Here is a 72,089-nt window from a genome sequence, read left to right as displayed (position 1 = left end):
TCAAAAATTTTAGTAGATTATAATTGATAGTCGACAAAATTCACACTGCGCTGGAATACCTTAGGCAAGGTGTGAGGACGTCCAGCATTGTTTCATGAAGTTAAACTCCGTGAAACAGCAGGAAGCTCGGTTAGTGGCTGTCTGGCAGACAGCCACTAGTCAGTCTTAAGCCTGCAATATAAACATTGCAGTTTCTCTTTTCAGCTGCAGCATTAAGGGAACTCGGACACAGCAACCAGACCACTACAATGAGATCTGGTCTGGGTGCCTATAGTGTCCCTTTGATGCTGGATTTCCAATTCCCTTATAACTCTTTCACTTACAAAGATCAAGTTATAAATATATATTTTTTTTGCATTTATGTGACTCTATATAGTGCCCATTGTGTTAATTTTCATTATCTACAATCCACTATGTTTTTTTTTCTCTCCTGCTGAATACCCATACTGAATCTAAACTGAATAGATGCAAACCACCTTCACACTGCCTTCCAGTCCTGTACAACTGAGTAAGACAGGAGCACAGGCAATAAATAAAAATACATGTACAAAATGGATTATTCATTCATATGAGCAGTGTTAAGACTTGCCATCTTGACTATGTGGTGCAATATTAACACCAGTTTTAAAGAACAATATTATTGAACTGGAAAAAGTGCCCCAAACACTGCCCCCCGCCACACACTTCCCAAATACTACCTTTCCACACACTGCCCCCCATACTGTAATTTCCCAAACACTGCCCCCACACACACTGTCCCCCCACACGGTCACCCTTCCATATACTGGCCCACCATACGGTCACCCTTCCAAATACTGGCCCACCATACGGTCACCCTTCCACACACTGCCCTTCCCACACTTTAACCCTCCCCAAACACTGACCCCCCCCCACACACACTCACACTTCCCAAATACTACCTTCCCACACACTGTCACCCTCCCACACACTGCCCCCCATACTGTAATTTCCTCAAACACTGCCCCCACACACACTGTCACCCTCCCCAACCACTGCACCCCCAAAGACAACCTTCCCAAATACTGCCCCCCACACATTGCCCCATCCCCACTGTCACCCTCCCACACACTGCCCATCCAGTTACCCTCTCCAAACACTGTCCTCCTCCCACACACTGCCTATCCACATTGCCAACCTAAACACTGCCTCCCCTCAACATGATCACCCTCCCACATAATGTCACCTTCCCCCACAGTGTAACCCTCCCAACACATTGCCCCAACCCCACCCTATCACCTTTCCCAACACTATCACTGTTGGCCACACAACCAGGCCCCTTCTTATCTGCAGGGTGTGCTGGGAGGAAGTGAGAGCTGGTCACGTTCTCCCAACTGAGACAGGCCCAGCCATGCGGGAAGTAGCAGCGGACCGGGAGAGAAGCAAGCCCAGACCAGCAAAAGCCACCCTCCTGCACTCCAAAGGTAGAAAACTGGCAGGTGGCTACAATTTTGAATTGTATGTGTGTTTTTGGTGTCTGTATCTGTCTGTATTTAGCGTTTATATCTGTGTATGTGTGCCAGTATGTCATTGTTTTTATCTGTTCATCTATGTGTGTCAGTGTGTGTATCGGTGTGTCTGTATGCGTGTCAGTACAACTATAACATAGAAACATAGCATGTGATGGCATCTAGTCAGCACAAAGTCTGTATGTGTGTCATGGATTCTTTCTATGTTTCTGCATGTGTGTCAGTGTAACTGTTTGTGTGGCCGTGTTTGCATATGTGGCAGTGTTTGTATCTATGTCTGTACATCTATATGTATGTTTAGATGTTTTTTTTCTTCAAAAAAAAAAGAGTAAATGCACGCACTAAAAAAATGGGGCATACAACCCTGAGGTTTCTTCTAAAAGGCAGTCTTTTTGTTTGAAATAAGGACATGGAGACAACATTTTGGCTCCTCTTTGAGCTTGACTTGATAAAAACTCAGAGAGGAGTGGAAATGTTGTCTCTACTTCCTTCCTTCCTTTTATTTTTCTATTTAGAATCTGTATCATTGCTTGTATCTGTATGTATTCCAGTGTGTGTATCTGTAAGTGTGTCAGTGTTTAATTTATGTGTATCTGCATGTGTGTTAGTATCTATGTATCTACATTTGTGTCATGGTAAGTATCAGTGTGTCTGTGTAACCGTGTATGTGGCAGTTTTGTATCCATGTCTGTACATCTGCATGTGTGTCAGTATTTGTATCTGTGTATCTGCATATGTGTGTGTGTGTGTGTGTATCTACCCTGTATGAGCTATATTATATACAATGAACAACATTTTTTCATGAGCTGAACTCACAGATCTAAGACTTTTTCTATGAACACAAAAGGCCTATTTCTCTCAAATATTGTTCACAAATCTGTGTTAGTGAGCACTTCTCCTTTTCTGAGATAATCCATCCACCTCACAGGTGTGACATATCAAGATGCAGATTATGCAGCATGATTATTGCAAAGGTGTGCCTTAGGCTGGCCACAATAAAAGGCCACTCTAAAATGTGCAGTTTTATCAAACAACACAATGCCATAGATGTTGTTTTGAGGGAGCGTGCAATTGGTGGTGTATGGATTATTCCGGGAAAGGGCGCATTTTATGTGTGCTCCTTATCTGATTGGTCACCTGCGGCCCGCAGCGACCAATCAGTGCTCACTCGGGCCGTCCCACCACGAGAATGATGCGAACCCAGTTTGAATGGCTCCTTCTCCTGATTGGTCAGCACTGACTTCCAGGCAGCCAGCGGGACTCTGTGGCTGTGAAGCAGACTCACAGCTCCAGGGTCTCCGCTGGGGCTCGCACCTCTCTCTGGTGGCTGCCTCCACTTAGGCAGCCCGGGGAGAGCGCTCCTTGGGCAGCTACGAGCCTGGCCTTGCAGCTCCTGGGAGGGGAAAGCAGAGATTAAAGCTCCGTTAGGAGCAGGTAGGGCGATCCGAACCGCCAGTACGCCAACAGTGTCCCCACAAACCTCAGGAACCCATTTGTGGAGTCCTGGTGTAAAGAACCTGCAAGGGAAACGTATCCTTTTGGGATACAAATGCTCCCGCTGGGTGGCATTCTCCGATACGAAATGGCGGCCACCCAGGAGAGCAGTCAATTACTTCTCCTGCGGTTTCACACTTATGTTGAAGGTGCGAAAGTTCTGATTGATTGGTGTGAACATTCTAATGGGGTACCGGAGTGGTCCGCGTTTGTTAGACAAACGAGTTCCGTACGCATGAGTGCTCCCGAACAGTCAACAGGGCATATTACACGAAATACCTACGAAAACACGGGGAAATGTACAATACACAGGAGAAAACACACAAATAAGCAGTGGGCATGGTACTCAGTGACGGGGGTCCGTCACATGTGCCATTTCATCTTTGGTGGTTTATATAATATGCAAACCAGGCAAGAGATGGCACATACTCGCAAATTAACATATGCCAAATAATTAATGTTAGGGTGTACCAAATAGGAAACACGTAGTCCACAAAAACCAATGGCCACTCGTGGGTCTTGTTTTGCAAAGAAAGAATAATTTTTTTTTACAAAACAAGACCAATTAGTACCCATATTCTTTTGGTAATGTGGAAATAAATAAAATGTATATTTCTAAATCCTCGTGCCTAGCACTTGATACACCTATTCTTGTAATCGTCTGAGCACAAACTCCAGCCTCTAAATATATTTCCTGACAGAGTGCACTCAGAGGACTTATTTGTGAAAATTAAAGAAGTATTTATTTTTGCAAATACACAATATTGCATGTTGACATGTAATACGTTGTAGTTGCAAAAATAAAGCAACGCCTTTTCACCATTAAGTCCTCCAAGTAAGGACTCTGTCAGGAAATATATTCAAAGGCTGGATAATACCTGCTATGATGTAACTTACATAAATTTAGGCAAACCTTCATCTTAATGTATTTGCTGTGGTGTAAAGCAATACCCCAAACCTATAAAAGCCCCGTTTGAAAAAAAAAAAGGAAAAAAAAAAAAAGTCCCTGTTGGCTCTGCCAGCATTCACAGCTGCTTACTCCTCTTCCAGCATGCCTAAATGAAGCTCAAATGGGAATCACATCTTTTGCAGAAATATTCTCTTCACAATTACAGTCGGTATGGATTTTAGAGGATTAACACAATTTAAAAATAGTTCAGTGGTAAGGTCAGTCTTTGAAGTGGGGAAGTACTGTGAATCCAAGATTTATAGCTTTATAATGTCATTCACCCTTACATCTTACATACTTTTTGCTATGTCTTGCAAATGTAATTTGCCAATTCTAGAGTCTATACTTTATAAAAGATCTCACCCTTATCTGCCTATCCTATTCCCATCTACTTTGAAACTTTAAGGGAAGGGCCTTAAAAAACAGCTGTGTTGTGATCTTCAAGTCTGTTATACTCAATTAAAGGATCACTATAGTGTCAGGACTATAGTGCCCTGAGGGTGCCCCCACCCTCAGGGTCCCCTTCCCGTGGCACTGAAAGGGTTAAAACCCCTTCAGCAGCTTACCTTAATCCAGCGCCGGGCTCCCTCTGCGCTGGTGATGTCTTCTCCCCCGCCCGACGTCAGCGAAGCCGAATGCGCGTCAAGTGCTGTGCGCGCATTCAAAGTGTCCATAGGAAAGCATTTCTCAATGCTTTCCTATTGACGCTCTGCGTGATGGAGGCATAATATGCCTCCAGCGTCGCAGATGCGCCTCTAGTGGTTGTCCAGAAGACAGCCACTAGAGGCTGGCTTAACCCCAAATGTAAACATAGCAGTGTCTCTGAAACTGATATGTTTGCATCTGAAGAGTTAAAAGCTGAGGGACCTGGCACCCAGACCACTTAATTGAGCTGAAGTGGTCTGGGTTACTATAGTGTGCCTTTAAGCTTTCAAGTGTTTCATGAATGCGTTGGCATTATATAGAACATATAAATGACTGCCAATATCTGAACATTATGCATTTTGTGCCTGGGTCAAAGATGCCCTAGTCTCAGACAATTAAAAGGCCAAATGGGTATTTAACAGGGGTGTTGTTGAGTGCTAGGTTTTATAAAATCAAGGACCATGTACTTGCTCATTTAATGCTGGTCAAGTTAAAAGGTACACACCAAGCACCATAACCAATAGAGCCCACTCTAGTGGTTAAGGTGCCAAGAGTAATCTAAACCCTCCCAGGTTAAGTAGTCAAATTGTTACCAGTTTGACAACTTACCTGGGGTCCTCCACACTTGAAAAGCTCCTCCCTGCACCAGGCTGACCACAGGTAAACTGTCAAACCGCTTGCAATGTATCCTGGAGGTCATTAGGGCAGCCTGGAACCATAAACACTACAACAAGCTATGTTTTTTTTTTGAGTGACAACTTTTTAAGTAACAACATAGAGTAAAATTTATATGTTCTGCATTTGGTTGTACAATTTTGAAATATACCAGAGTCAGGCAGACTGACATGGTGATGTAAATATGTTCAGTAAAGAGTCTGCTGTGGTGACCAGAGGTGGGATGCACAACTCTAAACAATCTAAAACATTATCCATAAGCTGAATTTCATTACAGGTGTAACGGAAGTGCATGGGCCGGATTCTGGAAGGTACAATACAAGATGTAGAGACCTCATCCTGGAAGAAGGAGGGGAATTTAAGGGTTAGGTTTCAGATGATGGAGAAAGGTGAGCACTGTAGTCAAATGCAGGTGGTTAACTGAAGAAACCTACTTTATATGATCATACGAGTTTCCATAGGTTAGAAGTCACAATGTTTTTAAAACAGATATAAACATTACAACAGACATTCTCAATATGTTAACAGTAAATTTGGTTTCTCATGGAAAGTAAATAAAACTCAACTCAGATCATATAGGTTTATTTTTCAGAAATACAAAACAAAAAATTTAATTAATATATTGGTATGGCACGGATGCATAGCAGGAATATTCTTCAGATTTACAGAGATCAAAAATATACATAATCTATATGGCAATAAGAATTTCCCTCTCTTCTAATAAAGATTGAGAGTATGCAGCAAAACAATTTGTGGGCAAAATAAAAAACACCCCACCTTCCAAAAAGTGGCTCCTAAACTCACCCCGCTACCCCCCCAACACATTTAGTTTCAGAAGATTACCATGTATATGATTTTTAACTTGCCAAGGTAATAATATGTTGGCTTCATGGGCAAGAAATGTATGGCAATGATTGACTGAGTGAACAATAAATGTGTGGTCAATATTTTAATGATCCTGCTTAAAATAAACATATTTAAAATATATCACTAAAAGAATATCAGAGTCTTTTCATATCTTTTCATATCTTTAGTTTATATGTTAAATAATTTTTTTGCATACAAAAAAGATCCAGGGCAAAACTAAACTGTAGTTGCATTGTTGGACATGAGAGATTAGGGGGAAAATAAACAACATTTGTTTATATTTGGCTTCAAGGATAACTATAGCAATCTAGATAAGAATACAAATATTTACTCCTAATACTATAGTGCCTTACTCACTGCTGTGGTGACTGGGCCAGTACTGCTGTGTGGCGCAGGGTGCGGGGTGGATTAACATACATATCTATATATCTATCTTGAGAAAGGTCATTTAGAGGACTGAAACGTTGACACGTTTTCTCGTGTATAATTGCACAATAAAACCAAAATGTATTTACAAAGTCCTGTGAGTGCACCTTCCTTGATACCCGGGGGGGGGGGGAGAAGACAGAGAAGAGAGAGAGACAGCACATGTACGTGTGTGTGTGTGTATATATATATATATATATATATATATATATATATATTTGTTATTTTTTTTTTCTTGGCTGCCTAATGTTAATCCTGTGCAAAATCTCCATCTGTTGTCAGCGTATTGGCAAGAGATGCATTAAGCTTCTTTCCTGAGAAGCATTGAGCCTACAAGGGGAAGTGTTTGTTTCCCCACGCTATAGTGTTCATATTGCTTTATTTTTATTTATTTTTTAGTTGGAATTCTCTCCTTATTCTACTAGATTCTAACCATGGTATCACAAGAGGTTATGACATTACCACTAATGCAATGTTAGGAGCAACTACAAAACATACCAGATAATGTGGATATATTGCTAACAAAGCTGTGACAAATATATCCTCAGGGAAAAGAAGAAGGAAGTTAGGGGAGCGAAAATTGGCATGGACCAAATTAAGGCAGACCTACTATCCAGAATGAAGTTAAATATTTATGGATTGCATTTGACTTGTATATGTCATTGCTAGTTTCGGTCTTTTGCTCATTACACTTGCATTCATACTTTTAATTTGTGGATCCCAAATTTATTTAGTTGTACTAATGTTTTTTGTTTATTTATATTCAAAGCGGGGGAACAAAAACCCAAACCCAAACCCTCACACTCCCTATAATTGTTATATTTTGCATTTAATAGTATGCACACTAAATCTGTTTACGTCCTTTGGTGTTAGTGGAACCCAATTATATAATAAGAGTGTGGGGCACATCAAATGTTTTTTGAAATATGAAATGTGTGCACGATGCTAATGCAAAATCTATATATTTGTTTTCTTTACACTATATTTAATCTCGGCAACAGAGAGAATCCAGTTAACTGAATAAATAAATATTGATTTTTTTTCTGACCAAAGGTTGTGTATAACACAGCACATCTTTAACAAACGTCGAGTGGATCAGAATTTCCCATTTTTGTGCATTCAGATATTAGTCCTATAGTTATTAAAGGTGCTGTAGTAAAAACAAAAAAAAACAACCAACAAACCTTCACACCAAAAGCAACACAACTCCCCCACCCCTACAAATACAACCCGCCGCTTTGGAATTGGTATGCCAATTGTGTGGTTTCTAGTTCTAAAGTAATTGGTGGCTAAACTGTAAATTGATTGTTGTAAATAGATCAGTAAGTAAGGCACACAACAACAGGATTATTAATTCAAGTGACAATTCAAAGTGAAACCATACTGGAATTATAGCGGACTTATAGAAAATTTCCAGTTTGGCGATTTTTACCTTAAATTTAAAATTCACTTTGACTTCTCGGCCCACACTCCTCCTCTGCTAACGTCAGCCGGCGATGGAGACCTAATGCGCATGCGCAGCAATGGGCGCGCTCGCATTAGAAATTCCCTATAGGAAAGCATTATTCATGCTTTCCTATGTGGAAATGTTTTACGCTGGAGGTCCTTATGCATGAGTACGTCCAACATTAGATACCGGAGCAAAAGTCCGTTTCAAACCAGAAAGTCCCTCTAGTGGCTGCCTGGTAGACAGTTACAAAAGGTGGAGTGAACCCTGGATACTAATTATTGCAGTTTCTCAATAACTGCAATTATTACTATTGCAGGGTTAACGGACATGTGACATTGCACCCACACCACTTCAATGAGCTTAAGTGGTCTGGGTGCCTACACAGTGTCCCTTAAGCTGTAATGGTTCTGGTGACTATAGCGTCCCTTTAAGAATTGTATTTTTGGCATTTATTTTTCTGGCTCCTAACTTTTCTAGCTGCTCCAAGATTTCAGATTTGTCAAGCCCTGCAGTATGTATTATCTTTGAATTTATCCTTTTTTTAAATTCTTTATTTTTGTAGTGCTTAGAGTAACAAACATGCCTATATCGCCATGACAGCAGATACAAGCCGCTGAGATATCACAAAATAAACAATATCATGGCATTAAATGACAGCACATTTTTGAAATAAATATAGGAATAGTAAATGAACAGTGCATGCGTGATACATAAACCGTTAATAGCATAGATTAGTTATATGCACTCTATTTGAGTCAAGTTTTGTTATCTTCATGTGTGGCTAAGATCTAAGTTTAACCAAAGTAGGACCTATTGTAAGTTTGCATGCTTGTGTGTGGGTGATTAGTTAGGATCCACCTTTGGTGTTAGCATGCCCTAGAGCTTATTCTACTAGCATTCTATCGGTGGCAGCAGGGTTAAGATGCCATTCGAGGGCCAGATGTATGTTGCTGAATATGAGGGTTAGGATGATCTGCTTAGTTTAAACATAGCTATGGCCGTCACCCAGAGATTCGTTATGCTATATACATTCCACATAGGGGGTCGTTTTGAGTTATGTGTAACGCGTTAAGTGTACCATATGTTAAACATGTGGGTACACATTAAGCTATACTTGCTGTGTTTCAGGGTGTTATGGAGGGCTAGCAGTGCCCTTGTTTACAATCCCGCATTGCGTCTAGCCGATACCCGGACGGGTTGACACAGAGTCCAGTCGTGAAAGTCCCAGTATTGAGCCCTTCTGGCTGTTGCTGCGAGGACCTGTGTGAGGTGTGATGAAAGAAGATGCGTCTAGTGAGGTCTGTTGGGGCCCCTTCAGCGGCATCCGGGTTCGGTGCAGTGAGGGATGGTGTTCTCCGACTGGCTTCATGGCTGTTGTCGGTGAGGTGTTGAGCTTAAGGGGGTCCTGTCGTGATGTGCGGTGCGGCCACCTGGATTTCCTTTTTGGCGGGAAAGGCCTCCTTCTATGGCACCGTCTCTGAGCTCCTTTCGGCGGTATGGCTGCTCTTCTGTGGGTGGGCTGTGCAATCGTTTCTGTGTGTGAGTATGCCTCCATCTTCGCTTACCTCTCCTTGCTCGCCATTTTTGCCCAAAAGGCATCGAATATAGCGTTAAGTCTTGATAGAGTGTCGGCTCCCTTGTTGCTGCGTTTGGCAGTGCATGTGGCGGCCGCCATTGTGTGGGCCTCTGCTTTGGTAGGTTGCTTGTTTGGCCCCGCTGCCTGTAGCTTCTCTAGCCCAGTTGCTTTCGAGAGTGGACCAGGATCACCCCCACTGGTCCTGGGGGGGTAGGAGATCCGTGGCTTCGGTGTGAGGGTGAAGAGAGCGGCCGTCTCTCCCCAGCTCCGTCCACCGCAAGCCGCAGTTTGCTGACTCTTGTGCCCGATCATGGAGTTTTGTCGCTTTGGGTATCAGATGGATTCCCGGGGTGCCCCTGGCGTGGGTGGCGTACCCCGGCATAATGTCAGGCTTATTGTCGTAGATTATTTCTATATATTTGCCAAGTGTAGTGGGAGCTCATCGAACTTGCGACCGCTCAGTTTGCTGGTCAGGCTCCGCCCCCCCCGAATTTATCCTTTTTACAAGGTTCCACCTTCTTTTAAAACAGACCTAAATCTTAATTTAATCTAACTCTTTTGTACTGTCATGTTACACACTTAAACCACAGGATAAAAAAAAAAAAAAAGACAAAAATCCCCAAACTGATCTCACGCTAGTGTTATTTCTCAAACTACTTGATGATGGGCAATAAGAGCACCTAGATGTTTCTTCATTACATCTACCATGATTCTTAGAGCATTACAGTCAAGATTATCCATCTGTCCTATTCTCTACCTTTCAAAAAATAGCATGTAGAAAATAATCAAACACAAAGAATATATAGAAGATCTGGTGCGGTCACAAGAAGCAGGTGGGTTCTTCACAGTCAAAAATCAACGCAGAGTTTGCAAGGAAAAAGAGATCAATAAAATAATTAGAAACCGTAGCGGACACTTGGTGGTTATGCTAATCTAAACAAATGAGACTGATGAGAAGGGGACGTCCTGATCACTTGCTTGATGAAAAGAAAGTGCATATTTACATTACAATCACTATGGTAACTATGGTATGGTAAGGTTCCTCTCTCAGGGAAAAAGTAAAAAAATGACACTTAACATCCATAAATCATGTAATTTTTAAAGGAACACTATAGCGTTAGGAACACAAATATGTATTCCTAATACTATAGAGCCCTAGTCACCTAAACGGTGACTAGGGCCCCGTTCCGTGGTGAATAAATGGTTAACTATTTATTTGCTAACCTTAATCCAGTGCCGGGCTCCCTCTACACCTCTCCTCCTCCATCGACGTCAGCTCCCGAGTGGAGAAGAATGCGCATGCACGGTCAAAGGCACGTACGCATTCAAACCCATCCATAGGAAAGCATTACTTAATGCTTTTCCATGGGGATCTTTTTTGACGCTGGAGGTCTGTGAGGACGTCCAGCGTCAAATAAATGCTATTTACTTAGGATAAACTGCAGAAGGACCTCTAGTGGTCTGGGAGACAGCCACTAGGGGCTGGATTAACCCTGCAGTGTAAACATAGCAGTTTCTCTGAAACTGCTATGTTTTCAGCAGCAGGGTTAAAACTAGGGGGGGTAGGGGTAGGGTGTGTGTGTGTGTGTGTGTGTGTGTGTGTGTGTGTGTGTGTGCCAAAATGGGCAAAAGCACACCCAAGAGACTTTCATTTCCAATAGACTGACCATTTAGGTCTTTATAACTGGTTATCAATCTGACAAAGAAATCAGAAATTATACTCCTTGATATCTATTGATCAATGTCAATTTATTTTGGGGGCAGCTCGATTCTAATATATTTGAAGGGTCTTAAAGGGACACTCCAAACTGCAAATAGCACCCTTGCCATTTGTATTTATTAATTCAATCCATAATGCAAAAAAAAAAAAAAAAAGAATAAAAAAAAAAAAAAAGGATATTAATATATTAATAGTTTAATATAAAAATGTAAAAAGTAGTTCTTTAGTAAGCTATGAATAAGATGAATTGCAGATCACTTTATTCGTATCTTGATGAAGCTATTTGGGACTTTTGATACTTCATCTGCAGTTCTCTTGTTTTTTTAAACGTGGTATTTATAGGATATGTTCTGAGCTCACACTCAATAAGAGGAAGGCAGATTTGCAACAAGTGGGGTTTCTCAGAAGGTGTATATCTACTGCTTTCTAATTTGTATAGGTTTCATGGATTATCGCCATTATGCATTAAAAAGGTGATGGAGAAAGTGGAATGCTTTTGTAAATACATCGAGCGAAAACTGAGCCTCACTCAAGCATTACCTCAGGCCCAGAAAATAAAACATATCTGAAATGTGTATGGTGTGTTGGTAGGGTTCCACTTAAAGGGACACTAGTTACCAAAACAACTAGCTTAATAAAGCGGTTTGGCTGTATAAATTATGCCCCTGCAGTCTTACTGCTCAGTTCTCTTCTATCTGGGACTTCTATCACTTTGTTTATACAGCCCTTGTAACACTGCCCAGCATGTGACATGCACAGTAGTTTTTAACAATTCCTGTCTAGCGAAATCTAAGGTTTACACTTTCTTGATTGCACATTCAGTTTTATTTAGAATTTCTTAGTGTGGATAAAGTCTTCATTAACAGAAACAAAAGTGATTTAACTCCTAAATGGCAGAGAATTGAGCAGTGAAACTGCAGGGGCGTGATCTACATACTAAAACTGATTTTATAAGCTAAAAGTTGTTTTGCCGAATATTATATAAATTTGATGTCAATTACGAAAACATACCATCCTATTAAATTCATGAAATAGTCTGACTGTTTGGAAAGAAGAAATAAGATAGAATGCAAGAACAAAGCTTCTATACACAGTAATTCAGTAATGCAAGAATTATAATGATATTCAAGAATGCAACTTATAAGGAGCAGTGTGCAACACGATCTCTTTCCAATACTTACTCTCTCAGCACAACATCTTGGGCACAATTTAAACCAAATACTTTTTCGTACAGTTTGCACAGTGCCAAGCTGACTGAGCTTTTAGAAAATATGCTCTTGTCTGTTCATAAGTGCAGTGCCATAATGAATAGGTAGACTAATCAAGATTTGGGGGAATTGTAGGGCATTTGTTTACCTAGCAGCAGGCAGTTTATACAAGTTCATAAAATTCAAGATGGTCAGTCTGTTTTGTCAGCTTTCTGACAGGCTTGTCTCTCCATCATGCATCGACGTACAATACTGTCAAAACTTCCCAGATAAAACAAAGCAATTGTGCGGAACAGACCCATAGTGACAACCTAAAAAAAAAAAAAAAAAAAAAAAAGGAGAAGCAGCTGTTACCAATATACATAAATAAATTAAATAGAAGTACAGTAGCACAACAGATTCAGACTTTCTATAAATCGATACATAGTAATTAAAAAAAATACAAAAATAAAGTCTGCTCTAACTCATATCTACGTTTTGCTTTATTAAAGTTCTCCCCTGAAGTTAGAAGCATATTTTTATTACATACCAGCAATTTTGTCACAATACATAAAATGTGACCAGTTTCGTGTTAGACAAGTTTTTCCTAAAGGGATAATATAAATAACCCATGTGTTTGGGGTAATAAGTAGGCAAGGTTACATTTCATTATGCTAGGGGATTATTTTTCCTACCATTTTATTAATGCAAAGCTTTGCTACATAAATGCATCTATACGGTTCCTACTGCTTATTCTATGGTTGTTCTCTTTTTGTTCCAGTTGAACAGCCACATGTGATTCAATAAAATATGCATGGCGCATCATGAGATGATACACAGAAGGAGTTTTATGGGAGTTTTATTTAGTCCTGCTGTGTCTAACATATTGCAAATACTGCAGTACTCATATATGCCTGTGATAAACGGAGTACTTGTGTGAAGTAGGTGTGTACTGCGTGTGATGCAATTGTAAAGTGTACATCTAAGGGATGTGTTACAGACGTATAGTACGAATGTAATATGTTTGCATCCGTGTAGGATGTAATAAATGTACGGTGTGCACCGCTGGTTCAGGTTTCATTGCAGTCTGAAATACCTGGGAAAGAGAGAGTAAAATAATGTGTCACTCATTCAGCTCACTTGGATCCTTCACATGCAACGGGGTATTGGATGAATCACAGTAACCACGCACCAAGCCAAGCAATAAGCACAGACTAGAAGATGACCAGTTGATTTGTATTGTTGGCACCACAATACACCACTAAACCAACATTTTGCAGGCAATAGACATACACTTTAGTAAGTGGACATGCTCACAGCAAGAAACACACTACTCACTCCTGACTACCTGCCAAATTACTCCTTTCAATCAGATTGTTGAAAATTAAGCAGTAATTTAATGGACTTAAAAAGTAACAATCTGGTAGAGGTGAAAGAGAATATCTGAATATCGTGAAGCACCTATACTAAATCTTGCTTTTCATTAGGAGCATGCCTTACCTGTTGAAGTCCTTCCGTGATGGTTGTGACAGGTGACATCCCACAAGTCAAAGATGACAACATATAGCCATCCGACCCAACTGAACTATTGAAATTACCTTGCTGAAAAAAAATAAAAAGATTTTATATTAAAACATTAAGTTGTATTATTATACTGCAGCACTGCATCCAACATACACCGGTAAATTAAGTCTTTTGTTGGCCAGCCATGGCAGCACCACAAGTAAATATTAACCTGAACCAAACCATTAAAAGGTGTTAAACAATATAAATAAGTGAAGCTATAAATTATTCCCACCCCCATAGCCCCACCAGTCAATTTTCCTTGTTTCTTTTTTTTAGGTAGGGGTATATTTTTCTTTGAGGTTCACCTATCATGTGTTTAAATAAAAGTCCTAGAGGCCTGGTGCTCCCTCGGAAGACAATTTTGGACGGCATATCTTCCATTTTGGGACCTAATCGCAGCTAAATCCAAAGGCCACTACTCCATACCAATTCTTCTTGACCTCTCAGCGGCCTTTGACACCGTTGATCATGCTCTCCTTCTTCAAACTCTTCAATCGCTTGGTCTCTGTGACTCTGTCCTCTCATGGTTTTCCTCTTATCTCTCCCAACGCTCATTCAGTGTCTCCTTTTCTAATGATACCTCCTCCCCTTGCCCTGTCTCAGTTGGAGTTCCCCAAGGCTCCGTCCTTGGTCCCCTTCTATTTTCTTTTTATACTGCCTCTCTTGGCAAACTTATTACCTCTTTTGGATTTCACTACCACCTGTACGCTGATGACACCCAGCTATATCTCTCCTCCCCGGACCTCTCCCCTGCCGTCCTGCAACGTGTCACTGCTTGCCTTTCTTCCATCTCTGACTGGATGTCCTCCCGCTTTCTGAAACTCAATCTCTCAAAAACTGAGCTCCTTGTCTTTCCTCCTCCTAATACTGATCCTCATCTTTCGCTCTACCTCCAAGTTTGTGGCACCAACATTAGTCCATCCTTGCAAGCGCGCTGTCTTGGCGTCATACTTGACTCTGGTCTCACCTTTGAGCCTCACATCCAGCATGTAGATTCCATCTTAAAAACATAGCCCGCATCCGCCCCTTTCTTGCACCAGATACTACCAAGGAGCTTGTCCATGCTCTAGTAATTTCCCGCATGGATTATTGTAACCCTCTCCTGATTGGTCTTCCCAATAGCCGTACTGCACCCTTACAGTCCGTAATGAATGCTGCTGCTAGATTGATTTTCCTCTCTAGTCGTTTCTCTCACACCTCACCCCTCTGCCAGTCCTTACATTGGCTTCCTGTATGCTATAGGAGTCAATTCAAGGTACTAACTCACACCTATAAAGCACTGAACAACTCTAGCCCCTCTTATATCTCCTCACAGATCCATAGGTATGTCCCTTCTCGGTCTCTCCGTTCTGCCCGTGACCACCTCCTGTCCGTTGTCCGCACTCGTACGGCCAACTCGCGCTTGCAGGACTTCTCGCGGGCGGCTCCCTTCCTATGGAATAGCCTGCCTACCGCCATCAGACTCTCCCCTAGTCTTGCAAACCATTTAAGAAGTGCCTTAAAACCCATCTCTTTAGGAAAGCTTATGGCCTCCAAGACTAACCCTTACCTCACATACCTGTCTCTTGCCCTCTCCTAAAGGGCAGCCCACCTTATTTGATTGCAAATTCCTGTCCTAATGTGTTTTACACCCCACCTCCTATAGAATGTAAGCTCGTTTGAGCAGGGTCCTCTTCAACCTATTGTTCCTGTAAGTTTATTTGTAATTGTCCTATTTATAGTTAAATCCCCCTCTCATAATATTGTAATTGGCGCTATATAAATGGCAATAATAAATAAATAAAAATAATACTTATGGTATTTTGTATTTTTTTACATTGTTTTTATATATCCATTATTTTGGTAAATAAATTCTTTTTAATCTATTTTCCAAGTCCCATATGTTGCTGTTGTCCTCTGCTAAAACAAGAGTTGTGCCCTCTTAAAGGCACAGTGCGCATTACCCTGAGAGCCTAGTCATTTGGCTATCAACAAGGTGAGCAGTGATTGGTATATTGTATTCACTTTTACAGTAAGGGTAATTCACTATATTTGTTTTCTCTCCTTTTTGAGTACTCTACACAGAAGAAGTTTTGGTATAAACTTAAATACCTCTGCGCAAGTGACTTGAGCCTATCCCTATAAGGCTCAGCACCATGTGAGTGTGTTTCTTATGGACTATATATTATTTTATGTACTTAAGACATACTACACCATATTCTGTCTATTTCTCCCATTTACACATTCTGTTTTGTTCATTCCCTTATATAAGGGTAAGTGTATATATTTAGCGCTCCACTGGGTTCTCGTTTGTTGTGGTCGGTTTTCTCCACTCAAACAATATTCCACTATTTCAGTTGCATGTTATTGTGTTAGGTTAGAGGTACCTACACGAGTGTTGAGCTGCTTATTAGTATTTATTTTGTAACTGTACCTTAAGCGCCTTATATTCGACACAGTACATCTGGTTTAGCTCCTTCTGAAGAGCCCAGGAAGCAAGATGCATGAACATGACTTAACTGGGTTCATTTATTTGGTTTTAGATACCATGAGAATGAGAATTTTTAAACTCTTTTTTTTCACAATTCACACAATAAGAGCCTGAGCAGCTGGTATTGCATTAATCAGTTACAAGTAAATGTAATGCAGTTTGTAAATTTCATTAGAATGTTTAAGGGAAACACAAATGCAGCCTATTCAATTTGATATTGACTTGTAACTTACAATAATCAATACGGCATACAAATCAATGCAGTCTTCAAACAGAGAGGAGCAGAAGATTTAAAGATAATTATTTTTACCTTACCTTGCATCTCTGCAGTCCAGGGTAAATTAACCTTTTATTATGTAGAGTTTTCTTTACTCTGCTACTTACTTCTAGATCATATATTATGGCAAATTATCAGACTCCTCATATGAGCACATGAAACAAGAATTCTACTTAAAAAAAAAAAAAAAAAAAAAAAATATATATATATATATATATATTTTTTTTTTTGGTTTGTGTGGGTCTCCAGCTTATACTGGGTTTTAAATAGTTTATTTCAGCAATTACCTGTTTAAATGTTACACGATATGCGCCAAAACACTTAGCACATGTTCAATACACGCCGCAATATTTGGAGCGCATTGCTATCCGTACAGGCATTCTACTTAGGACAGACCCACCAAATGTGCGCCACCACATCAAGGTCAGTTCTGGCACCTGGCAAAGTCTATTGATGAATGTGATAAGTGAAAAGTACACTCCCGGCTTGCATGCCACATCTCCATTTTGTTTACTTAGCCTACAGGAAGAACTCAAGCACGTCGCCATCCAGAAATCCCATGCCGATAAGTAACACACACAAAACATGGAGGGCGCAGCCAAGAGTGCTCTACCATCCTCAGAGGACAGTAAACTGGAATAACTCATACCTAAAGGAGTGGGAATTGGAGTTGGCTCTAAAGTTTTAAAAGGCTTGAATTTTTGGTGCTCTGCCTGTTCTCTCAGAAGGTGGCTGGAACTTCCCGTAGGTGAATACTGCCTCTATCTGTAGGGAAAAGTCAAGACTCCTTTTATTCAGGGTAGAAATGTAACCGTGTTTTAATTCTCCTGAACCTTAAGGGTTACTCCAACCTACATGAACACTTCTGCACATACAAAGATATCTGCAGTTTTGTGCCAGGGGCTAGTTACACTCTCGGCACATATGACACTGCGTGCAGGTGACAGATGTAATCAGCTTCTGCTCTTGAAGGCAGCACTGGGAGCGCTGCAAGGGGAAGATTGTATTGTAATGGGCAAATGCAAATATTACAAGTTTTAGAATGCAAAGTTGTATTTTTAAAACTGTGTACTTAGTCTTTAAGCTATTGCAAACTGACAACGTGTTAGAAATGAAATTTTTTTTCCATACAATGTTTCTTTAATAAAAAAACGCTTACCTACTTTCAGTGCACAATATGCTGCATAGTTCTAACTTACGCCATTTTGTCTTAGCTTAATGGAATTTCCCACGATGTGTGCACCCTTACGTTTTAGTTATGGCCTTGTATCTTTGCCAAGTTAAGGGTGGACCTAAAATGAACATCTAAGGTATAAATATGTACCTTTTTAATGTTGGCACACAGGGGAGAGATTTGGAGACAAATGCTGCTCCATCTTATAATGACATAGAGGCGGACATGTTGACATGTTCAGGAGGGCATGTTATTTTATTTTAATGATATTGCAAGCATATACTTTAATCTTATAAACTCTACTATAAATTATTTATTAAAATATCTAAAAGACAAAACTTTATTGCTTCCAAGACAATCCTTATTTTATATTGTGTTCTCAATTATTTATAGATTTTAAAGAGTATCTCTCACTAACTATATAATATTTTATAAGTTGTCTTCTACCTAACAGGACAAAGAAAGATGAATAATGTCATTTTTCCAATTATCAACTATTCTAAATATATTGAGAGATTTTAAATAAAAGAGTATTTTTTTTTTTTTTTTAATTCTTTATTTTTGTAGTGCAAACGTAGAATACAAGCTGCTCAGGTATGCCACAACAGCATAAACAGACAAAATTTGTTACAGGGTAATACATTGAAGTGGCATTGTTGAATCTGCACATTTTTTTTTGTTAGTAGATGATTTGTCAAACGCTGAAGAATAGGCTTAGTGAGGTTACTACAGGCTAGGTACAATTTTCTAGTTGCTTTGGTATTTGTGACAGGTTATTACAAGATGAAGTCCACAAGAAGTGACACATATTTTGGCTATATTGATGCATAATGGAATCAGAAACTTATAGTAACAACATGTCACATATCAGTTAGCAAGAACAAACTATTTACAGATAAGATAGGGTAATACACTCATAGCTATTGGTATAATTTTACATGCTGCTATAGTTTGTGAAGCTAGCATAGACATAAAGATACAACTCAATATATCCTGAGGGAACTGCACATTTATCCTTAAGTGTAACGACTAGATATAGACAAGAGAAACCCTTCAGTTTGTGTCTACATGTTTAAGCTATATGTTATGCTGGGGCTCGTGTTGCATTGTCATGCTGTGGGTATGCTTTAAACTGAACGGTAAGCTGTATCGCTGCGTGTCAAGGGCCAACAATGGCCGCCTAAAAAGAAAAGAGACCTAAAACTGTGGGTACATATGACGTTCTCGGCTGAGTTTCGCGGGAGTTCGTGTGGGGTATGTGATGCAGAGTTATAGTGGGTACTGTGCCTGGTGTTAAGTCCAAGTCTCTGCTGGATCAACCAATGCCGTGTTGGGGTTGCGAGTGTGCTCCCAGCGGTGGTCGGTATTTTTGGTGCCAGCTCCCCGAAGTGCGAAGGCTTGCCGTCTCTGGGTCTCGTAGGAAGGCGCTGAGTCATTTCTCCGTTTTGCGGCTGTGCTGTGGAGGGGTGGATGTAACCCTTGCTGGGCGCCTGCTTTTGGAGCTGGTGGGTAGCTTGTGTGGGAGGCCATCTTAGCCGTCGTGGTCTCTCAAGTGTGGGGGCCATGGAATTTGCCTATGCGGTATGGCGTTGTTTCCCGCCCTTGAGCTTGTCGTCGTTCGCGGGGTCTAGTCGCTTGTTTAGGTGCTTGCAGAAGATAACTGTAATGGCGCCGCCTGGTCACTGGACGGACCCATTTGGACACCATTTTCACGGCCAGATGGTAGGCTATTCCGCGGTCGCACAGCAGCTCCCAGAAGTTCGCTCACAGTCGGTCGAAATCCCAGAGGGGGTTCATGGTCGATTGGGCTTGTGTGCGTCGCTGGGCAGCCATTTTAGTTGCTTTCCACCGACTTGGCGATTACTGTTGCCGTGTTGGCTCAGGAGGTCTGTCACCTCTGTGCTTCTATCGTCGCTTAGGTGCCGGGATATCCCTCTCCGGCGAGGGGGGGGGGGGGGGGGGGGGGGACTGATTCCGGGGAGACTTCCAGGTGAGAGGCTGGAGTTCCTCGCTTTATCTGGGTAGGCCTCTGGTAGGCCTCAGGTCTATCCCCGGGTAGGAGCTTCCGATTACGGTCGGGATGCTTGCCTCTTGGCGCTATATCGCTTGGTTTCCCTTCTCCGGGTCTCCCAGCTTTCGCTGTGGTCAAATTTGCGCTGTATTTGGTGGTTTAGGAGCAAATTTGCACGGAGCTCATGTCCAGTGCGACCGCTCGGCATGGCCGCTTAGCTCCGCCCCCCAATAAAAGAGTATTTTTAACATTTAAAGATAATGTAATTTTACATACCATTGTGAACAAAGGCGGTAAATACTTTGCTTTTACAAATTATCCTTATATATCTAAATCATATACAATGGTGTTTATCTCTAAAACAAAACACTAGAAAGATTAACTATGTTACTATGTCATCTATCATTATTATACAAAGTATAACAAATGTAAAGATTTTTCCACATATTTTACATACATATGCATATATAAAAATATTACTATATTGTGTATTTTCCACCTTAATGCATGCATGCATGCTTGCATTCTGAGCTGAGGAGGAGAGTCCATCAGAATAAAGGAATCAAAGGCAGCTTTTTATGGAAACAGAGTCACTATACACACTACAAAAGAATGAATTCTGTTTTTTCCCCCATTAACATTAATTGTATGTGGCTCACCCCATCATAAAGCTAATCCTATTTTTTGACAGAAATGTTGTGAATCACATTTGGATTCCCATGTGTCATGACAGAATTAAGTGACATAAGCAAAGCTAATAGCACAATTCAATAAAAATAAAATATTAATTGCATCTCTCAAGGACCCTAGTTTTGGGGTCCTATTCCGCAGTTACAGATTGGTTCAAAGTTACCTGTGAATAGCAAGGAATTTATGCCAGGAAGCTCAGTGCGTCCACATAAATAGAACAACTTGTGTTGTATATAGTGCTTTTAGAGCATTCAGACCATGAGGTTAAGGAGTGCTCTCTGATTATGCAGCCTTTGACTGGGTAGGCCTGAGCATCTTTAGGTCAATGGGTTTATACGTCATCATTATTCCATTGGGGTTCATCCACACTGGTCCCAGATCTATATCTGATAATACTGGAAGGAACACATCCGTTGTGTTTGTGTTAAAATGGTAATATTTGAAACAAGACACATGTACTTACCACAGCATCCTTTACAATCACTCTTGCAACTTGATCTGCTGGGCACAAGCTTGAGGTTTCAGATATCAGCTTGGTCTCCAAAGGCTATACATGCAAACACACAAATACAAAAGGTTTTGAAGAAATTATACAATTGTGAGGTTCACTATATGCACTGACAGTGCATTAGCCACTTCAAATTAGCAATTATTTATATTAATGTGATGCAAATACTGTAGGAAAAAGAAGGGAAATGCATGAGAAAGATTGACCATTCTTTGGTTAAAGGAATGTGTGAACAGAAAGATTTAGGTTGAATGCACAATGAAAATAAACGTTTGCATTCTGGACATAAGGTGTCGTTTGTTTTGCGTGTAATAATTCAAACAAATGTCAGCAGAAGCAGCCCTGGGGGATTGGTAACTCCATCTATTAGTCCAATGCATGCCAACCTTTTAGAAAATGCATGATGGGCAACAGTGAATTCCACCAAGATATACCATTGGTTGTTGTGCCCCTTAGAAAATATGCATTAAAATCAAATAAGCTAAATAAATGCAACACTGTGCACCGAGGAGATACAACTAGGCATCAATCCAGTCTTTCACCTGTTGGATAACATTAGTCGATTCAAAGCTACTGACGCACATGCCCAGATTGGCAAAGACATGTAACATTTATCAAATAGCTATCATATAGTTAAAAAAAAAATTATATATATATATATTATAAACCACACTACCTTTGATTTGTTTTCCTCAGTAAAACCGGGTGTGTCAGTATCAGGAGGGTAAGCAACTGTCACATAAACATTATAAGGCTTTACCTGCATAAAAAAAAAAAAAAAAAAATTAATAATAATAAAACAATTAAAATTTTACTTTAGCTCAAGAGAGAAAACATGCTACACCCAGTCTAGCAACTCTGCTCTATTATACGATTAGTTATAGAATATATGTATATATATTATACTTGCAAATTGGCTTTTTGAGAAGGCTAGATACAGATAGCATTGCCATTGTGTGACATGTCATGATTCCCTTTTATTACATAAGTTTGGTCCTTAAGGGGTTAAAGGACCACTATAGGCACGCAGACCACTTCAGCTCAATGAAGTGGTCTGGGTGCCAGGTCCCCCTAGTTTTAACCCTGCAGCTGAAAACATAGCCGTTTCAGAAAACTGCTATGTTTACACTGCAGGGTTAATCCAGCCGTAATGCTTTCCTACGGGCGAGTTTGAATGCGCGTGCACCTCATGCCACGCATGCGCATTCAACGTCAGCAGGGGAGGAAAGGTCAGGAAAGGTCACCAGTGCCGAAGGAGCTGGATTCAAGGTAAGTGGCTGAATCGGTATTAACCCCTTCAGCACCAAGGGAGGGGGGCACTTCAACAGCCTATAGTGCCAGCAAAACTGGATGCCTTTAACCCCTTAAGGACACATGACATGTGTGATATGTCATGATTCCCTTTTATTCCAGAAGTTTGGTCCTTAAGGGGTTAAGAAAAGCCAAAATTCATCTATTTCAAGGCAGTGCTGATAATACAGTGTTTGATAAGTCCAGTTTTTGGTTATAATTGCACCAGAATGTGTTAGAATTATCAGTGTTGGAGATATAAAATTTAAGATCAAGACATTCCTTACTGACAATAGAATAGTGACAAGTTATTTAACAGGTATAGAGCAGTGTTGGTGAATTCAGAATTATTTTGCTAATACAGGCTCTAGTAAATTGCATTAATATGCTTGCATATGCAAAGCTGGGAAAACATTTTAAACAAATCTTTCCTAGATCTATACTTAATGTAGCAAGTGCTTTAAAAGTGTATTAAAAGTGACAGCTAAACACTAGAACGTGAAATGTGACATGGGTGGGAATGAATTGGCCACTCTTGCACACTCTGTTAAGATGTATTTATCACCATGGTCATGCCATGTTTTTAAATTAAATATACAATTTTGCTTGAATGTTAAAGTCAGCTGGCTCTCTCGTGGCTTAAAACAAAACAAAAAAACCCTATTGTTATTCTCTAAACTCCAAATCTTCCTGGAAAAACACAGGTAAAAATATCTTAACTTCTTCATCTCATCAGCCATAGTTGCAGCTTTGTTATTTTGTGCCTCAGCTTTACCACTAGGATTTAATTTGGGAAAATGTGGAGGTTAGTGAATAACCCTGTAAAAGTCTTATTCGATATTGACTAAAAATATACTAGAAAAAACTTGCCTTGTCATATTTAACAAGTTACCCCTTCAGGCCCTCAGTTAGGAAAATCTGATTTGAGCTGATCACATTAGAAATTTCATTTGACCAGCTCATTGCAAAGCAAATCTAATCTCTAAAGAAAGAACAGAAAAAAAAAAGAAGTATTAAAACAACAGGGAAATATAATGTACTATACCTCCATTTGCAATGCTTCTGCCAGCCCACGAAGTGCAAACTTGGTTGGAGAATAAGCAGTATATCCAAATAATCCAAGCTGCCCTGCCTGAGAGGAGATAAACACTATCCTCCCCATTCTTCTTTCTTTCATTGTCGAAATAACTGCTCTGCTTGGATACACACTACCCAAGTAATTCACTTCCATAAGTCTCTACAGTTAAAACAAACAACATCAAGAGACACTTATAAGCAGGACAACGAGTTTTCAGTTAGTTTAAATTGTTATACCCATAAAAGGAGTTTAAGCCGAACATAAAAATGTCCAACTTGCACATTCTGACAAATATTTTCCATTGTACCAAGATAGTAAAAACTGCAAGTGCAGTAAGGCTTAACAGATAATTGGGGCAACATTCCAAAATTGTAATCCAATAAAGAAAGTGTCCATTTGTCTAGGGCTATTGAATAAAAGTAAAATTACATTTTCTTTAAACTACCATATAGCACTATAAATAATGCCTATGTTTTGCAGTGTCCACTTGTAAATAGTAATTAGTCAAGCACAAAAAAAAATAAAAATTATAATTTCTAAAGAGAATTTCATGGACGTGCCATGAACCATTAGATAGTGCAACAAGATAGTTTATTCCCAAATGGCTGTTGGCATCACATAACCGTAGCAATTTCTGCATTACAGGAACATGTAGCTGATATTTGCCATTTTAAAAGAAGAAGAAGAAATAAAAAAATCCTCTCCTCAGCCTGATGTCTTCTCAATTGTAGGCAATGTGGAGTTCCATATGTGCTGTGGTCACAGAATCAGACAGTTTCGTTGGTGGTAAAAGTGTAGTGATTGTCCTTGAAAACAGATTTGGTAGTTGGTTTCCGACAGAGGACCCACTGGCTAAATACCTCCAGATTAACATAGGGGTTTATGAAGCTGAAGATTCAGTTTTTTTATTTTTTTATTTCCTTTTTCAGTATTACTCTTCACATGCTCCTACTTTGTGCAATGGGATTATGTATGGGGACTTAATAGGGATATAGGGGAACAACATTTGTGCGGACTGGCTGACTATAAATTGCAGTGGTCTTGTGCACTAGTTCCGAGGGGGCGCCCCCAGAAGATTTAACCCTGTCTGGCCAACCAATACAGACCATAATATTTGTCACCGACACAAGTAAAGGAGGAGTTCCAGATGGCAGCAGGCCATCAACAGCCACAGTGCAGCCATTTATGCAGATGCAGTGCTGCACCATCTCCAGATGCTGGCTGCCAGTGTCAACTATACTGAATGCATCTGATGCTTTTCATTTAGGCAGCCAGAGAGTGTGGTATCTATGTGCTCCCTGCCCTGTGCATGGGGAAGTTAAGTGTGGGAGCGAGGGACCAATGAGGCTGAAAGAATGTGGATAAGGGCAGAACAGTTTTTTTGTATTTTTAGATTATATGTATAACTCCTACGATTGCTAGTAGGTATATTTTATGTTTAAGAGGGTAACTATTCTGGTTTTTATTCTGTGTTTATTGATTGAAGGGTGTTGGGGGATACTCCTTGTGTTACACCTCTTGCTTTCTTCATACACTTGAAGCACCTACACACTTTTTGTTCTGTGAGGGCAGAACAGGGCCTGGTAGTTCTATATAGACAGATTCCAGTGCCCCTCATGCCTGCTCCAACCAACCCAAAATATGGACACGAGAGCCCTAGGAAATGGCAACCATAAGTATAAGGCCACCTTCCACAGTCCACTATCAGGGTACTAATAAGTGTAAAATGGCAAGCATGCAGTGAGTGACAGTGAGTATGCCAGTAGTGAGCTTGTGCATGTCTGGTGCATCAGTGAACAGGTCTGTAGTGATCTTATGTGTGTATTTCAGCTAGCTTAGGATTGTAGTGAGCTTGTGTTTTTGTGCCAGTGAACTTTGGTACTGGGCTTGCATGCGCGCATAAGTGAGTTTATCTGGGGGGGGGGGGGGGGGGGGGAGGAGCGTTAAGTGCATGGGATGCAAAATGTTGTGCCTTGACCTTTTGTCTGCAAGTTAGAAGAATAGAAGTGGGCAACGGAGTGCTGGGGAACACCAGGGAATAGTTTCCAGAAAGCATAGAGCAAGCACATTATTATACACATTCATGACGAGCTCAGGGTGCTGAAAAAGCACTGTCTGCATGGCATGCATTGAGACCCATCATAATTGTCAGTTTCAGGCCTAATGGGCTATTTTAATCTGGCCCAGATGACAGACAGACAGACACACCTTATACTTACTGCAAATCGATCAATCTCTATTTCTTCAAATTTTCCAGATAATGAAGTCCCTGCACAATTCACCAACATATCAACTGGACCTAGCTTTTCTTGAGCCTAGATGTAAAACATAAAAACAAAAATTGGATTCCTTATCACCTGAAGAACCTAGTTAAAAATTGTATATTTATTTTTTTAAACACTTATTTCTTGGCCTTCCTTGCTTTTGATCAAATTTACTGAACTCTATCCTTGATGCACAGTAACAGTTTAGGCCAGGAATGGTCAAATGCAGACCCTTAGGTGTTAAAGTACTACACTTGATAGTGGTGGTAGAACTGAGACTCTCATGGGTGTTCTACAAATGGCCACTCTTGATTTAGGTTCTCCTCAGGCTTGCATACGCAAGATCGTCTGTCACTATAACAAATTAAATGGTCAAAACAGATGCAGACAGCTTTCCGTTTGGCAAAATACTAGAATTTCATTTTCACACAGCACACATAATTTAAACAAAAAAAAATAAAAAATGATATGTTCTTTCTGCAGCAAAACAGACGAAAACACACAGCTTCAGTCCTTACCTGTTTTATGACATTTTCTACTTGTCTATATTCTTTGGAAACATCCACCGATATGCATAGCACAACCTAGACAAAGGGAAGAAATTATTGTTTTATAAACTTACACACACACACACATTCCTATAACACCGCATATCAAAATTCCAATGTAGAACACACTGCTACTTTGTAATTCATGGAGTTCATTGCAATTTAAGTATATAATAGAAAGCCTAAAACAAAGATACATTAGCTAACTATAGTACATTGTGATGACTCCATATGACAAGAACATAGTTCCATATTGTGCAAATAGCATATTATTGGAAGGTATGCATGTCATATTTGACTAGCAGTGATAGCAGCAGTTGTAATTGCTCTAAAGTCTATTCTGCAAACTAGAAAATTAGTCTTCAAGATGCAAATTGACATTTGGTTCTATGCTAAAATAAGAGACCTTTCACAGGAACAAGCACAGATGCACTTGGCAAATGCAACGCTTTGAACTCATAACAAAAAAAATACAAAAAACAAGCAAACATTTTTTCTTTTGTCTAAAGCCACAATATCAAAGAATATTACAGAAATAATGAATATTTAAAACCGGAATCTTACCTGTTTGTCATTGACTGAATGTTTTTCAATTTCTTTCTTGGCTTGCACTAACTTGGCCTAAAAAAATAAAATAAAAAAAATTAAAAATCAATATAGGTTTAATGGTGCTTAATATTGGGTGCAAACACACACAAATAAAAAAAATAAAAGATTGTGCAATGTATATTTGATAGACACATTGGTCTCTGACAAAGTCCACTTCCTACATTTTTCTTCTGTGAGAAGTTCAACCATATGCACACAAAAACATTGGTATAAACAGACCATCGTCACTGTTCTGACCAGAAATGGAGAAAGTAAAAAAAATAAAAAATAAAAATGCACAACAACTTACGTTTTCCAAAGATTCTCTATTCTCTACGTTTTATGTGTTAAATCACTTTGTTTATACAGCCCTAGCTATGACCCATACAGCCTCCCTACACACTTCCTGAATTTTTTTTTTTTTTTTAAAAACCTGATTTTTTTTTTTTGCTTCTGTTATTCAACAGTTTGTTTAATTTAGAATATCTTATCTCCTGCTGTTAATTGACTGCTTGAGTCTACAACACTCTCTTATGTGTGATTAAAGTTCAATTTACATAGCAGAGAATAACTTCTCAACTAAACACAGCGTACTGGAAAATTTGAGTGAAAATGAAAGCTTTCTTTTCATGGAGGCTGTGAGTGGCAGCTGGGGGGGGGGGGAGGTGTAGTAAGGACTGAAAAAAACAATACAAATTAAATGTCAGAGAATTGAACAGTGAGACTGAGGGGCATCAACTACATACCAAAACCGCTTAATTAAAATAAAATAGTTTTTGGGGGCGTGGCTGACCGCCGAGTAAGATGGCCGCATAAGGAATTGCTCCGGCACCTGAACCCCCAAAAGAATCTACAAAAATCGAGCAGAACCCACAAAATTGTAACACGCAGAACAAACAGGCGACACACAACCAGACCTAGGCTTAGAGCCAAGAAAGTCACCACAAACAGTAGACTAACGGGCCACGGAGCACAAGACTTCTGATCTACTTCACACTACAATAGTACCACAGAACAAGGTAACCCACTCCAATGCACCCGAAGGTCATTACTAGATAACATGGGAAATAACTGTCATATTAATGTGAAATAACAATGTAGCATAACTCTATGAAATACAATGCGCAATAACACTAAACTAACAATATGAAATGACAAGGTGCAATAACACCGCAAAATAGCAATGCGATATAGCAATGTGACAAGACAACGTGGAGTAACAATGCGCAGTAACAATACGCAAACTCTGGCACGGCTTGTGCCCCTTCATATGCGAACCTTCACCTGGGATGGTGGGAACATCAAATTTCTACCTCCGATGTTTTGACAAAATACCTACCCAAGATTCTGTGGTGGGGTCGCTACATTGATGACATTCTAATAGTGTGGCAGGGCACCCCCCAAGAATTCTCGGATCTGGTTAGTCTGTTAAATCGAAATAAGGAGAACTTGCGGTTTACATCTGAATACGGTGGACGTACAATTAACTTTTTGGATGTGACCATCTCCATGAATAGGGATGGCACATTTCAATCCACCCTATTCAGAAAACCCACCGCTACAAACTCCCTTCTCCATTGGGGGAGTTGTCACCCTAGACCCCTGAAGGAAGGTATTCCTGTGGGCCAATACCTTCGTCTCCGCAGGAATTGTAGTGACCTCTCTGACTTTAAAATAAAAGCACAGCAACTCAGGGCCTTTTTTAAAGCAAAAGGCTACCCGAATCGTTGCCTCAAGAAAGCATATAAAAGGGCACTTGAGACTCAGAGAGATGCACTTCTATGTGATCGCCCTGAAACTGAGGGGACTAGAGGGGCTGGAACAATTCGCATGATTGCGACGTATGATGCTGGTTGGACCGAAGTCAAAAGGTCCCTGGACAGGTTTTGGCCCATCTTATTGAATGATACACACCTCAAGAATGTCTTAGGCTCACATATTGATATCACGGCCAGAAGAGGGCGTAACATCCGGGACATGTTGGTACCCAGTCACTTTTCTACCAGGCCACTTCCACGAGCCACTTGGTTGGGCACTCCGCCTTGTGGCTCATATGGCTGCGGAAGATGTGTAGCCTGCAGATATATATCTAGAGGGTCCAAAACTGTGAGCGACAGTGCAGGACAAGGCTCAATTGAGATAAAGAACTTCTTTAATTGCAACACCAAGGGCCTTGTATACCTGCTGTCATGCTCCTGTGGACTAAAATACGTGGGCAAGACGTTTAGGGCATTCAAGGAGAGAATTATGGAGCATGTACGGTCTCCAAGAAATCGCCTTGAAACACCGGTCTCGAGACACCTGAAAGAACACCATCATGGTGACTCCAATAACCTTAGGTTCTGTGGCTTGGAACTAGTTAAGAAGAACCTAAGACGTGGAGACTATGATAGGGTCCTGAGACAGAGAGAGTCCAAATGGATATACAGACTAAAGACACTCCAACCTCGGGGTCTGAACGAAGGCTTCTCCTTTGCCCCGTTTATTTGACCTCACTACTACATATATATATTTTTTGAGTGTCTTAACCTTTGAGTGTCTTACTTTGGGTTATCTAGCTTTAACTATTTTTAACTTATTTACTTATTTTTGCCCTTATTACTACTATTCTTTAGTTTACATGAGGGTCTTGCTTACCAGACCTGTGTTCTACCATATATACTATACCACTCTGTTTTTAATCTATTGATTTGCAATTTTTTTCTGACTGATGAAACATTTAATTTATTGTAATTCACTTTATTCATTTTTTTCTGTGGTTAATCCTTTCTACTCCTATTAACCCTCCCTTCTCCTCCCACAGTGTGGACATGCCATCAACAGTAATACTTGTGGACAGTACAAAATGAAAATTCCCCCCCCCCCTCCCTCCACAAACTAATACTAATTATGGGTAATGTGGATGGGAGTACTATTATATTATTATATATACAGTGGCCCCTCATATTGAAATAGATGAAGGGTAATTCCCTCAAGTAATATACTTATGGATGGAGGCATTTTATGTATAAAAGTTGTCTAACGTAAGGGGGTTCTGTGTGGGGATATATACATAGTTAACTGCCCACAAGTAATTTGGGCTGTAACCTATTCGATCTTATATGTAGGACTCACTTTAGAGTCAATCACAGAGCTAACTACTGTTCCACGAGGAGGAATTACGTCTTGAATTATATCGAGCACAAATTCTAAGTGCTTGCGCATGCGCTCGCAATTTGATGCGGTCATGCGCACTTCAGTCACGGGCGGAGATTACACTCCTCGTACAGCTGGGATCAGCCGTTTGGCGGTTACAATCGGACCCCTCCTCCCGTGGACAGGTAGGAGGGACGTCAGCTGTGGGGGTATATAAGGAGTTAAGGGAGGCTGTCACACTGCCAGTCACTTGCCCTTGATAAAGGCGGTTAGACCGCCGAAACGCGCGTTGGGCGACCTGTGCAGGACGACCTGTACCTACACCACTAATTATTTAGTTATGATCTAACGACTTCGGTCATGATTTCTACTGACTGAGACTACAGCCAGCGACTGAGACTGCAGCTAGCAGGATACTCCCTCAAGAGATCCTTAACTTTATGTCATACTATAGGGATTCATGATATATGTTAGTGTGGTGACTGAGTCCGTTTTTTCTATACTGGACCCTGTTTAGACAGCACTTTCTCTAACTAATTTGTTTCCTCTATCTCTCATCTCCCTATCCTTTCGATTTAACTTCTGCTAAGACTAAATATAAGTATTGGAAGCCAATTTTCAATCAGGAAGGGCTTATTTGGGTTTATTTGAGTTTATTTTATATCTGTTTCCCTATTTTTGATCCATACAAAGGGGAGATTTCCTGCTAATTACTGCAGTTAACTACTAACAGGCTGGATGTCCTTGATATAACATTTTTTTCAGTGTGCTCAACTGTTTCTTTCAATTATACATAGAGCGGTACTGCTTTGATACATTGTCATATATCCGTACTGAGCTGCACTGTTCTGATATATTGTGATTTATTTGCTTATACAAGGAAAACGCCTGAATATTCTATCAGTCAGGTGTATAGTCACTAGTCTTTGTTTTAATTTTTTTCACCACTTAGGGTGTATGGGGGGGTGTATGTTGTTCATTTTTTGTGAGTGTTTTGGAGATTTATATTATTATTATTGTGATTATTTTTTGTTTCAATAAAGGTTGTCAGTTTTTAAGCCAGTACTATTGGATATCTATGAAGGGGTAGTAGTGGTGAGGTGAAGCACCCCGGTAATACGAGGAGCTCTCCTCATTCCTTTTTTTTTGTTTGTTCTATATACCTAGGGTTATGCCCTCCACTACCCCTGTAACCCTATTACTTCCCGCCAGAGTTCTCTTTGGCTGGTAGTTTTATTTTAACTCTGACACGGTGTTCAGGCTCTAAAATCGATGTAAAGCAATAGTTGTCACGTGAATAAAGCAAAGTCTGCTACTGCAACTAAGAATGTCATTGTAACCTAACCTTGATATCCCCACCACTTTCTTGTTCTGTAACCAACAAAACAATAAAAATGGTCAAATTGAAGAAAAAAAAAAAAAATTAGCTTTGGTACTTATAGTATCCCTTTAATAGACCCAAGTTGGTCACCTGTTTTATTATTTTACTGAACTATATGTGGAGTTAATTGACTTTTTCCCCCAAAAATAAATGTTTTTCTCTTTTTTAATTGAAGACTTTTCAGTTATTAAAAACAAATGATAATATCAGTTACAAGGTAATAGAAAGTAGACTTGCAGGGTTAAGGGTGATGGGAGTTGGCACCCAGACCACTCCAATGGGCAGACGTGGTCTGGGTGCCTAGAGTGTCCTTTTAAATGTCAACATCTCAGTTTTACTTTAATTAAGTACAACAGCCCTTTGGAATTCCTCTAAAAAGTGTTTATTTTTCCTTTTCCATGCAGACAAACTACAGTGACCCCTGGTTTTAAGCTGTGTTCAACAACAAAAAACCAAACACCCAATTAAAAGGCTTTACAAGTGTTCCATTGCATATTTAAGCTTGCAAGTGAATTCAAAAATAATCAATAGGAATGCCTGAAAACAAGATGATTGTAAAAAGGCTGTATTCACATTTCTAAGCTACATGAACGTGAACTCTATCATACTGAGGGGAAATGTGAACTCTATCATACTGGGGGGCATTGACAAATCCATGCATACAGAGCAGACATGGAATTCAGATGAAAGGTTGTCTGAGATGCAAATATATTACAAAATGCTGTGATATAGAAGAGGGGAAAAACAAACTTGTAAATATATTTTTATATTTGAATGATTATCTTACATTATAGCTTCCCCTCTCCCCCACATCTGTATTTTTTTTACAATAACACAGCCAATGTAAAGAACAAAAATTGTATTCTATTCTTGTGTCTCCCCAGAAGGCAAGCTACCAGCCAAACCTGCAACAAAGCCAGTCATTCCAGTTTGAATACTTGTCCTTAGTATTATAAGTATTATGTTGTTTTTTAAGTATTACTACAAATATCAACTTGAAGTAGTGTGTAGAAGCAATCATAAAAATGCAACCACATGTTGGATTCGTTTTACAAACTTGTATTCTTAACACTACAGTGTTCCTGTCAAATCTACATAGATCCAAAATAAATTTTAAAAAGCTTAGGTTTTATTTACGCTACATGGGCACTGCTCACCTCTCCGCTGCCAGTGACATCACAGAGGAGGCATAGCTTCTTGGGAGGGGACCTAAAAAGCATGTGCATTGCTTATTGCAACGGTTATAGATTCGGTTGATAAAAATCAGTTGGTCTTCTTCATCTTTGCAATTGTCGGTAACGGTTTACAATGTAACCAATTTTGTCAATATTGACAATGTGAGGGGGGCGGGACTTCTATGTGTGTGTGTATGTATAATACTATATAAATATTATACACACACACAAACAATATAAGCTATGGTGGGGGGAAATTGTGATTGAACCAATTTGCATATGCCCACCCAGAATCCTTTGCAGTAGTAACATCACTGCAAATTTGTGATTTCTGTGAGAAAAGCAAGTCTTATGGCTTGACTGGTGTGCAGATTTTTGTTTAACATTGTACTGAGTAAAAAGAAAAAAGAGAAAAGAATCCCTCCCTTAGGCAGGGACTATGGAGTGTGTCTTGAAAATATCCAGACAGGGGGTAACCCTAAATATTATTAACTCTTTACATTATCAGTTCTAGGATTTGACAACTGATTGGCTTCACACTAGGGGGACTTGGAGATCAGCTCAGTCTCCATTATAGGCTCTATAGCTATTCATATTCCTTCTATAGGTGGATTATATGCCATATAGGAGTTTTCTTTTCTGTATCTATCTAACCTCTGGTATTGCCACTTCATTTGGCCTCCCCTTCCTAGCCAACTGAGCTTCATTATCTCCTCTTGATGTGTTTAATTTTGGGTTAGTGTTTTTTTTTTTTTTTTTTTATTATTTTGTTTGTCTTTGTTTATGATGACTCATAAACTTATGGTTTTTATCAGTAACAGATACTCTGATATATCCTATCCGTGTATCCTGGACATTTCTGCCCTAGGTTCACATAGTACTGACTATCCACAGACTTCAGGTGGAAGGGGTTTTCAAACTCAATTTTTCCCCACCGTAACTTTTTAGTTTTTTGCTTCGCAAGTACTGCCAAGCCTAAATAGCAAGCCAGTAACCAACTTAATGCTGATGATTTGCATTAAGAATGAAACAGCTGTCCATGAGTGGTTCACTGGTTTTGCATCTTTTCCTAAGCTGTGTTTCAAAGCTGTTGTATACAGCAAAGACAGACTCAAATGAATCCATGTTTAAAATGGAATACTGACAGCAAAATATAGCTTAGTTCGCAAAACTGTACCAAGCTGTATGTAAAATGATAGCAGCCTCGGTACTGCTGCCATCAGTTTGTAAAGACTGGAACTGTGGGTCATTATTCACATAGACATTCTTATTAAGCAACACATTATATTAAGGAGGTATTAGGATGATCCAGCTACTAATGGATGCATTTAAATTAATTATGTAGGGTCCCCTAGCAGCCAATGGAAAAAATTATTTACTTCAAAACCAATTAAGAACTTGCCCGCAAATTCTTCAAGAAATTTCTGATCCTTTTGGCCCCATCTAGAGGCCACTTCAAGAAAGTTCAGGACCATTTAATAGTCATTTGGGTGGTCTCAAATGCTCTCAATAAAGTAAAGTAATATGGATATTAACCTTGGAGAATGTTGCCTTTATTTTATTTGTAAAATCGGTTTTCTGATCTTTGAAATAAAAAAATGGAGTTTAGTAAATAACTTCACACACATATTTAAAGTTAGCAACAAATGATGGAAGTTATGCATTTCTTAGTATTAAAAGTATTTCCTGGAATATTCATTATTACACAATGGCATTCTCAAAATCTACCAGAGAAGGTTGAACTTATCCAGCCAAGAATTAAACCTACAGCAAGAACAAGAAAGGTTGAAGCCGAAACTTTAACCATGGAGCTGTCTCATCGGCTAATCATAAAGGGGGATACCAAACAACTAAACATATTTGCACTTCTGTTTGGCTTCTATCACACTGTTCAGGACAGCTGAAATTCTATGCAATTTTATTAATTGCAGGTAAAAATGTAAAGTAGGCGGCACTGACATAAATCAAAATTGTTCTAAATAAAATATGTTGTTAGCTAGAACATGTCTGGCTACCCCCTTCTCAATGAGCTGTATTACAGCTCATCAAGAAGAATCAGAAAACTACCAGCACGGGGCGTGGCTGACCGCGGAGAAAGATGGCCGCTTGAGCCCTTAGCTCTGCACTATGAGCTCGATGAATTTACACAATAGTGAGTCCCCTGCGGAGAACTAAGTGCCATACCTAAGATGTCGCAGTCTAAATCCAGACGACAACTAGAAAAACCTGACAGATCCAGTTTCTTCTCACAGAAAAAAGCGACAGCTCTGGCTGTTCAGTCCACGGCCGCGGACCTGCAAGATGGCGCCGAAATCTCTGATGGTAGCAGCCTGAGATCAGGGGCAGAATCGCCGCGAGATGGAGGGCCACTTACTATTACCACCTTGAAACTAGCCTTGGAGGAACAATCTCAAAGGCTAATTACAATCTGGCAATCTAGCGTTGCAGAATTGAAGCGCAACATACAAGATATCGGCTCCCGCACAACGCACGTGGAAGCCAAAATGGAGGATTTGATCGATGCGCACAATGCATCCACAGAACAAATGAAATCCCTTACCTCCCAGTTACAACAATGCGAGACGAAAATTATGGACCTCGAGGATAGGTCCAGGAGAAGTAACATCAGACTGAGAGGTATACCGGAGACGGTCCTCCAGGCAGATCTCTCCAGCTATGTACAAGGCTTCTTTAGAGCTCTGGTTCCCGAGATCCACGCAGATATGCTGCTACTGGACCGTCTACACCATGGGTCGTCAACCTGGTCCCTACCGCCCACTAGTGGGCGTTTCAGGATTCCAGGTGGGCGGTAGGGATTTTCAATTTTTTTTTTTATAAATTGGGCAGGCGGGCGGGCGCGAGCCGGCGGTACCACTGTGACTGGGTACCGCCATCACCACTTGCGGCCCCGGCGGCAAACCGCCGGGGCCGCATATGGAGGGGTCCATCGGGTGGCCCATGCTGTCAGGGCCACCCGATGGATGTGGATTGTGAGGGGGCCCGGTCAGCGCTGGGCGCTTTAACAGCGCGACCGGGCCCCCTGTGATGACATCAAATCTGCTGGGAGGAAGAGATTCCCCGGTCACTCCTCCCAGCATACAGAGAGCCGCGCGGGAGGAAGGAGGAGGAGGGAGTCAGAGTGGGAACTCTGACTCCCATGCACCTGAGCCACCACTGGACCCCAGGGAAAGTCACCCTCCTGCACCTTAAAGGTAGGAAACAGGAGGGTGACTTAAATATAATGTGTGTTTGTTTGTGTATGTGTCTTTGTATGTATGTCTTGTGTGTGTCTGTATGTATGTCTTGTGTGTGTCTTATGTAAGTGTCTTGTGTGTGTATGTCTGTATACACGTGTCTTGTCTTTGTATGTATGTCTTGTGTGTGTCTTATGTGTGTGTGTATGTCTGTATATATGTGTGTCTTGTCTTTGTATGTATGTCTTGTGTGTGTCTTATGTATGTGTCTTGTGTGTATGTCTGTATACATGTGTCTTGTGTTTGTATGTGTATGTCTTGTGTGTGTGTCTGTATGTGTGTCTTATGTATGTGTCTTGTGTGTGTGTGTATGTCTGTATATATGTGTGTCTTGTCTTTGTATGTATGTCCTGTGTGTCTTATGTATGTGTCTTGTCTTTGTATGTATGTCTTGTTTGTGTCTGTGTGTATGTCTGTATATATGTGTGTCTTGTCTTTGTATGTATGTCCTGTGTGTGTCTTTGTATGCATGTCCTGTGTGTGTCTTTGTATGCATGTCCTGTGTGTGTCTTTGTATGCATGTCTTGTGTGTGTGTTTGTATGTATGTTTTGTGTGTGTGTGTGTGTCTTTGAATGTATGTCTTGTGTGTGTGTGTGTGTCTTTGTATGTATGTCTTGTGTGTGTGTGTGTCTTTGTGTGTGTGTGTCTTTGTATGTATGTCTTTGTATGTGTCGTGTGTGTGTGTCTGTCTGTATATATGTGTGTATGTATGTGTCGTGTGTGTGTCTGTCTGTATATATGTGTGTATGTATGTGTGTCTGTTTCTTGTGTCTGTCTGTATGTGTATGTGTCTTTGTATGTATGTCTTTGTGTGTGTGTGTGTGTGTGTGTGCGCCTGTCTGTCTGTATGTGTGTCTGTATGTCTGTATGTATGTGTGCCAGTCTGTTATAGTGGGATACCTAGCTCAGCCTTCCTACTGGGCATTGCTATAAGGAAGGTGGAAAAAAGGTGGGGAGGGGAATTGAGGAGGGAGAAGAGGGGAGCTGACGCACAGATGAGAAATCATATTATGCGCAAACAGAGAAGTCGTCTGAATATCACCGAAAGAGGAGACCTTCGTTTGTTCCTTACAACCTCAAGGATCTCATTAATCACTAGTAAAGGTAATTTCAATTTACTTTATTGTTTTCTCATTAAACTTTTTATAAAGTTAAAAACATTATAAACATGCATTAAATGGAAACACCGAAGTCATCCACACAGCAGAAGAAGGCCTGAACCTGCTACGCAAGTGGAACATGCCCGGGGTGGGGAACAACCAAACGCCTAAACCACCGCGACGAGTGGATAAAGAATGGCATACTACTAACTGACAACTCACCGCAAGTACTCCCGCTTTGGCGGTACATGACTGATATATAACCTGTATTTCACTCAAGTAATCAACCCACTATATTTTATCCAAATACATCCACGCGATGGATGCACCACACAGTTAGGTACCGTATTGACACATCATATAAGTATCCATGCCTTCGATTGTTAATAGATCCATGTTACTAGGTCACGTCCTATGAGCCTCATATGCAAAAGCTAGCTAGCCCACACACCTTACAATCGATACCTAGGGGGATGCAGTAGAACCTATCCACCTAGTATACATGCAGGGCCAGCCTCTGCCCATAATATTTACACATAAGTAATGTGCCTAATAATATTTACACATAAGTAATGTGCCTAATGCCACCATAACACACCGGTCTAACTATAGAGCTAATTAACCGATTAGCTAGCACTGCTGGATCACACAGTGCTTTACGGATATAGTTGTATGAATGCTTAAAATACGTGTGACTACAGAGCTACCAATGATACCTGGATGAATCATACCATATAAGCAAACATATGTTGTAATGGTTAGCCCACGAAACTTACCAGTAGTAACCAAGGGGTTGCCCTATGCCTCTCCTAGGAACACCTAGAGTGTATGGTAACCACTGAGATAGTTCCTACAATGCCCGGTAAAGGTACCATGCTCTAACTATACATAATTACACGTTGGCAGCAAGCACCAGATATGACAGACAGACCATAAAAGATCTCATTGATGTGCTGCTAAGACTACCGTCCGCAGTAAAGTCTGGGGAAAGCACCGAGAGTTTCTTACCTAGCTTAGCTAGAATGATACCCCCACCTAGTTATCACTGCCCATAAAGTTTGATAGCCGTGGCAGGGACCCAAAGTAACTCTGTAGATAACTATCACAGCTACCAGACCATAAGCAGGTAACAAGTGGCAAAAAAAAAAAAAATATATATATATTCCATGCCATATCCGATTAAAACGCTCAGATAAACCCACTTCACCCTCAGAGTGCCACCAGCACACGCAACCCATGTGCCCATTGGAATACTAAATCTGTGTAATGCAACAATGCAGGACTGAGTGTGTGCGACCCTACAGGGCTTGTGATCTCCAGACAACCATATCCACTGAACAAGCCGGAAAGGGCAATAAGTACACATGTAATCTATAAAGGGCACAAGTTGTAGTAACCTACAAGATCCCGGCAGGTCCAGGATGCACCTCATCTATAAAACAATGTCTATATCTTATTTATGCATTTGTTTCTCATTGTACCTGAACGGATCTACCATGTTTTAAGTAACCGGTACCTATATAGATTTCTTGTCAACTAGATGGTTTCTACAACACACCTGCAACACCTTGAGTAATTGCATATGACAATATCCTTGCGAGGGGGGCGGGGGCCTGCGATATCAGGGGACCCAACCCTGGTACCGTGGATCTTCCTGCTTACCTGCTAGACTAATGAACCTTACACCCACCCACACATTCATTACCTCCCACTAAACTCCCACTAAAGGGATCCTCTAAGTTGAAGTTATGTAGTTGTGCATATAGCACTTCACCCAATTCGCCTGCTCAGGCCAAAGTCTGTCCACCACCTCCGATCACATGCCCCCCACGGCGTTGCACCTTGACGCCATGCACCGAGATCGGGTTTCTTTGTACATACTTTTGTTTCAAGTTCGTACCGCCCCCCCCCCCCCCCAATTCCCCTATCCTCTCTCACTGGTTTTATGCATGTCCACTAGACCATGCATCCAGCCCCCAACTTCAGGACCGGTCCATCTAACAAATTTACTCAGACCTCTCAATATCCCACATGGTATAAAGTATCTACCTCCAACTGTAGCCCTAACTCGTTTAAGTAACAGACCCAACAAGGCCTCACACTGAAGATCTACTCCCATAATGTAAGAGGTCTTAATATACCCCATAAAAGACTCATGCTGCTACAAGAAGCTCGTAAACTGATGGCGGACATACTCTGTCTCCAGGAAACCCACTTCACTAAGGCACACCCCCCCCCCCCAATTTGGCATGAAACATTTCCCCAACCATGTTCACTCGTCTTATGTATCCAAGTCCAGGGGAGTATCCATATATGTTCACAACTCAATAGCCTTTGAATTGCTACAAACTATTTCAGATAAGGTCGCGGGGCCGGACCGCCGAGCTGGACGGTCGCAGGCAGAAGAAGCTCCTGCTGTTCAGCACCAAATATGCCAAAAAAAAAAAAACTTTCTTCAGCCAAAAAGCCGACCGGCAACCACAATGCCCAAAGCAGAAGGCCTGCTGGAGCCAGGGAGAGGCTGGCTTATCAAGCTACAGTCCCCTGGAGGAGAAAACTGTGATGCCCCAACCGGGGCCTTCTCCGGCGGTGAGTGGGGCGGACGGCCGCCGCACCACTATCCTGCCACACAGCACCTAGCCTGGGGCTCGAACCTGAGCGGACCCGGCCCTGTTCCCCCCCCCTCCCCCCATGGACCGGGGGGGGGGTGATCCCGGTCCTCACCCAGGGGCATGGCAGCCGGAGCACACAGGCGCCATTGTCACACTTGAGGGCCCGACCGCACCACATAAGATGGCGACTGCCACGTGCACCGAAATTGTCAGAAAGGAATGCACATCAGCGGAGCTGGGAACACCCAGTGCAACAAACAAGCACGGGCCCAGGAAACCAGAGAGGATGGCGGGTCCACTCTCTCACAGTTCGCCAAACGACATCCTACCTGTCAGAGCAATTAACCATGAGAAGACTGGCAGCAGCGGAGGCCTATCGGACACGAAGCGGCGGAGACACCAATATGCAGGGACTCCGCTCCACACTCACGACCCTTAAACCAAACTGCAAAGTACTGACGCAATTCAACTTATACGACAGCTGGAGGACCTTCCACCCCTCCGACAGAGAATATTCATACTACTCCAAGCCCCATAAATCTTTCTCTAGAATAGATGTGTTACTCATACCAGGCCCTTCACTCAATCTTATCCAATCATGTACCCTGGGAAATATATTGTGGTCCGATCACGCGCCAGTGATTGCCACTCTTGCCAGGATGACTTTAAGTACCGGGGATGTAATCCATGGAGATTAAACGAGTCGCTTCTGCGAGACGATCAGTTTTGTTTGGAAATAGAATCGGACCTTAAACACTACTTCTCCACCAATGAAACACCAGAGATACTTCCAACCACAGTGTGGGGATCACATAAGGCAGTAGTACGAGGTTTGTTTATAAGACGAGCCTCTTACCTCAAGCGGATCTCCCAAACCAAATCTCTGACTCTATTGAAGAAATTGAGGGATGTCTCCACATCCCATATGATTAACCCAAAGGACGCTGAACTCATGACCCAACTCCAATCAGAGCTTAATGACATTAACATAGCCAAGGCAACACGCACCCTTCATAGACTGAAAACTAGAGAATATTGCATGGGTAACAGAGCAGGCTCACTCTTAGCAAGCAGGCTCTAGGAAGTCCAAGCTCAAACTAAAATCTCCCACCTCTTCACGCAAGAGGGAAAGAAAATAATTAAACCACAAGACATTAGTAACCTATTTGCAGAGTTCTACGGGAAACTCTATAATCTCAAAAATGACCCCACAGTCCACCAACCCACAGAAGAAGAGATAGCTAGGTTTTTACAAGGAGTGGACCTCCCCAAACTGACTCCCCCCTAGCGGCACCTATCTCCCACCTGGAAGTAGACAAAGTCATACACAATCTACCACTAAACAAAGCCCCAGGTCCGGATGGACTACCCAATGTGTACTACAAAAAGTTCTCCTCCATCCTTGCCCCTAAAATGGTATCACGCTTTACATCCACCACCGCACTAGTATCCATGCCATCGGATATGCTTGCAGCCAACGTAGCCACACTGCCCAAACCGGGGAAACCGCCAACCCAATGCGCCAACTTCCGCCCCATTTCCCTACTAAACTCAGACGTGAAGATCCTAGCTAAAGTGTATGCCAACCGCCTGACGAACATATTCCCAAACATCATACACTCTGACCAAGTTGGATTTGTGCACGGCAGGCAAGGTACTGATGGAACGCGAAAAGCCCTTGCACTCCTACACACCATGCATAAACAATCCCCTAAGAGTCTCTTATCTCTAGACGCAGAAAAGGCCTTTGATCGCCTGCATTGGCAGTTTCTAAGGGCGGTCCTGGTCAAATTTGGTTTCCCCACACATTTCATCTCAGTGGTCAAATCACTATACAGCAAGACAGAAGCTCGGGTCTTCACGTCGGGATTTCAATCCACACCCTTACCCATCACGAATGGATCGCGGCAGGGGTGTCCCCTGTCGCCCCTCTTGAATATTATGGCCCTAAAACCCGTAGCCAAAGCTATTAGTTCGGCAGAGATCAGGGGGATATGGGGGGGAGGTAGAGAACACAAACTGAATCTCTTTGCAGATTATGTCCGGCTCACTATCACTGACCCCCACGTATCACTGCCGGTGTTCCATAACATACTACAAGAATACAGTAAGTGTTCATATTATAAATTGAATCTCTCCAAAACACAGGCCATGGGGGTAGGGATGGAGGATACATACTTGACGGCTCTACGAGAAAAATTCTCTTATGATTGGAGAACTGACTACCTCACATTTTTGGGCATAAAGCTTCCACACAATCTTTCAAACCTGTACAACCTGAACTATACCAAACTTAGTAAGGAGATCATAACAACTCTCCAAAATTGGAAAAATAAATTCATTTCCTGGTCAGGGCGCATAGCAGCTATTAAGATGGTAATTCTGCCCAAATTACAATTTTATTCAGGAAACTCACCCTATGGATACCACCAACCTATTTCACATCACTCCAACAACAAATTAACCTCTTCATCTGGCAGGGGAAAAGACCCAGAGTAGCCATATCCACTCTATACCAACCCAAAACTACGGGAGGAATGGGGCTCCCCAATGTGCAACTGTACCATAGAGCAGCAGTACTAGCCAGCCTCTTCCCCATCACCCTAGAATCTAATTGACCACAATGGGTAACCATTGAACAACACTGGCTACAAAACCAAGATATTAATACATTAATGTGGCTACCCCCCCCACAGTAGGGGCGGCACCACGCAAGCACTCCCCGCCACATTAGCGTTGTTAAAAATCTGGGATGTTTCATGTAAACTCTTATGCAGCAACCGCCCAATCCCCCTCTCAACCCCCATTAAAGCTCTAGCCCGGGTGATACCCGACTTTAACTACAGGGTCTGGAACAGATGCGGGGTGCTTCATGTACATACCCTCCTACACGAAGGGAAACTAGCCACTTTTGACCAACTAAAAAGAAACCATACCCTCCCGAACACGGCGCACCACTCCTACCTCCAATTATCATCCTGGTGGAAATCTCTCTCACAGAACTCTAAATCCCATACTAGCTTCACACTGACAGACTTTGAGAAATGCATTATAGCAGGGAAACAGGTTAAAAAAACAAATATCCACTAAATATACCTTGTTGCTGCCCAGACGAGGTATCAAAACCCTCTTATGTGTACTCTCATGGGAAAAAGACCTAAACATAACGATACCAGAGAAAACCTGGTTGGCTTCTGCAAATATCACAAAAGGTTTAACACAGTGCGCTCTCACCTAGAAATAACACGTAAGATCTTTTACCGCTGGTATATGGTTCCCACAAGACTGGCCACGATAGACCCGACATTACCCAGCACATGCTGGAGATGCAAAAAAGAATCAGTCTCATTCCTTCATATCTGGTGGCAATGTTCGAAACTCCAACCATATTGGAGTGCGGTAATTTCACTGATTCGCCAACATACGTCTGTCACAATATCAAACACCCCGTCCTCTATACTCCTCTTCATGTTCGGCACCACCTACCCCAAATCCGTGAAATATTTAATATTTCATATTCTGGTGGCAGCTCAACAACGTATAGCAAAAAACTGGCTATCGCCAAATAATGCCTCCATACAAGAAATAATTAGATACGTGACCCAAGTTGGGAAATACGAATCTAACATCTCACAGGTACCACCCAGAAATAGCTGGAAACATGAAGTATGGGAGGATTGGGAGCTAAAACACCCGACATGAGACACGCAGAATGAATTAAACACACATATCTCCACTGTAACAAAGGGTCTGTGGACCCATACTCACACCAAGACAACATAATATAGGATGACACGGTCCTGAAGGAAACGATACTATAGAAACTTACCATGCTACACTGTAGGAACATTAGTGGATTCGATTGATCCACAATGACCGACAAACGGAATGCTGATACTTCACCCTGCTCCCCCCCCATCCTCCCCCCATCTCACTCCCCATTCATGTGTGACCTACCAAAGTTGCCTTCCTATACGCTGTCCTGCCTACATCTCACATACGCACGTTAGTGCCACAAACACAAACAGGGACAAGTTAGCTGAGAATATCACCCTGAACTGCGACAAATAGATGCGTCCGGTCCAGATAGTCGCATAACGCAAGCATGAAACAATGTAATTTTGCATTGTAATTCTGTAATGCATAAAATGTAAAACCAGTACAATGTCCCCTTTCCTAACCTCACCTTTTCTTTTCTTTTCTGTACCCCCAACGTTTCAAACAAAATAAAAATTGTCAAATTGAAAAAAAAAAAAAAAAAAACTACCAGCACATGCACGCTCATGGCTCCAATACAGAGATTTCTCAATGGGAAGACAAAGTCTGTGCTGGAGAAAAAAATGGGAGTGCTTGCAAAAGCTGCAGACAAAAAGAATTTGCAACTTTTGGATGCGTTTTTTTTTTTTATATATATATAACCCCAACGGGGAAAATAAATTTTAAAAAATCAGCAATATATGCAGGCATGTTTTAATTATATAGCTACTAAACTATGGGGGGAAAAAAATAAAAAAAAAATGTTCTACTTGAGTGTTCCTTAACCATTTAGTGGATAGGCACCAAAGATTACTATAAAAAGTAGCTAGAGTATAAATACCTATTAAAAAAAAAAAAAATTACCTCATCTCGAGCAACAAGTGTTATAAAAGCACCTTGTTTGAAGCATTCTATTGCTATACATTTTCCAATGCCACTTGATCCACCAGTAACCTACAGATTAAAAGATAAACATTAAGTACACAAAAAAGGAAGCTTCTTCACAAACAATGCATTTAAATTACTCCCACCAGCAGCTAGAAATACACAAACATTTTTATAAAACTTGTATAATTTTTTTCAAAATATTAAATCATTTTTAGCATTTCGAAAATATATATTAAAACATTTTTCAAAATATTAAATCATTGGTCATGGTGGACATACGTGTCTTGTGAGAGCTCCTCACGAATATCAAGCCCTTGGTTGATTAACCTACCAGCTCCGCAACTTTTAGCTGATACTAGGGATCGACCGATATGGATTTTTTTTTTTAGAGCCAATAACGATAAACTATGAACTTTCAGGCCGATATTCTATATTTTTTTTATTAAGGTAAATGCACAAAATATACATGTCAGTCAGAATTTTTTATGTTTTCTAGACTATATGTGTGTGTAGTAGATGCAGTGTGTGTGTTTGTGTAGTGAATGCAGAGTGTGTGTGTTTGTGTAGTGTGTGTCTAGTAAAGGCAGTGTTTGTGTAGTGTGTATATAATGAATGCATTGTCTATGTTTGTGTAGTGTGTGTAGTGAATAGTGTGTGTAAAGTGAATGTAGTGTGTAAATAATGAATGCAGCGAGTGTTTGTGTAGGAATGTAATTTGTGCAAAATAGGGCATGGGGGGGCATTTTTATTTTAATTTAAAAAAATATATATATAATTGTTTTTTACATTTTGTTTTAGTCCCCCCTCCCTGCTTCTTACCTGGCCAGGGAGGGGGAATATGACATTCCCTGGTGATCCAGTGGCATGGACTCTGCAGAGGGGGCCAAGCAACACTCTTACTTCCCACTCCCAGCAGCTCCCCTGTCTAACTCTTGCAGCCTGCGTGCTGTGTTGCCATGGTAACCCGTGGCAACACTCTGATGGCCATGGGACTTGCGAGATTTAGACAGGGGAGCTGAAGATAAGGTAAGTAAGAGTGTGCTGTGGGCCCTCCGGGCCCATGACAACCGTCTCGGTTGTCATGCCCTGATGGTGACCCTGGTCTGCATTATCGGCGTCTTTATAGGCAGATACCGATATTGCTGAAAATTCAGAATATTGGGCGATAATACCAGCCAGACCGATAATCAGTCGATCCCTAGCTGATACTAATCAACATTACTGAACTCTCTATGTAAGGCTTTGTCCATATAATATCAGACTTCCTTAGCCATGGGTCATGGTGTACCGTGGGCAGGAGAAGCAGCAGGCTCTTGACCTGGGGCCTTTCTGGGCTCTGGAAGTTTTATTAGCTATGCCTCATTCACACCACACCCACTCATGTGGGGGTTATCCCGGTCCTTATTGGATCGGCTCAGTTACCACTAGCCAATGTTTTCAGCTATATTGACCTCAGTCACATGGCAGTTGACTCCTAAGATGGTGGCAGTCTTACTGCCAGAGACACTTATGATGCGGAACATGCTGCACCATTAAATGGCAGCGTGTCTTTAGGTTTTTGATGACATCTGCTTGAGATTTTGAGCCAAGCTGGACTAGTGGGCACCACAGTCTCACTCTTCTCAGTCCTCTAAGCAAAACAACCTGGCTTTAACCAACCCAGAAATAGGCACAACTATTAAACTAGGCTGTGTAGCCAGTCATCCTCACCACCACTCACTGGGACAGAAAGTCTCTGGGATCATGGAAAGGTTATTTGTCGCCAATCCTTGTTTCAGCATGAAACTCAATCAGTATATTCAGCATGAAACTCAATTAGTATAGAACCCTGGGGGCATGTACTAACCCACGTGCCAAGGCCCAAACCTGGGCACTGGTCTATACTTGGATCCAATGGATGGTAATGTACTGAGGTGTTTGAGTTGCTACTGTGTACAAGAAAAATATATTTTGTGATCTTTGATCTTACTGGCAAAACTTACTGTGCATGTTTCTGCTTACCTTAATAAATAATTTACCAAAAAAAAAATCTACATCACTTTAAAAGTTCATCCAAAGTTATTAAAATCTAGGCCTTAATTCACTAAATTTCAGAGTTTAGTGAATAACATTTGGAGAATGTTGTCATACAGAATTCTTGTAATTTTGGCAAACTTCTAGGTAAAAGTAAGAAGAAAACAAAAGCATTGATATATAAAAATACAAAGAGCACAAGAACGTCTTTAGCAATCATTGCAAGAAAGCCTAGCGGCTGCATTAACTCCCAAACATCACATTTCATTCAGACAAAGAAGGGACGGGCTTGCAAATACATGATTAAATCCACGCATAAATAGGGATCTTTTTACTAGGGCAGTGGAGTGTCCATTTAAACATGTGATTTGGCAGACTTTACAAAACAAGGATTCTTCAAGGCTATTCATTAAAATCACTGATGCCCAAGTGGATGCATTTTTCTATGCCAGGAGTTTTATTCATTTATTTTTAGTGTATTTACTTATTGTAAATGTGTTAACAGTCCAAGAAAGACATTCAGCAAGGTCTGTGGTCGTTTAATGAAGACTAGACTCACCACCACATGTGCCCCGGCCAGTTTGAGAGGTTTGGGGCTGATGAGAGGAGACACCATGTAGAGAAGTAGCACGAAGGCCACCAGGAAGGCAGCAACCAGCAGCAGCATAACTGACTGAGTGAAGGAGTCCAGCCTGGAGATAGGAGGGAGCAAGGAGGGAAAAGGGAGGCTCGATCAGTGCTGGGGTGGAAGGCAGACAGGCTGCAGACAGAAGAAGGAGAGCAGATCAGAGAGACAGAGAGAGACGGAGAGGGAGAGAGACGGAGAGAGAGAGTGTTAGCAGGGCACAGACAAAACAGGACAGATACTCCCAGCCAGGCGCCAGTCACAGTACACACATGCTGTCTGCTGAGCAGTCGGTGAGGAGAGGGACAGACAGAGCAGGAAGGCTGGGTGAAGGGAGACACAGGGTGACAGCAGCAGGAAACCCTCTCCAAGTGTCAGCCGGGGGCCAGCTTGGACAGCTCCGCTCAGGTGACACTGGTGCTAGACAGGCAGCCCGTGTAAAGCAGCATGCACCTCTCCCCGAGCTCTGTCTCTCCAGCAACACCGCCTCCCCCGAGCACCACACTTCCTGTTTACATCCCTGCTCGCAGCCAGCCAAGAGGGGCCCACACATCATTCTGTGTGCAGTGAGAACTAATGCTGCCACCTGCCGGCAGCAGGTAATAATGCACCAACAAATGGTAAAGTGTGAGGATTTTATTAATGACACAGAGGCTCCTATTATACAAATCTCTTTCTTTATTTTCCATCAGCAGCAAAATGAGAGATAAAATATTTGAACTTAAATAAATGTATACCTATAACAAACACTGCCTAGAAACAGGGAAGCCAATCACGAAGTCGTACAATCTATAAAAGGCATATTCCCAAGGATATCTTCCTCTTTCTTTGCTGATCCCTCAGAACAGCCAAGTACTATTTATTTATACTTGTTTCTTAGGAGATCTTATTTAGATTTATATGTGGGGTGCAACCTCCCTCCTGTGTGTGCTTTCCGTCCTGTGTTAAGCTGAGCCGCGGATTTCCAGACCTCTCCCCCCCCTCCTTTCCTGCCTGTGCTGCAGGCTGCTGCTCGCAACCTGTCAGCAGGATCTGGCGACACGAGTGTACCGTAAGCATGGGATTTACTAACTTCAGATGCATGGGTTCTACAAACGGTCAGGGGATTTTGTTTAGACCTGATTTCCCCACCCTTTCAGGCTCATTCCCCTCAAAAAACGTCCTTGCCAAGGGCACAAGTGGAATTGATCTCAACAGCAATATCAGACTTATTTAAAAAAAAAAATCCAATTCAAGAGGTGCCATACGAATCCAAAGGATTCACAAGCATTCTTTTCCTGGTACCCAAGAAAGGCGATGGAGAACGCCCGGTTATTAACCTCCGGGCCCTGAATGTCTTCCTCAGGTATCAATACTTCAAAATGGAGGGCACTCACTGTCTTCGGGACATCCTCCTGCCATCGGACTGGACGGCCAAACTGGATTTGAAAGATGCCTATCTAACTGTACCCATAGCGGAAGACCACAGAGACCTGCTTCATTTCACACGGTACAGAAAGAGATGGAGATTTACATGTCTGCCATTCGGACTTTCTTCAGCCCCTTGGTGTTTCACTAAACTAATGAAACCAGTAGTGTCTTTTCTCTGGGAGAGAGGAGTTCGCTTGATTATATATCTTGACAAAATCCTCATCATGTCATGTCGGTCGATCGACTTTGATTCCACGCAAGATGGATGATTTAACTACTGCAGATTCTGGGTTTTCTCATCAATTGGGAGAAATCCATCCTGATTCCGGCACAGACTATAGAATTCCTGGGATTCGATGTGTACTCAATAAAACAGTTCCTGTCCCTCCCAGATACCTTTTGGCCCCCCACGAGGTGGGCGGCAGCTTCTATTGCAGGCTTGCGGCAAGGGAGTTCTGTAGCCTGAGCTCTTACTGCTCAGCTCCCTCGCATGCCGCTTAGTGATGCCGGGAGCCTGAATATGACGTCAGACCGGCTCTCGGCATCACTAAGCGGCACACGAGGGAGCTGAGCAGTAAGATCACAGCTCTCTCACCGCCTACTCAGCCAGTTTGCCTCCGGCCTGCCTGTCCAGCAGCCCCTGCAGCCCCACTGGTCCTCAGGTGAGGAATCCACTCCAGTTCTCCCACAGAGGCTGGGTGGAGTTAAATTAAAATAAAAAATAATAATAATAGTAATTTGTGAGTGTTGGGGGAAATGTGTATGAGTGTATGTGTGTCTGTCAGTTAATGTGTGTGTGTCTGTCAGTCACTGTGTCTGTGAGTGTCAGTGTGTATAATTGCTGTGTTGGCACTTTGAGGGAAAAAAGCTGGTTTGTATTGCGGTTTGGGCACTCAGGCTCAAAAATTGTTCGCCATCACTGTTATAGACAGATCTAACAGGGGCTTATTCACTATGAGAGTGAGAGTGAGATTGCCTGGAAATTCAAAGTGAATTTCAAATTTAAGGCCAATGTGACCAAATGAAAACAGAACTGATTTTTTTCTTTCTTTCTATTTTCACATAAATTTTGAAATTCAATTTGAATTACTCACTGAAGGATGTTGGTTTTGTTATGGAGGGCTGGTTTGTATATCAAATAATCTACCATTTGCCCATCCTTGCTGGGTTGTATATGTGAGCAATGTCAGTGTGTTTGATTGTAAGTGTGTTTTTGTATGGAATATGTGAATGTAGGGATGTACTTGCTGTTGTGTGTCTACATTTAATTTTGCCATGGTGTATTTGTGTGTAATCTTGGCGTTTGAATGCAGAGGTGTGTATGTGCATTTAAATGCAAGGGTGTATTTGTATGTATTGTTGGCGTTTTTATGTACATCTCTTTGCCTCTTTTCTCTGTAGGTATTCTTGCAATCAGTAATACAACCATTTATTAGAGACACAAATTTCCCAAAGTTAAAATTCCATGCACATATTGAATATAAAATGCATCAAATATAGATTGATTTATAGATTGATTTAATCCCATTTGCAAATTATCTTATAAATGCATCTAAAATTAATAGTAAATTAAATAATTAAAGAAATAATCAAAATTTGATTTATAAAATATAAATTACAAATGAAATAAACAGTTTTTTAATTTTTTACTGGCTATACAATCCTTAGTGTTTGTTCATTTAATTTAAGTTACATTATATTACTCCAGAAGGGATTTTTATTTATGATATGCATGGATATTCATGGGGGTTCCCGGTGTCTCTCTTATCTTCATACATACTAAATAAACCACACCAAGTAAATATCTATAACCCATGCATATCCAGGGTAGCCTATGAATCCAATAAGTTTCTATCTGGGACACATTTTGTACCCTATCTCCTCCTCTTCGGTAAGGTTTAACATGGTCAATATCCATGAAAATAAAGACTTTCCAGTTCTGTTTATTGTCAATACTACTTGTAAGCAGTTAACTTCTATTTATTATAGTCATTCTTTTTTGTTCTTTCCTAATGCTGTCTCTATTGTATCCTTTCTTAACAAGTTTCTTTTTTTATAAGCTCAGCCTGTGCCTCAACATCTTGAATCTCTGTGCAATTTCTTCTTACTTTAGTTATTTGGCTTTTCTTAATACCTCTCAACCATGGTTTATAGTGGCAACTCCTTCTTTGTATATAGCTATTTCTGTCAGATTTCTTAAAATAGAATTTTGACTACATATGTTGATTTTCAAAAAAGTTGATTATAGGGAATTTGCCTATGGTGGGGGATATTTGTCAAATGCTACTCAGACGACACAGCAGCATCTGAAATTATAAATAAAGTTTGGCCCCTGCTCACTAACTATAATGAGGTTTATTAGGAAGTTGACTTGGCCGGCAGCAACACAACAATTTAACCTTGTCTGTATACACATGCCAGACCAAGACAATATAGCAACCAAAACCTTTTCTCAATCACTCTTCCAAGCGCTCCCCACGGCTGCCAAACAACCTACCAAAACCCCAACATTTCAGGACTAGTGATGCCGCAAACATAACATTTTCCGTTCACGAACGGCGAACGCGAACTTCCGCAAATGTTCGCGAAAGGGCGAACCGCCATAGACTTCAATAGGCAGGCAAATTTTAAAACCCACAGGGACTCTTTCTGGCCACAATAGTGATGGAAAAGTTGTTTCAAGGGGACTAACACCTGGACTGTGGCATGCCGGAGGGGGATCCATGGCAAAACCCCATGGAAAATTACATAGTTGATGCAGAGTCTGGTTTTAATCCATAAAGGGCATAAATCACCTAACATTCCGAAATTGTTTGGAATAACGTGCTTTAAAACATCGGGTATGATGTTGTATCGATCAGGTAGTGTAAGGGTTACGCTCGCTTCACAGTGACAGACCAAACTCCCCGTTTAACGCACGGCAAACAACCGCAAACAGTCCATTTGCACAACCGCAAACTCCCCATTTGCACAAGGTTGGATACCAAGCTAGCCATGTCCCGTTCCTTGTCCTCACTGATGTCATTGAAGGTCTCTTACTCCACCCAGCCACATACAACACCAAGGGTCCCCGAAAGGTGACAACAAGCCCCCGGAAACTGACTGCTATTATATTACAGTCAAAAAAGTTTATTTTTTTTTTAAATGCAAGCTATTGTGACACCAGATATGAGTGGTGGCACTGGGACCACCTTAAAAATATTGGATATCGCTAAAAATCATGATCACTATATACTTTCTCTACAAACCTCTAAAACGAACCAAACTACTCATCCATCCGCTATACCACTTTATCCCACCTAGAACTAGTGCCCAGTTAAAATACTTGACTCTTACTTACCCACACTCAGTCATGCCACACACATTTCACCACTACTCTCACTGAATCCCTCTGACTAGGGCTAAATTCATCTTCTACATCAGAACACTACTCCTAAGATTGGGTTGTATCCATGTCTCGGGTCTTTCATTTAGAATAGGGGCAGCTTCAGTCTCCTTCAACACTGACACTCCAGTGCATATTATTAAGAGATTGGGCATATGGAAATCCTCAGTCTACAACCGATATATTCCTCATCCCGAGAAAGAAATTAGGAAAGCTTTTAAAAGTTTGGCTTTGTAAATTTGATGCAATAAGTGTGTTTTTCTTTAATACCTTTTCACCCTCTTTGCATGAACCCGATTTACATATATTACTAATATGTTTCTTAACATATATATTATATTATTCACTCACTCACTCACTCACTGGGCCGGCCTAAGACATCATGCTGCCTAGGGCCAACGATAAATGACTATGGGGGATAATGTATAATAAACACAGGTTACTGGCTATGGGGGGATAATGTATAATAAACACAGGTTACTGGCTATGGGAGGATAATGTATAATAAGCACAGGTTACTGGCTATGGGGAGGATAATGTATAATAAACACAGGTTACTGGCTATGGGGGGATAATGTATAATAAACACAGGTTACTGGTTGTGGGGGGATAATGTATAATAAACACAGGTTACTGGCTATGGGAGGATAATGTATAATAAACACAGGTTACTGGCTATGGGAGGATAATGTATAATAAACACAGGTTACTGGCTATGGGAGGATAATGTATAATAAGCACAGGTTACTGGCTATGGGGGATAATGTATAATAAACACGGGTTACTGGCTATGGGGAGGATAATGTATAATAAACACAGGTTACTGGCTATGGGGGATAATGTATAATAAACACAGGTTACTGGCTATGGGGAGGATAATGTATAATAAACACAGGTTACTGGTTGTGGGGGGATAATGTATAATAAACACAGGTTACTGGCTATGGGAGGATAATGTATAATAAACACAGGTTACTGGCTATGGGAGGATAATGTATAATAAACACAGGTTACTGGCTATGGGGGGATAATGTATAATAAACACAGGTTACTGGCTATGGGGGGATAATGTATAATAAACACAAACACACAAAAGAAATAATAATAAAAAAAAAAAAAAGAATGCAGCTTCAGAATTCATCTAAATTGTATGCTGTCTAGGAGTTGGGAGGGTCTGGGAGGGAGGGTCTGCTGCTGATTGGCTGGAATGTGTCTGCCGACTGTGAGGTACAGGGTCAAAGTTTACTCATTGATGACGAATAGGGGGCGGAACAAGCTATGTTTGCCAGGAACTATTCGCCAGCGAACCATTCGGGACATCACTATTCAGGACCTCATACTGCACTAGCTGATCTCATGGCCACGGTAGATTGCTGGCACATGCATCACTCTCTGCAAATACCAACTGTTCATATACTAGAGCTCTGATCATTTACAAAAATTCACTTCAGAATTTCTAATCGCTAATCCGCACTCAATCGATACCATGGTGGCGTTCACATACTTTTGCCACCTCAACCTTAAATAAGCCCACAACACCATAAAACTACTAGGATACAACCTCCAACATTTTAATATCATTCTTTTAGAATAGGCACTGCTTCTGTATTCTCTAGTGGAATATCCCAGTACACGTCATCGATGGCTGGGACAGGGGGAGATTATCTGCATACACCAGATGCATCACTTAACCGGAGAGGGAATTAAGGTAGGCATTTAAAGTATTGGTTACGTAATGTCAACATGTATTCAGGTCCTGCCTTAGGGGTGTGCTAGCTGTGCGACTGCACAGGGCGCAAAGGCAGCAGGGGGCACCATGCGGCCTACACAGCTCACACATGACCAGATGTGAAGTGAATGTTAAAGCAGGTCCGGCTACCCAGGTGGACGTTTTCATTATTCTCCACCCGGAACTATAAAATAAAAAAATAAAAACATGGCAGCGAGGGCAGGCATACCGAGCGATAGAGCGGGGTTTACCGAGCAGCAGAGGCAGAGCTAAAACAGCAGTGGCGCTGGGCTAAACATGGCCAGAAGCCGTTGCTGCACAGGAAGGGGAAAGCAGGAAGGAGTTCCTGCTTTCCCAACAACAACCAGACTCCAGGAGCTGCACTGCCTCCACTCCTCCCTTCCAGCACACAAAGGTAACTATGTGTGCCACTGTCTGGCTGTATGTGACTATGACTGCCTGCCTAGGTGTGTGACTGTAGTTATGTGTGTGACTGTCTGCCTGTGTGTGGGACTGTAACTGAGTGCGTGACTGTCTGCCTGTTTGTGACTATAATTGTGTGTGTGAATGTAACTGTATGTATCACTGTTGCCTGTGTGTGTGACTGCAAATGTATTTGTGACTGTCTGCTTGTGTGTGTGACTGCAACTGTGTCTGTGACTGTCTTCCTGTGTGTATGACTGTAACTGTGTGTGACTATAACTGTGTGTGTGCATGTAACTGTGTGTATCACTGTTGCATGTGTGTGTGACTGCAAATGTATTTGTGACTGTATGCTTGTGTGTGTGACTGCAACTGTGTCTGTGACTGTCTTCCTGTGTGTATGACTGTAACTTTGTGCGTGTGTGTGTGACTGTCTGCCTGTGTGTATGACTCCAACTGTGTGTATGACTGTGCCTGTGTCTGTGTGTGTGTGTGTGTGTGTCTGCCTGCCTGTGTGTGTGACTGCAACTATGTGTGTGACTGTCTGCCTGTAACTGTGTGTGTGACTGTCTGCATGTAATCGTGTGTGTGTGTGTGCGACTGTATATATGTGACTGTTTGCCTGTACCTGTGTGTGTTTGTCATTGCCTGCCTGTAACTGTGTGTGTGACTGCCTGCCTGTAACTCTGTGTGTCTGTGTGTTTGGCTATATACCTGTAACTGTGTGTGAGTATGTGCCCATCATTTACGGACCTCATACTGCACTAGCTGATCTCATGGCTACGGTAGATTGCTGGCACACGCATCACTCTGATTGTGTGTGCATGTGGCTGTATTTAACAGTGTATATGTATAACTGTGTGCATGTGACTCTAAATAAATATACACCTGCATTCACATATGGGCCAACATGCATATCTTTATATGAATTAAATATCCATCACACACAGCCCATAAACCAAGCACAGATATATCACACACAGTTAATACACCCTTTACAAATAGCATACATATTACACACAGCCATCAGGCCTATCACCAGGGCCGGCCCGTCTATTGGCAGCAGTGGAGCCACGGCTCCAGGTGGCACTGTAAAGTGCCTGCTGTGAAGTCTGGGCCATCTATGCAGATATGTGGAAGGCAAATGCCTGAATTTGTGGGAGGGGTTATTTTCCTATTTAAATCCCCAGTAATCCCAGTTTACCTATCGTCGCCGTTTTGAAGTTCCTCTGTTCTGCTTCCGGTTCACAAAGTTCTGACGTCATTTCCTCCCGCCGGCTGTCTGTAAGAACACAGCCTTCCAAATGACTTTCATACAATTCGTGAGTATTAACAAAAAACGAACGCAGCCGTTGTGGGATTCCCCCGTTCGGTTACATCTCCAGGCACTATCACGGGACAATTCGTATTAATTCAGTTTTCTATTAGTTTAAATGAAATACTTGTTTTAGGTTCATTAATTAGTCTGCATTCGAACGGCATTTCGGGTATTAATTTGTGCCGTTTCCTAATGCTTATTCAGTACTGTTCGCGCGAAGTTCGTATCAATACCTCTAAAAAAACAATATCATGTACTAATATATATTTGGGTAAATGTACTTTATAGCAGGCAATTAATGGAATCCAGACAGTCATATACTAATAAAATACACCAATGATTAGCACCTTCTCCAATGCACTCAGACATTAACACATTCCTCACTGGACAGCTCTGACACTTGTCAATCAGTGTTGTCCCTGCCAAGTCTATTGAGTATAATGATCTGGCTCTCTTCTTCTCGGCCCCCACACCCCCAAAAAGAACACACTCTGATAATACCCTTTTCCCTAGTAAACTCTATGGGTTTTCGGACTCCATGTCCCTGTGGGTGCCCATGGTTTGTCTGCAGGGGGGAGGGGGTGCCCTTACCTCTCCAATCCCAGCAGCCTGCGTCTCAGTGCCAAATCCCCATCCGGAGAGCCGGGGTCACCGGAGAGGGAAGGGAGAGGAGGGAGGGCAGATCCAGCAGGGGAGGGCAGTTTGGGGTTGTGTCATTGCTAGCTTCCTATAACCACGTTTGGATGCTAACCCCTGCCCCGAATTTGACTGCCAGGAAGAGGGGGGATACACTGACTGCTAAAGAGTAAAAAATTAACTAGCTGGGCAAAATGGGATTAAAGGGTTAATTATCCAGCTGCCAGAATGTTTGGGGAGCATCAGGTGCAACAATGTATCAAACATTAACCCGTCGAATGCCAGAAGAATGCCCAGCGCTTTGCCATGCATGGTTAATCATTATCAGCATTATGCTGGCTAATTATCCAAATACATTCATCAGCAGACGCTTTGAATAAACACAGCTATACATACTTGACAATTACGCCTGCACATTACATTACTAAACCTATTTAAAGATTCTGACATATTCAGCTTTGCATTTAAGATTGCCTGATTACCTTGACCTGTACACCTCTGTGCAGACAAGCACATATGTTTCTAAACAAGTGCATTAAGCTCACACTCACGTTATCTGCAGTTCTGATGAACAAGCCTCGGCGAAGGCGAGTACGCGTTTTAACAGTACTATGAACAAGATCCGAATCTATACTGAAACATAAAAAAAACAACAACAAAAACGGGCCACGATCTGGCACCACGAGCCCCGAGGGCCATACATACATACATACATACATACATACACGCATTCTAGTTCATACATACCGACCATCTGGACCCCGCCGTGCTCACAGGGCACTCCAGTTTCGGTCAGCCTTACGATCCTAACTCATTACCACCCACGTTTCGTTCCATGGTATGTCCTCTCTCTCACTAACTAACCTTCCCTCTTAGTTAGCAGTGGCTGGCTGTCAGGTTCCTAGGTGTCCACTAGTTATTATTCCCCCTGGCTTCTTCACCTTAGGTTAGTGGTCCCGCGAGGCCAACACCCATCCTCATACTTGGAGGTACTACGCCCCTCGGGTCAAATCATAGTTAGTCGCCTCGCATTGTGGCATAGAGAGGGCACCTGTCACTCCCATTCTATCTTGTGTTTAACTGTCACCGAGAGGCCGACACCCCACCACAACGTTCAGTGGCCACGTTATGCCCTCGTGCCAACGCATAGATAGAGCCTCTCAAGCCGCTTGGCAAATAGCAGGGCCTCACCTGTCACCAATCTAGAGTAATCGTTTCGCCGCATTGCGGCACTAGCTAGTCAGCCAGCACAAACACACACACACCTAGTAAGTCGGGGGACGGCATCCTACAAACCCATCATGCATAATCACTATGTTTCAGATCCGATAATCAGATCAGGTATCCTAGTGGATTATTTCCCGCCTTGTTATAGCTTTAGTTTCGATTATGAGTTTAAATACCCTTACAGTAATACAAACAGTATGTTAGAACTATCATACAAGGCTAATCCATGCTTTCAATACGTCAATCACTTACGGGCTAAGGGTCTACTAGATATTAGATATAGCAGTACAAGGATACCCAAATATATATATTTCCCCAACTTGTCACTCACTTGTGATCCTATTATACCACATACACTAGGTGCCCATGTCAATCTAGTAGAAACCAAGATCAGCGGTTTCCTCCAACAATTTGTTTCAGGCATTTTTCTTACATATATTTTCAGTTAAATACGTATATTGGGCCTCACACTGCCTTTTACGTTACACGTTGTACAGGTTTAGGCCTTGTATTGGACCATCGTCAGGTCCTCAAGACACTTACGTACATATAGTGACTGCTTCCAGATTTATGCATTACAGATATACTATTTACTTTGTAACCCATTAGGGGCATTTCAGTACATTGAGTTCTAAATTACCATACGTTGACTCATACTATCGCTTAATTATCACGTCTACGCCAATTATACAAGCAATGCAGGTTAAAGCATTAGCAATCTAATAAGACAGGGTAAACAGAATTCCCACTTGTTTCATATCAAACATCGAGGCATCACTCTGCCTTCATTACGACCAAACGAATACCATTCAAATCCTTAACAACTAATAGGGACTTGTCTCTGCACACTTGACATTCGCAGGGTTCTCCATGCGCATTCAATTCATTCATCACGCTATTTAATATTGCATACATTTCACTATGTTATTTAAGTTCAAGAAGTCCATCAGGATTAACTTTCGGTCATGCTATCTGTTTCTGTCTAAGAAGTTACACCATAGGCATCGTATAATACAGACATTTACGATCCCAAGCCTATCAAGTAAATGATTATAGGGTATTTATTATACGAACACATATCATCTTTAAGCTTAAACTACAATCAAACTCCTTTTCAGGTTCCTCTCTTGTGCACACATTTTCCCTACTGTGAATCACGGCATTTCATTCTATTCTTCGGTTTGCATCACAACAGATAGTTTCGTCAGGTGCCTTTTTACAGTCCTTTTCGCTGTGGTTCTATGCAGTTACTCACACGTGTAAGGTTATGTTAACGCTCATCCACAAGAGGTTAACACCCAGCTGCGCATAGTAGGTACAAGTCCACATGGCCCAAATCAAAGGTAGGGCCTCTCTCAGACACGGGGCAAATGGCAGGGCCTCACCTCTCACGGGATAGTCCTTATCTTCGCCTATCAGTACCCGTTGGCAAGCAGCTCTACTACACGGGATATTTAATTGGCATCTAAGTTTTGCATAGTTAAAACATATATATTTCCTCCCTCCTCACAGCATGCTACAAGAAATAGCTCCAGGTAACGTACTATCTTTAATAAACACTAACCCTGTCATCTCAAGTCCCCCGCAGTATCCCCCGCCCTAGCCACTCCTGAAGTCCTGAAGTCGGACCTTGACCTTAAACGTAACAGTTGAGCTTAAAGAACATTCAGTCCAGAATCCTCTGCAGTTCAAAAAGGTCTAATCATGCCTTAAGTTAGAGTTTTTTACGCAGGTAAGATTTGTCTACTAATACTAAGCAAACATACTCTATAGCTTACAATATGTGTAAGTATTGTATATGATTCAAGATAATAAATGCGTTCCAATTATAAATGGTTGCTTGCACAATTTTTGCCACATCTCTTTGAAACTAGAACACAACAATACAAAAAAGTGTGCAGCGCATGTGATAGATTCACAAAGATATATATCGGTGGTATATCCACCTTAAGTGAATGTATAAATCAAATAAAACTAAGGATAAATACCCCAATAAAACAGATGTCAGTAGGCATTAATCCTGTACATAAAAAACGGAAAAAAAATCATAGCATAATACTGCAATAGTGGGTAGATCTAATATAGTAGTCTATATGGTCCCACTCACATGTGTTGGAGCCTGTTAATGAAGGAACTGGCTCAGGTAATATCACTTAGAAACATTTTCTCTGATGAATTCCAAAAGGATGGAGCTTGATCCTCAGTGTATAGGAAGAATAGGATAGGCAAACACCAATTAAAAATGTAACAACAGGGGCGTGGCCTGAAGCCGGAGCAAGATGGACGTGTCCAAGTGAAGCTCCGCTAGGACCACGAGGCCAATTGCTAACTACAGCATAAAAAAAGCCTGAAAGGCTTACCTGACCGAGGTACGTTGTTGGGGAGTCGATATGGACAAATGTGCCCAGAAGAAACAGCCCAGAAAGCCGGTGGAGCAGGGAGTGACGGTGTCCGACTTGTTCGCTGCCTCCCGAGCCATGCGATCAAGCACTCAAGATGGCGGACGGGAGAGCCCGATGGCGCCTCGCTCCCCTCCCAGCCCAGGTGCGGCGGCGGCCTCGGGTATCTCTGAGGCCAACGCTGCTCAGATTTTGACTAAGTTGGCAGAAGTCCGGGGCTACCTGGCGGCCGAGATCACCAGGAACACCCACGAAGTTAAAGCCGAGATCCAGGCCTTGGGGGTGAGGACAGCGACGCTTGAGCAGCGTGTGGAGTCCACGGCCGTGGCCCACAACGCTGCCTCAGCCCAGATTAACCGGCTCTCCGCTAGATTGACTGCAGTGGAATCTTCCCTGGATGATCTGGGGAACAGGTCCCGGAGAAATAATATCAGGCTTCGGGGCCTCCCTGAACAGGAGGGGGAAGGCCCGCTGATGGATGTCGTGACCAAGATCCTAAGGCCTCTGCTGCCAAACGTGCCGGACCATCAATGGCACATAGAGAGAGCGCACAGGGCTCTCAGAGCGAAGCGGGCGAACGATACCCGCCCGAGGGACGTAATTATCAAATTCCTGTTTTACCGGACGAAAGAAGCCCTCATGCTGCGTGGGAGGGAAGGCCCTATCTGAGTGGGTGAGGCGGAACTTACCCTGTTCCATGATCTGACTCCGGCTACCCTCCAAAAGCGAAGGCTGTGGCGCCCGGTGACGGGGCTACTGCAGAAACACGGTGTGAAATATGCCTGGGGCTTCCCGTTCCGGCTGCTAGCCTTTCGGGATGGTCGCACTAAAATTCTGCATGCGGATGGTGACCCGGTGGAATTCCTGAAGAGTCTTGACATACGAGATCCTGTACCGTTGATGGAGCTCTCTCAGGCTGAGGAGGTGCTGTGCCCCCTCCCACGCGAGTGGTACGAGGCGGGTGAGTGAGGCACACGGATCTCGGCAGGTCCGGATGCTCGGGGAGTCGGCTGGAAGGGGAGCGCGCCGGCTGAAAGCCCAGGGGATGGTATGTAGGATGCGTGTGGGATGGCGGGTCCTGGGGCCTAGCCCGATACGGGGTGTCCTCATGGGGGCTCAGAATGGGAGCAGCAGTTAGGGCTGCAAGGGTTATTACCGGAATTTGGCGTGTTTGGGGGGCATCCTCCCCTCGTTGGGTGGGTTAGGGTTGTTTTTCTTTGTTTTTTTTTCATCGAGCCGAACTGGGGTTGTGTTTTTTTTTTTTTTTGTGGTTCGACGGAACCCCTGGTGGACGGCGCTGTGGTGGAGGGGGGGGGAGAGGGCGAGGGGCATGACGACTGGGGCTTCCTTATGTATTATCCCCCCGTCGGCGGGTGGGGGTCATCTGGGAGGAATAACTGTTTTAATGTGTCAGGGGGTCCCTTGTTTGGCGGGGTCATACACTCCCGCTTTCTCCTCACCATTGGCTTTCATGTGACCAGCTCTCTGTCCCATAGTGGATCCTGGAGCCCCCCTGTACGTCAAGGGACGGCGGTCAACACTTTTGTGTGCATTGTGTTAGAGCGAGTTATAGCGCTGTGTCTCTTCTAGGTCCCCCATGCCACAGCATTTTGCGCTGAGACCTCTCCCTCCCCCTGATATCCGCTGGGACCCCCCTCCCTAGGCAAGCAGCAAAAAGAAAAAAAGGATAATAAAAGAAAAAATACATCAAAATATTTTTAAAAAAAAAGAGAGAAAGAAAAAATAATAATAACCCCCAAAAAATATATTACAATAAAAAAAGGGAAACAACAAAAAATGGGAAAAAAAGAAAAGAAAATACAATTGAAAATATAGTATTAGTTGTAGCAATGAAGTGTACTGTGTTTCATGCCCTACCCTAGCCTTCCAGATTGCGCCCTTTGCTGAGCCCTTAATAGTAGCCTTGCTCACCCTGCATGGTAGCGCAGGTTATAAATATGTTATATTTTTTATTGTGATGAAGATGGCACTCTAGTAGTGTCTTTATTGGCTGGTCCATGTCCCTAACATCCCAGGGGTCTTTAGTCTTTCTGGGGATGTTGGGACATCTACCCCCATTACGCCTGGCAATAGGTGAGACCAGGCGATATATGTACATAATGTTTGGTTCTTTTCTTCTTTTCTTTTTTCTACTTTCTCTGTTTTCATTCCCTATTACCCTTTTTCTTTTATGTCTCCTCTGGGGGGGGAGTCGATGATTGCCCTGTTCTACTTGTCCATGTTTAGACGTATCGGACTGCTTAAACTCAGAGATATCTTGCAGGATAACTCATGCCTGTGAAACTAATATCCCTCAATGTTAAGGGCCTGAACGCCCCGAATAAAAGAAGACTTATGTTTAGGGAGCTAAAACGCATGAACCCCGACATTGCTTTCCTGCAGGAGACACACTTGCCGAAATCGGCAAAGTTTGCCCTTAAGGACCATACATATAGGACCACGTACGAAGCCAGAGCCCTTAATAAGAGGAATGGCGTCGCCATTCTTGTGCATCATAGATGCCCGTTCAGGGTTAGCAAGGTTAGTACGGACCCGGGTGGACGCTACGTTCTGGTCTCGGGGTCCATACATTCCCAGGCTGTACATTTCCTTAATGTTTATGCCCCTAATGAGCCAGCCAGTGATTTCTGGGCGGAACTGACGCACATGGTGCTCACGCTGCCACACGGTATCGCTGTGGTAGGGGGCGACTTTAACGCTGCCCCGACCCCAGCAATGGATAGGGGGCCGTGTAGGGGAGCTCCGCGGTCTCACAGGAGGGGGGGGCAGGACAAATTACTGCACACGTTCATGCAGCAAACAGGTTTGGTAGACATATGGAGGGCACAACATACTGACGATATTGACTATACGTTTTATTCGTCACCTCACGGTACGTATTCTAGGATAGACCTCTTTTTGGTGAACTCACTAGCTATTCCCAAGGTCTTGGAATCCACGGTGGGTTCCATAACGTGGTCGGATCACGCTGAAGTCTCCCTTACCTTGGATAAACTGAGTGTGGCATCCCCTTGGTCCTGGAAGCTAAATAGATCCTTACTTCAGGACCCAGGAGTCGTCGACGTCGTCCGTAGAGAACTCAAGGATTACTTCACCAGAGAAGCGGAGTCGGGGGTTTCGAAAACCACGGTATGGGCGGCTCATAAGTCTGTTATTAGGGGTATTCTGATTAGGGAAGCGACGCTGAAGAAAAGGCGGAAGTCTCAACTATTAACGTCCTTGCTGGCAACTTTAAGAACGGCAGAACAACGGCACAAGTCGGACCCTACGCCTCCTAACTTATTATTGGTGCAAGATGTACGGCACTCGATCAGGGAACTACTTCTAGACGACACCGCGAGAGCTATCGTATGGTCCAAACGCAACTACTATGAAAAGGCGAACAAGATGGACACTTTGTTGGCGAGGTCCCTTCGTCCGCGGCAACGGGGTACTCATATCACGAGGATCAAAAATGCAGCGGGAAAATATCAGACGAACCCCAGAGAGATAGCCAAAGTGTTTACGGATTTTTTCACTAAGCTCTATAATCACTCTGCGGAGGACGGCGCGGACTCAGGTCGGGCCCTAGATAAGATACGGGCTTTCCTCTCCCGGTCACACCTTCCAAAGCTGGATATGGTCGCCTCGGCGGCCTTGGAGAATCCTATTACAGCTGACGAAATTGATGCAGCAATTTCCGCCTTGAAGAGCAACAAAGCGCCGGGCCCTGATGGTTTTGATGGCAGCTACTATAAGATCTTCCGTGAAGAGCTTCTGCCCCACTTGGAACCCTGGCTCAATGACTTGATGGATGGAGGGACACCTGATAGGGAGATGTCTTTAGCCAATATTGTTCTGCTGCCTAAACCGGGGAAGGACGACTCGGCTCCGGAAAATTTTCGCCCGATATCTCTAATAAATCACGACTCTAAAATTCTAGCTAAAGTTTTGGCAGGCAGATTGAACCCGCTCCTTACAGGCCTGATACATCCGGACCAGGTTGGCTTTATTCCAGGTCGACAGCTTTTTGAAAACACGAGGCGTAATATTGACCTAATAGGGAGACAGGTTGCGAGGGGCACCCCGACACTGATGCTGTCACTAGATGCCGAGAAGGCGTTCGACAGGGTCAAGTGGGATTATTTATTCGAAGTATTATACCACTTCGGCTTGCCGGGCAGATTTGTGACTGCTGTTAAGGCTATGTACTCCAACGTTAAGGCGCAGATACAGATCTCGGGAGCGCGAGTCGCTCCGTTTCGCTTGAGCAACGGCACGAGACAGGGATGCCCACTTTCGCCACTGCTGTTTGTCCTCTCGCTGGAACCCCTCTTACACGCTATACGGGGGGCCCCGGGTATCAAAGGAGTTACTGTAGGGAATTCGCAATATGTGGTCTCGGGATTCGCGGACGATGTATTGCTGACGCTCACTGACTCGAAAGCTTCCATGGCGGCTCTTACTGAGATACTAACGGTGTACGGCGAAGTTGCTGGCTATAAAGTCAATTTGGGAAAATCAAGTGCGATTCCTATAGGTGTACCAGAAGCCGAGGTTTCGTTTATAGCGGAGACTTACCATATCCGAATGGAGAAAAGTCAGATCAAATACTTAGGCATCTGGTTGACGGCGGACCCCACCCAACTATATCAGCAGAATTATATTCCGCTGATAAGACAGTTGATCACCGACATGGAAAATTGGATTGATAAGCCGATCTCGTGGATCGGAAGGATACACACAGTGAAAATGAACGTACTGCCTCGGATACTTTTCTTGTTCCAGGCTCTTCCGGTCCACGTGACAAAATCTAACTTGGGGCCGCTTCAACAGGCCATAGGCAAGTTTGTTTGGCAAAATAGGCGCCATAGAATCTCTCGCAACGTTCTATATAGAGCAAAGGATAGGGGAGGCCTTGGCCTTCCGAACCTTTACTATTATTACGTGGCGGCCCAGTTGGCTCAAATAGCTTTGTGGCACTCACCCCCAGAGGAAAGGAGGTGGGTAGATTTGGAGTCCTCTATGATGGGCCAGGACCTACCTCAATTCCTTATGTGGACCCCTAAAGAACAAAGACCAATTGATCGAGTGGCGTGCCCGGCGATACATGGCTCCCTTAAGATTTGGGACTCTGCCGCCGTCAAATATGGCCTGACCTCTGCCCTATCGCCCATGACCCCTTTCTTGAGAAACAAGGCTTTTTCGCCAGGATTGTATCCCCGAGATTTCAAGGGTATTGAGAACGCGGGGTTGCAAAGGTTTTGTGAATTGTTTGAAAATGGATCCTTTATTACGTTCGATGCGTTGCGGAGCAGAGTTCCGCTGCGTCCATTTGACTATTTTAGGTATCTTCAGCTCAGGGACTTTGCTAGGGATCCCCGGATCAAAACGGCGGCGCTGACTCCGTTGACTTTCTTTGAAAAGATGTGCAAAGGGGAACAGTTCCCGACAGGCCTTATATCCTGTTTGTACTCTCATTTAAGCTCACGCACTCTGGAATGGGGGGATCTTGTGTATACAGACCAGTGGGAGGCAGACCTCAATGAGATATTAGAGGGTGCAGAATGGCAAGATATCTGGGAGATGGCTGCAAAGTCTTCGGTTTGTGTCTCTCTGCAGGAACAATCTTACAAGACGATGTAAACCCAACGGACCTTTGCTGGAGGGGCTGCGGTCTTAAGGGAACTTATATTCACATGTGGTGGGACTGCGTAGAGGCTCAGGCCTATTGGAGGCGGATTGCGGCTCTGCAGCAAGAAGTTTGTGGAAGGGAGGTTAAGTTAGATCCATGGGTGTATCTGCTATCCAGACTCATAGATGGTTGGACGAAAACGGAACAAGACCTCGTTCATAAAATAAACCTAGCTGCTAGGAGAGCGCTGGCGCAGGTGTGGCTGCAGAAGAGCTCGCCTACTATTGCGATGGTCAAACAAAAAATTTGAGATACTTTCTTGATGGATAAGCTGACTGCTCAGGTCAGGGGGACACAGAGGAAATTTGATAAAATCTTGGACCCCTGGATAAATAGCACTGCGAACGCTTGAGTTGGGACGGGAAGCTTAGGGATCCCACTTGCGTGCAGGGTAGTAAATGAAGGGAGTGGAATATAGTACCTTGATCTGGCCACAGGGAAAGCTCACGTTACCTACTGAGGGAGACAGTGGGGACAAAACAGGAAAAAAAAAAAAAAAATTTCAGGCACCTTATTCCTGGGCACTATTCCTCGGCCTACCCCCCCATCCCCACCCCCCCTTTCCTACCCCTATGTCCTCTTTTTCTAAGTCCTCGATCCTCCGAGGCGCCTCTTATGCTCTTCCTTTCTTCTTTACCTTTACAATCTTTATTTGTTGATCAAGATCGCACATGCGGCTAAAGCGTAGGGAACACCCCAAAAAAATACGCGGACACGTTGTGTTTTCTGCACTGGGATTGGGTGTAATGTCCCTAATATTCTTTTTGCATTATAAACACGATCTTTCGTTAATGTCTGTTATCAGTTTACCGTTTTATATATTGAAAAAACCCAGACGGGATGTCCAAGCCTCCTTTGGACTGATGTTTACTCTGGAGATCGGGGACATGCGGATACTTAGCGATCTCTGATAACGGAACTTTTTTGTTAATTTAGTTTGCAAATGTAATGTGTTCTAATCTCAGTGTATAGGCTTGTTTATGCTGATCGCAAAGTTGATGTATGTGAATTGCTTGAGATGTCTTGTACTGGAATAAATAAAGAATTTAAAAAAAAAAGAGAGGTAGAAATTATAGCGAGGCTTGGCAAGTGGGCTGAAGTCGAAATGTATGTTTCCGAACCTGAGCTTTGGCATTTTGGCTTCTGCGTAAGCCTCACAGTTATATTGCTCTGGCTATGCCTATCGAGTGTTAAGCGTAGAATTTTAAGGAAACATAAAATCCTCGATGGGGGATAAGTTTTCCAGAATTTGTAAAGGGGCTTGTGCTATCGTCTACTGTCAATGACTGTGTGTACGAGATTGAATTATTGTCCATTGGCTTCTGCGCAAGCCTCCAAGTTGTACTATTCTTGCCTTACCTATCGTGTGCAAAAATAAAGAATTAAAAAAAAAAAAAAAATGTAACAACAGTATCATTTATTAAAAGATATATAAAATCTTACATTCAGGATTCTGTGATGCCAACAACGAGCACAACGCGTTTCGACGTTAAAATACGTCTTCCTCAGGTACAATATTAAAAACAAACTCCATGAACATTTAAAAAAGAATTTTGGCGCGGAAAACGGGTACTTAGAACCCGCCCCCTTCGCCCATAAACCAATCACATCCGTCCGTTTCGTCTGTCAACCTGGACTCTGATATTTCCCCACTTCCGCATTTATGCGTTCCACCGCTGGTACTTCCGGGTTCGCGTGCCTTTAGTTTACCGTATGTTTACAATCCTAATCCTGAACCAAATATTAAAAAAGAATTGGTCAGGTTTTTAGACCAGGGTTCGGAATTAGGCATCTCAAGTCAAGATGAGTATAGATTTCTTAATAAGGAATGTGCCATCATCCCTGTTATTTATGTTCTTCCTAAGATTCACGAGGATCCAGTACAACCCCCAGGCAGACCTATTGTGGCAGGGGTGGATTCCCTACTATCACCCTTGTCACAATACATTGACACTCTTCTGCAACCCCTTGTCTTGAAAACTAGAGCTCACCTAAAGGATTCCATTAACCTTCTCCAAACATTACATAATTTTGTTTGGTTAGAGGGATATATCCTCGTAACCAGTGATGTAAGTAGCCTATATACGGTTATCGAGCATCATATGGGTTGCGAGGCGGTGGAACATTTCTTAAGAGCATCTTATTCCTTCAAGGAAGAACAGATTAAGTTTATTTATCGAATCAAGTGTACACTCAGTGTAGAAAATTAATAATAAAGAACCACCACTGGTGTGCATGTGCAGTGGCGTCACTAGGGGGGGGGGCAGAGAGGGCCATGCCCCCCCCCCTACATTATGCAGTGCCTCCCCTTGTGCCCCCCCCCAATTCAAATTAAAGTCGGGAGCTCTGCGTCTCCCTTCTCACGCTGCAGCAGCACTTTAACTGGTGGACTTTTCCTGCCTGGCCAGAGGGGGCCTGTGTGCTGGGAGGACTTCCTCCAGGATCACAGAGAGCAGCGCAGGGGAGAGACAGGGAGAGGAAGATCAGCTCTGCACAGAGGCATCCAGGCAGCTGCTGGTAAGTGTTACTCAGACTGTGGGGTGGGGAGTGGGTCAGTCTGTGTGTGTATGGATCAGTCTGTGTGTATGGATCAGTCTATGTGTGTATGGATCAGTCTGTGTGTGTATGGATCAGTCTATGTGTGTATGGATCAGTCTGTGTGTATGGATCAGTCTGTGTGTAAGGATGATCAGTCTGTGTGTGTATGGATCAGTCTGTGTATGTATGGATCAGTCTGTGTATGTATGGATCAGTCTGTCTATGTATGGATCAGTCTGTGTGTGTATGGATCAGTCTGTCTATGTATGGATCAGTCTGTGTGTGTATGGATCAGTCTGTATGTATGGATCAGTCTGTGTATGTATGGGTCAGTCTGTGTATGTATGGGTCAGTCTGTGTATGTATGGATCAGTCTGTATGTATGGATCAGTCTGTGTATGTATGGGTCAGTCTGTGTATGTATGGACCAGTCTGTGTGTGTATGGATGATCAGTCTGTGTGTGTATGGATCAGTCTGTGTATGTATGGATCAGTCTGTGTATGTATGGATCAGTCGGTCTATGTATGGATCAGTCTGTGTGTGTATGGATCAGTCTGTATGTATGGATCAGTCTGTGTATGTATGGGTCAGTCTGTGTATGTATGGATCAGTCTGTGTATGTATGGGTCAGTCTGTGTATGTATGGATCAGTCTGTGTGTATGGATCAGTCTGTGTATGTATGGATCAGTCTGTGTATGTATGGATCAGTCTGTGTGTGTATGGATGATCAGTCTGTGTGTGTATGGATCAGTCTGTGTGTGTATGGATCAGTCTGTGTATGTATGGATCAGTCTGTGTGTGTATGGATCAGTCTGTGTGTGTATGGATCAGTCTGTGTGTATGGATCAGTCTATGTGTGTATGGATCAGTCTGTGTGTATGGATCAGTCTGTGTATGTATGGATCAGTCTGTCTATGTATGGATCAGTCTGTGTGTGTATGGATCAGTCTGTGTGTATGGATCAGTCTATGTGTGTATGGATCAGTCTGTGTGTGTATGGATCAGTCTATGTGTGTATGGATCAGTCTGTGTGTATGGATCAGTCTGTGTGTAAGGATGATCAGTCTGTGTATGTATGGACCAGTCTGTGTGTGTATGGATGATCAGTCTGTGTGTGTATGGATCAGTCTGTGTATGTATGGATCAGTCTGTGTATGTATGGATCAGTCCGTCTATGTATGGATCAGTCTGTGTGTGTATGGATCAGTCTGTATGTATGGATCAGTCTGTGTATGTATGGGTCAGTCTGTGTATGTATGGATCAGTCTGTGTATGTATGGGTCAGTCTGTGTGTGTATGGATGATCAGTCTGTGTGTGTATGGATCAGTCTGTGTGTATGGATCAGTCTGTGTATGTATGGATCAGTCTGTGTGTATGGATCAGTCTGTGTGTGTATGGATCAGTCTGTGTGTATGGATCAGTCTATGTGTGTATGGATCAGTCTGTGTGTATGGATCAGTCTGTGTGTGTATGGATGATCAGTCTGTGTGTGTATGGATGATCAGTCTGTGTGTGTATGGATCAGTCTGTGTATGTATGGATCAGTCTGTGTATGTATGGATCAGTCTATGTGTGTATGGATGATCAGTCTGTGTGTGTATGGATCAGTCTGTGTGTGTATGGATCAGTCTGTGTGTGTATGGATCAGTCTGTGTATGTATGGATCAGTCTGTGTGTGTATGGGTCAGTCTGTGTGTAGGGGGGGTCAGTCTGTGTATGTATGGATCAGTTTGTGTATGTATGGGTCAGTCTGTGTGTGTATGGATCAGTCTGTGTATGTATGGGTCAGTCTGTGTGTGTATAGGTCAGTCTGTGTGTAGGGGGGTCAGTCTGTGTATGTATGGATCAGTCAGTGTGTATGGATCAGTCTGTGTGTAGGGGGGTCCGTCTGTGTGTGTATGGATCAGTCTGTGTATGTATGGGTCAGTGGGTGTATGGATCAGTCTGTGTATGTATGGGTCAGTCTGTGTGTAGGGGGGTCAGTCTGTGTGTAGGGGGGTCATCCTGTGAGTGTATGGGTCAGTCAGTTAGTGTATGTGTGTGGGGGGGGGTAAGTCTGTGTATGTATGGGTCAGTCTGTGTGTAGGGGGGGTCAGTCTGTGTGTGGGGGGGCAGTCTGTGAGTGTATGGGTCAGCCAGTGAGTGTATAGGTGTGGGGGGGGGGTCAGTCTGTGTATGTATGGGTCAGTCTGTGAGTGTATGGGTCCGTCTGTGTATGGGTGTGGGGCGTCAGTCTGTGTATGTATGGGTTTGTCTGTGTAAGGGAACAGTCTGTGTGTGGGGGGCAGAGTGTGTGTGTATGGGTATGTCTGTGTATGGGTATGTCTGTGTATGGGTCTGTCTGTTTATGTGTATGGGTCAGTCTCTGTAAGTGCTTGAGCTCCAAGAGACAGAACTCTCATCTCGTGTCCCCCTCTGTACCCGATGGATAGGCAGCCTTCTCAACCACCATGGATCTGATTGTGACACCCCTCCCTGCAAGGTAAGATGAGGGAAAGGGGAATACAGTATTCTTTTTGTTTTTTTTGTATACAACTATTAAAGTAAAAATTGTAAAGCTGTTCACTGTCCCACTCTCTACACCCCCTGAACACAGTACACCCTCACATACAGTGAAACCCCCCCACATACAGTACACTCCCACCAACACAGAGTACACCTTTGCATACACACACAGTGCACACCTCACACATCATCTCTTCACCTACATACCTTTACCCCCACAAACACATGCATACATACATACATGCTTTACCCCATTACACACCATATCTCATATATATATATTAGTTAAAGGACCACTATAGGCACCCAGACAACTTCACCACGTCATCTCAATGAAGTGGTCTGGGTGCCAGGCCACTCTAGTGTTAACCCTGCAGCTGTAAACATAGCAGTTTCAGAGAAACTGCTATGTTTACACTAGGGTTAATCCAGCCTCTAGTGGCTGTCTTACAGACAGTCGCTAGAGGCGCTTCCGCGCTTCTCACTGTGAAAATCACAGTGAGAAGACGCTGACGTCCATAGGAAAGCATTGAGAAATACTTTCCTATGGGCGGTTTGAATGTGCACGCGGGTCTTGCCCCGCATGCGCATTTGGCTCTGACATGGGCAGAAGGAGGAGAGTTCCCAGCGCCGAGGGAGCCTGGCGCTGGAGAAAGGTAAGTGTTTCTAACCCCTTCAGCCCAGCGGGACTGGAACCCTGAGGGTGGGGGGGACCTAAAGACCCTATAGTGCCAGGAAAACGAGTTTGTTTTACTGGCACTATAGTGGTCCTTTAAATATATATATATATATATATATATATATATATATATATATAACAACAACTACAACAACTCCTTAATAAGCACACAGTGCAACCCCAATACACATATAATTCACACACGCATACACTTTACAGGCCCTTCCAGCACACACACACACACATATTTTCTCACACAATCACAATTTAAGATTTTTGTTTCAATTTAAATCCACCCAGCCTTTCGGAGAGCTGAGTGGATCTTTCCCTGGCGTCCAGTGTGTCTACTCCCAGTCTTCCTGCAGTTTCTCTCTGCTCCTCTGCGCGCTCTCTGAAGTGATGCTGGGGGCGGAGTGACGTCATGTTACTAAACAGCGCACAAGGGAGCAGAGAGGAACTTCAGGAAGGTTACTGCTCCCTCACGCACCATCTCCATGCTCCCTGCGGCGGCCAGCTCTAATGTTTCCTGCGCGGCTTAGCAAAGGGCTGACAAATGCAAGGTGCCAGGGTGAATTGTCTAGTCGTCATGGCGACCTGGCGCCTGGAATTTGACGAGCCCTCTGTGTGTGTATGTATGTGCCCCCCTTATTTTGCCTCTGGCCCCTTATGTACCCCCCCTAAGTATGAATCCTGGAGATGCCACTGAATGTTAGGCCAGAGTAATCAATCTGAAAGCATAGCTGACTTAGGGAATCATTTGCCATCCTCTCCAAATCCCCCCTATGTCCTTGCTATCCCTTACATATCCCACATCCCTTTCTGCCATCCTTCCTATGTACCTGATGTGTCTCTGCCATCTCTCCCATGTCATGTGTCACATGATCCCTCACATTCTCCATTCCCACATGTGTCTTTTCCTGCTCCTACCTGGCTTTATGTGACAGCTGCAACGAGAGGCCTTTCTTCCCCCTCTATTTCCTCTATTCCCTGAAAAATGTTTCAGTCTAATAGATAAATTATTGGAAACAAAAGTGGGAGCAAGGTCTCCAGATTATCAATCTAATGCCTCGCTCTCCTACCATATAACCTACATTTATATTTTTATTTATCTTCCAGGGCTGCATGGCGGAAGGTATTGGTGGTTGGCACTTTTCCCAGACTGACACTTAAGATGTGCAATGATTTGCAGTGAAACAAATGCAGGATGCACTGTTCGAGTAACTTACATAAATAAGTTGCAGATTAAGGACCAGGCACCCGAG

General features: G+C 42.6%; 1 protein-coding gene across 2 annotated transcripts; it reads right to left on the bottom strand.

Moving 5' to 3' along the window:
* Positions 1-11,467: 11,467 nt before the first annotated feature.
* Positions 11,468-47,407, bottom strand: KDSR (3-ketodihydrosphingosine reductase). Of its 2 annotated transcripts, none has more exons than XM_063451809.1 (11): positions 47,334-47,407; positions 46,815-46,947; positions 44,219-44,308; positions 26,917-26,973; positions 26,323-26,388; positions 25,760-25,855; positions 23,508-23,699; positions 21,849-21,932; positions 21,128-21,211; positions 13,977-14,078; positions 11,468-12,808 (listed from the first exon to the last, which is right to left on the bottom strand). In XM_063451809.1, the coding sequence occupies exons 2-11, from the start codon at positions 46,920-46,922 to the stop codon at positions 12,689-12,691; spliced, it is 999 nt and encodes a 332-aa protein (XP_063307879.1). In that variant the 5' UTR covers positions 46,923-46,947; positions 47,334-47,407; the 3' UTR covers positions 11,468-12,688. The 2 variants fall into 2 exon arrangements, with proteins under 2 accessions (XP_063307879.1, XP_063307878.1); XM_063451808.1 differs by having other exon boundaries at positions 47,153-47,399.
* Positions 47,408-72,089: the final 24,682 nt, after the last annotated feature.

Source organism: Pelobates fuscus, chromosome 4 (assembly GCF_036172605.1).
Source record: "Pelobates fuscus isolate aPelFus1 chromosome 4, aPelFus1.pri, whole genome shotgun sequence".
Lineage (NCBI taxonomy): Eukaryota > Metazoa > Chordata > Amphibia > Anura > Pelobatidae > Pelobates > Pelobates fuscus.
Note: the sequence above shows the minus strand (reverse complement) of the source record. Positions and strands in the feature narration are given on the sequence as shown.

What these genes read in the sequence shown, in the direction of transcription:
- KDSR (XM_063451808.1), bottom strand. An exon ending in TAGAGATTGATCGATTTGCA is followed by an intron (nt 23,700 to 25,759) that starts GTAAGTATAAGG and finishes TTTTAACTGTAG; the next exon opens with AGACTTATGGAAGTGAATTA. An exon ending in CTGAGGAAAACAAATCAAAG is followed by an intron (nt 21,212 to 21,848) that starts GTAGTGTGGTTT and finishes TTGCATGTATAG; the next exon opens with CCTTTGGAGACCAAGCTGAT.